Source organism: Lolium perenne, chromosome 4, assembly GCF_019359855.2.
Source record: "Lolium perenne isolate Kyuss_39 chromosome 4, Kyuss_2.0, whole genome shotgun sequence".
Lineage (NCBI taxonomy): Eukaryota > Viridiplantae > Streptophyta > Magnoliopsida > Poales > Poaceae > Lolium > Lolium perenne.
This window is the reverse complement of record NC_067247.2, coordinates 80,386,246-80,457,286: the sequence shown is the minus strand read 5'-3', so window position 1 is coordinate 80,457,286 and position 71,041 is coordinate 80,386,246. Positions and strand designations below refer to the sequence as shown.

Sequence of the window (71,041 nt, the reverse complement as noted above, 5' to 3'; positions counted from 1 at the left end):
GGCGGCAACCACAACCCTTGTCTGTCTACTTTCTAGTAAGTGATGAACACATAGTGCCTCGTACGTACATGTAGTTAGGCGAAGATGGCGATGGTTGAATATCGATCACAAGTTCCGAACGGTGGCTGATTTTTCCTCTAGACTAGACTAGACTAGACAGCTTTTCAGATTTCGTTACGCGGCGTTCTCGTTGCGCTAGCTAGTCCACCATTGTTTACAGGGCCTGATTGTTTACCACCGCGCGCGCGTCCCCATCCCTGACCGAATCCCACCCGTCAGTTGGGAGCAGAAACCCTGATTTGGAATCGCAGACGTCGAGATCAGATGTCACCGCTGCCGGTAGCGCGACGGGAAGGTCAGCCGTCAGCGATGCCGGCATCAGCCCGGTGAGTCTAGTACGAAGCAGCCTCCTCCGCCGCCCATCTCTATATAAATCTAGAAACCCAACCAGAAACTGAACCCTCCAATGGCGATGGCGTGCCCCGTGAAATCCCTCCTCATCGCAAGCGCGTGATTCCATCACACATCTTCGTTGCCTCCTCTCTGTCTGGTGTGTATTGTTGCGTCTCCTACAGGGCTGGAGCTGTAGGAGAACAGTCCACTCCAACTCTCCTCGACATTTCTCCTCTCCTCCTAACACCGGCGCCGTCCAGTTCTTGCCTGCCGCCGCTGCCTGGTATGCATGATTTCCTTTTTTTCCTTTCTTGACTCATGTTTCCTTTCTTGTTCTTGTAATATCTGGCTGGATTGGTATCGGCCTCGGGGGATCCTTGCTCTGATCATGTTATATTCCTCTCGTGATTGGCAAATCTTGGAGTTCTTGTGTCTGCGAAACCATCCACCTAAATATCATGTTCGGTTCATGTCGAAATCTTGCTTTTCTCTTTACTGTTACTCTGCAACTATAAAGTATGAACAATAGAGATTCGCCTGTGTGGCGGGGATAATCTTTTGCATGCCCTGGTCAAGTGCTGTTATAGTAGTAGTAGTACTTTCCCTGTTTCTGCTAGCGATAGGCAGCAGTCGAACTTCTTCTCGTTAAAAAAGTGAACCGTAGACTTTCAGAGATTCCGAAATCATGCCGCCACACGATTTCTGCTAACATGAGCCATCTAGAAGATGGTAAAATTGTTAACGTGTTGAAGCCTTCATCTTCCACAACCTTGCCCCTCTAAAGTAAAAGCTGGAGTAACAGTTACCAAGTCCAAGTCGAACAGTACGGGCTGATGTTAATGGCCGCTCCAATAATTAATATTATATCAAAAACGTCCCACTCTCTGTTCTCTAGTCAGCTACCAATACAAAACGTACAACAAATCATGCTGCGATCCACTTATGGTGGCAGCATGTGAAACAGAACATTACGATCGTTTGTAGATAGAGAAGATCGCAGATCTATGAAGGTGTTGTGCTTGTTCCTGTAATGAATCACGTGTGCCTGCGTTTTCTGGTCTGCTGGAGCAGTTGGTGATTAACTGGGACGTTACAGTCATAGGGTTTGGCATACTGAACTGATACACTGACACTAGCAAACAGGGGGAAGAGATAAAACCCTGTCGTTTTCGCCGACAGAAACAATTGAAAAAGCTTGAAAAATCGATCCTCTTATTTATGTACTCGTGGTCCATAATTCTTTCAGACTTATTAACAATCCAACTTATTTTGAAACAAGAAAATTCGGCACAAGAAAAAGGCTTTTTTTTTTCTTTTTTTTTTCTTGTGCCGAATAGAGGATCAAGGTCCCTCTTACTAACTGGATTAAAAGAAGAATTTTTGCTGATTTATTTATTGCTATATCCAATTTGTTGAATTGATGCACCATTTAATTGATATCATTTAGCAAATGTTGCTCCTATTATATTATGTTTACTTTTCTTCTAACCGTTGTAATACGAAAAAACAGAGATAACATGAGCTCTGCATGACTAATATAACATGCAAGCTAATTTAGCAGATTTAACATTTTGTTGTGCTTCAGTAGATACATGCATGTACTATTTAAAATCTCTGTATGTGGACATCTGAATCATCTGTCGTACAAAGGTTACACATGTTTACCTAAATTTGATCAACATCTTTAATTTATTAAAGGGGCGAGCCTCAGTCAGTTGGAGAAATCATGTTTCGCAGAAAGCAAACCTCTCATTTCAATTCAGATGACGCTGACCAGCGACAAGCAAAGGTATTTTTGAGATTTTTTTCATCCTTTGAATAATTTGTGGAACTATTAGCATGCAAAGTAGCGGTTACTGCAATATTGCTACCCCAAAAAAGAAGAGAAATTATAAAAGTTTCAGCGAAACAGCTTATATTTTTCTCAGGCTACCACCTTATATCCATTTCTAAACAGTTGCAACTTCGGACTTGAATATAGAAATTAGTAGCCCAAAAGATTGTGGCTTAATTTGTAACTGAAGAACAACACGATATTGTTTGACCAAAATTTTACATACTGCCTCGCAAGGTCACAAGGTCACATCATACATTCTGATGAGAATGATCCTGTGACAATACGTATCTTAGTTTGCATAATGTTTTGGCAACAGTACAGATTTTACATAATGTACTAACTGAAATTTTGCTTTGCACAAAATCTCATAATGTAGAATTTTAGAAGTCTTAATTTCTGAACACACACTTCTACCTTTCCTCTGATACACTTGTATGGTGTATCTGAAACACCATAGTCCACTTGAGCCTGGAGGACCTCTCTTATGAATCATTTTGATGTTTTCAGTTGACAGGAAATCCATATCAATATATAATACTCGGTCCGTTCACTATTATAAGTTGTTCTAGATATTTCAGTGTGGACTAGATACGAACCAAAATGACTGCACCTACATAGTGAAACGTGTTTAGTTACATGCATTTTTGAAATAAAAAAAACTAAACATCTTATAATAGTGAACAGAGGGAGTAGTTCTTATCGAAGAAAAAATACCCTTGGTCCTATATATGTAAAGTATACAAGGTTGACAGATATTTTTTCTAGTTTATTTATTTAAGCATGTCTGCTACTTTCTCATGTAACAATCTCCTGTGAGCAGATCAGTGAACTGAGAGATGCACTTGGGCCTATGTCTGCCCGTGGGGAGAAGTACTGCACTGAAGCATGCTTGATAAGATATCTAGAAGCCCGTAACTGGAATGTTGGCAAGTCTAGAAAAATGGTGGAAGAAAGTCTCAAGTGGAGGGCTGCTAGCAGGCCTGAAGATATTCGCTGGGTATATAAGATCATTCCTTGCCTGCATCGTTCAAATGATTTTAAAATTTATTTGTGAAGTAACTAAGCGTACTATTAATTTATTTTATCTTTATTTCAGCCTGACGTTTCTGTTGAAGCAGAAACAGGGAAAATGTACAGGGCAAGTTTCACCGACAGAGAGGGGAGAAATGTCGTTGTTATGAGGCCTGCAAAACAGGTAAGAATTCAACGTTTTCAGAAACTGACAGTCTTTAGATTCCATAGCTTTGAGTTCACATGTATAATATTGCAAATCAATTTCAGAATACATCATCTCATGATGGGCAGTTGCGGTACCTAATATATACCTTGGAGAATGCAGTCTTCAGCCTGCCTGAAGGTCTAGACAAAATGGTGTGGTTGATAGATTTCACAGGATGGACACTGGCCAATGCCACCCCCATAAAGACTGCCAGAGACAGTGCAAATGTCCTTCAAAATCATTACCCGGAGAGGCTTTCAGTCGCATTCTTGTTCAATCCCCCCAAAGTATTTGAGGCCTTTTTTAAGGTGTTGGTCTGAACACCATCCCTTCATAACTCTGGTTCTATCCATAAAGATTTTGGAAAAGAGCTTTAGTGTCACTACAGTTTGTTTTTTATATTACTTACTTTCTAGTTGAAATGTGTCAAATGGTTTCAGGTTATCAAAGTATTCCTTGACCCGAAATCAATCCAGAAAATAAATTTTGTGTACAAGGATAATGAGGAAAGCATGAAGACATTGTACAAGCACATTGATCCAGAAGTCCTTCCGGTAGATTTTGGAGGGAAGAACGATGTGGAATACAACCATGAGGATTACTCTAGGTTGATGATGAAAGATGACATTAACACAGCAAGCTTCTGGGCAGAAGATGGTAACCACGTCATGAACGGGCACTCTGCTCCTGAATCGTCACTAGTTGCTGCTAAAGCAAGTTGAGGAGCACCGGTCAGCCATGCCACCAGCACACCAGCTGTTGCTAAATCTTGTTGAGGAGCATCACCCTGCACTATGACGGCTCTCCCTAAAATAAGTGATTTTGTAACAATCTCGTGTGGGAGAATTCCACAAACGTAATAGTATTACCTGGAATTTGTTTGATGTCTTACATCTGAAATTTATAAGGTACAATTCCTAATTGTAATGTTGTTTCAGAAATATTAATTTAATCTCTTTCGATCGTTTACCAAAATTACACCACACACGAATGTCATAGAGAAACTGTTATGGTGCTGCTAGAGGGATGGCGCGAGAGGACCGGCCGGGGGCCTTGCCCACGGCCGGTAGCAAGAGGGAAGTGATTTCCTTCTTAATTCTTTCTTGATTAGATTGATACGTCTCCTCTCTCCTTATATAGAGAGGTTTACTTAACCCCTAAGCAAACGACTCTAATCTCTAATTAACCCTAAGACTAACGGGCTATACCGCTAGCCCAAGCCCATTACGTACTCTAACACTACACCCCACCTGGACATGCAGCTCGTCCTCGAGCTGCAACCTAAACAAACCATGACTCGATGCAACACAAACCTAACACCTAAAAACGAGCCTTTTACATCTTGGCTTGTTTTATTACTATCAACCTGAAATGGACTGGGACGCTTTATTGTTGACCCCTGAACATAAAGTGTACACCATCCGCCCGTCGGACATGCACCCTGTATAGCCACCTGGATCCCAAGGAACCGGCGGCGGAATGCAGTGGTGCTACGCGGTGCGCTCCTGTCAGTGACACCATGCCTTCTCCCCGCCGGATGTTTGTCGATGGCGCAGACTTTGAGGTCGCTACCCGCGGGAGAAACAGCATGTCCACCGCCCGTGGGGAAAGTGCACGCCCAAGATCCCCGACGCAGCGGACGAGATCGAGGTCCGTTGCGCAACGAAGCGCAACTTGGAGGAGCTGCAGCTGCACGCATCTCCCGCACACGTCGACGCACTAGGAGCCCGCGCGTAGCAGCCTGCAGCCTCACCGCCGCCGACACGTGGCGGATAGCGATCCAAGCCGGAAGTGGTGAGGGCGATGGAGAGAAACGGACCTGGTGGAAGGGCATCCCGGGCGGTGTCGATGTAGAGCCTGGGGCCAAGGTCGCTCCCACACCGCCGAAAGGGAGGGACGGCGTCGGTGGCGGCAGCAGCCGCTGCTGCGGTGTTGGTGGCGACGGTAGCTGTTGCTGCTGTTGCAACTGCCCACCGAACGGCAGGGACATCGTCGGTGAGGACAGCAGCTGCAGCGGCGTCGTTGGTGGCGGCGGCAGCTGCTGCTGTTGCTGTTGTAGTGTCCCGGTGGGGAAGAAGGCGGCCGGCTACTGGAGAAGAGGGATCCCCGGCGCCAAGGTAGGGCCCGACCCGGAGATGGTGGACAGCGGTAGCGGGGACTGCAGCAGCCCGGCGTCAGGTGGCAGCGACGACAACAACAGCGTCGGCTGCAGCGGCCCGGCGATCGCGGCGGACGCCGCCTGGTGCGTCGGCTGCCACGGCAGCAGCGCCGCCGGCGGCGGCCCGTAGGACTGGCCAGAAGAGGCGGATCTCCTGGACAGCGATGGTGAGATCGCGAGAGGGCTGCGGTGATCTCCGCCGGGAGAGAACGGCGTGGACGTCGAAGTGCGGCGGCGGCGGGTGAGAAGAACTCGATGGAGGGCTGGACATGATCGAACCCGGGAAAGCTGATACCACCGAGTTCTTCCCACCCGCCGCCGCTGCACACCGACGTCCCCGCCGTTCTCTCCCCGGCGGAGATCACCGCCGCCCTCCGCGATCTCGCCACCGCGGTCCAGGAGATCCACCTCTACTTGGCCGGCCCCTACGGGCCGCCGCCGGCCGCGCCACCACCGGGCCGCTGCTCCTGCCGTGGCATCCGCCGCATCTGGCGGTTTCCGCCCACGCCGCCGCCACCACCCACCCTGGTTGCCGTGGCCGTCCCAGCCCCTCGTGGGCCACTGTCGCGGCCGTGGCCTCGCTACAGCAGCCGGCGCCGCCACCCCCTGGTTGCCGTGGCTGTCCCAGCCCCTCGCGGGCCCCGTCGCGGCCGTGGCCCCATCGCGGCCGTGGCCCCGCTGCAGCAGCAACAACAACAGCTGCTGTAGGGATTCGTTGCATAGAAAACAAAAAATTTCCTACCGCGAGAACGCAATCCAAGCCAAGATGCAATCTAGAAGATGGGAGCAACGGGGAGATGATCGAGACTCACCCTTGAAGATTTCCAAAACCTACAAGATGAGGCTCTTGTTGCTGCGGTAGACGATCACTTGACGCTTGCAAAAGCGCATAGAAGATCTTGATCACGGTGCCACAATCGGGCAGCACCTCCGTACTCGATCACACGTTCGGTGTTGATGAAGACGACGTCCTTCTCCCCGTTCCAGCGGGCAGCGGAAGTAGTAGCTCCTCCTTGAATCCGGCAGCATGACGGCGTGGTGGCGGTGGCGGTGGAGAACTCCGGCGGAGCTTCGCTAAGCGTGCGGGAGAGGTGGAGGAGAGAGGGGGCGGCTAGGGTTTGGGAGAGGGGGTGGCCGGCCTCAAGGGGTGCGGCCAGCTTGTGGCTTTTTGGTGGCCGGCCCCCTCCCCTATGCCCCTCATTATATAGGTGGATCCCCAAGTGTTGGACTACAAGTCTTCGAATAAGACCCCAACACAAGAACCTTCCATGTAGTAGGGAAACCTACCCAAGGTGGGACTCCCACCTCAAGTGGGATTCCCCCCTTCCATGTGGGGGGTGGCCGGCCCCCTTGGTGGAGTCCACCTTGGACTCCCCCCTCTAGGGTTGGCCGGCCATGGGGAGGTGGAGTCCCTCCGGGACTCCTCCTTCCTTAGTGATTCCTTCCGAACTTTTCTAGAACCTTCTAGAACCTTCCGTAAAATCACCGGATCATTTTCAAACTTATAAAATGACTTCCTATATATGAATCTTATTCTCCGGACCATTCTGGAACTCCTCGTGATGTCCGGGATCCCATCCGAGACTTCGAACAATACTTCGAACTCCATTCCATATTCAAGTTCTACCATTACAACATCAAACCTTAAGTGTGTCACCCTACGGTTCGTGAACTATGTGGACATGGTTGAGTACTCTCTCCGACCAATAACCAATAGCGGGATCTGGAGATCCATAATGGCTCCCACATATTCAACGATGACTTTAGTGATCGAATGAACCATTTACATACGATACCAATTCCCTTTGTCACGCGATATTTTACTTGTCCGAGGTTTGATCATCGGTATCACTCTATGCCTTGTTCAACCTCGTCTCCTGACAAGTACTCTTTACTCGTACCGTGGTTTGTGGTCTCATATGAACTTATTCATATGCTTGCAAGACATTAGACGACATTCCACCGAGAGGGCCCAGAGTATATCTATCCGTCATCGGGATGGACAAATCCCACTGTCGATCCATATGCCTCAACTCATACTTTCCGGATACTTAATCCCACCTTTATAACCACCCATTTACGCAGTGGCGTTTGATGTAATCAAAGTACCTTTCCGGTATAAGTGATTTACATGATCTCATGGTCATAAGGACTAGGTAACTATGTATCGAAAGCTTATAGCAAATAACTTAATGACGTGATCTTATGCTACGCTTAATTGGGTGTGTCCATTATATCATTCATATAATGATATAACCTTGTTATTAATAACATCCAATGTTCATGATTATGAAACTAATCATCTATTAATCAACAAGCTAGTTAAGAGGCTTACTAGGGACTCATTGTTTGTTTACATAACACACATGTATCAATGTTTTGGTTAATACAATTATAGCATGGTATATAAACATTTATCATAAACATAAAGATATATAATAACCACTTTTATTTTTGCCTCTTGGGCATATCGCCAACAGTCTCCCACTTGCACTAGAGTCAATAATCTAGATTACATTGTAAGGTACCTAACACCCATGGCATTCTGGTGTTGGTCATGCTTTGCCCTAGGGAGAACTTGTTGGAGATATGCCCAAGAGGCAATAATAAAAGTGGTTATTATATATCTTTATGTTTATGATAAATGTTTATATACCATGCTATAATTGTATTAACTGAAACATTGATACATGTGTGATATGTAAACAACAAAGAGTCCCTAGTATGCCTCTTAACTAGCTTGTTGATTAATGGATGATTAGTTTCATAATCATGAACATTGGATGTTATTAATAACAAGGTTATATCATTATATGAATGATGTAATGGACACACCCAATTAAGCGTAGCATAAGATCACGTCATTAAGTTATTTGCTATAAGCTTTCGATACATAGTTACCTAGTCCTTATGACCATGAGATCATGTAAATCACTTATACCGGAAAGGTACTTTGATTACATCAAACGCCACTGCGTAAATGGGTGGTTATAAAGGTGGGATTAAGTATCCGAAAAGTATGAGTTGAGGCATATGGATCAACAGTGGGATTTGTCCATCCCGATGACGGATAGATATACTCTGGGCCCTCTCGGTGGAATGTCGTCTAATGTCTTGCAAGCATATGAATAAGTTCATAAGAGACCACATACCACGGCAGTAAAGAGTACTTGTCAGGAGACGAGGTTGAACAAGGTATAGAGTGATACCGATGATCAAACCTCGGACAAGTAAAATATCGCGTGACAAAGGGAATTGGTATTATATGTGAATGGTTCATTCGATCACTAAAGTCATCGTTGAATATGTGGGAGCCATTATGGATCTCCAGATCCCGCTATTGGTTATTGGTCGGAGAGAGTATTCAACCATGTCCACATAGTTCGCGAACCGTAGGGTGACACACTTAAGGTTTGATGTTGAAATGGTAGAACTTGAATATGGAATGGAGTTCGAAGTATTGTTCGAAGTCCCGGATGAGATCCCGGACATCACGAGGAGTTCCGGAATGGTCCGGAGAATAAGATTCATATATAGGAAGTCATATTCCAGGTTTGGAGATGATCCGATGCATTTATGGAAGGTTCTAGAAGGTTCTAGAAAAGTCCGGAAGAAATCACTTTGGAAGGCGGAGTCCCGAAGGGACTCCACCACCCATGGCCGGCCAACCCTAGTGGGGGAGTCCAAGGTGGACTCCACCCAAAGGTGGCCGGCCACCCCCTCCCAAGGGAAGGTGGGAATCCCACCTCAAGTGGGAGTCCTAGCTTGGGTAGGTTTCATGCCATATGGAAGGTTTTGGTTTGGGGTCTTATTCGAAGACTTGTAGACCAACTCTTGGGTGTTCCACCTATATAATGAGGGCAAAGAAGAGGGGGCCGGCCACACCAAAGCCATAGTGGCCGCACCCCCCCCCCCATAGTGGCCGGCTATCACCCCCTCTCCCAAACCCTAGCCGCCCCTCTCCTCCACCTCTCCCGCATACGCTTAGCGAAGCTCTGCCGGAGATCTCCATCGCCACCGCCACCACGCCGTCGTGCTGCCGGATTCAAGGAGGAGCTACTACTTCCGCTGCCCGCTGGAACGGGGAGAAGGACGTTGTCTTCATCAACACCGAATGTGTGACCGAGTACGGAGGTGCTGCCCGATTGTGGCACCGTGATCAAGATCTTCTACGCGCTTTTGCAAGCGGCAAGTGAACGTCTACCGCAGCAACAAGAGCCTACTCTTGTAGGCTTTGGAAATCTTCAAGGGTGAGACTCGATCATCCCCTCGTTGCTCCCGTCTTCTAGATTGCATCTTGGCTTGGATTGCGTTCTCGCGGTAGGAAATTTTTTGTTTTCTATGCAACGAATCCCTACAGTGGTATCAGAGCCGTGTCTATGCATAGATGGTTGCACGAGTAGAACACAATGGTTTTGTGGGCGTTGATGCTCTTGTTGTCTTTAGTTTGAGTACTTTGCATCTTTGTGGCATAGTGGGATGAAGCGGCTCGGACTAACTTTACATGACCACGTTCATGAGACTTGTTCCTCGTTCGACATGCAACTTGTATTGCATAAGAGGCTTTGCGGGTGTCTGTCTCTCCTACTATAATGAAGATTCAATTTACTCTTCTATCGACAACACTAGTATCACCGTTGTGGTTCATGTTCGTAGGTAGATTAGATCTTACTCGAAAACCCTAAACCACGTAAAATATGCAAACCAAATTGGAGACGTCTAACTTGTTTTTGCAGGGTTTGGTGATGTGATATGGCCATAATGTAATGATGAATATGTATGAGATGATCATTATTGTATTGTGGCAACCGGCAGGAGCCTTATGGTTGTTATTAAATTTCATGTTGAGTAGTATTTCAAAGTAGTTGTAATAGTTGCTACATGAGGTGAACAACCATGAAGACGGCGCCATGGACCTTGACGCTACACCGACGATGATGGAGATCATGCCCGAAGATGATGGAGATCATGTCCGTGCTTTGGAGATGAAGATCAAAAGGCGCAAAGAAAAAAGGGCCATATCATATCACATATGAACTGCATGTGATGTTAATCCTTTTATGCATCTTATTTTGCTTAGATCGCGACGGTAGCATTACAAGATGATCCCTCACTAAAATTTCAAGATAATAAAGTGTTCATCCTTAGTAGCACCATTGCCAAGACTTGTCGTTTCGAAGCATCTCGTGATGATCGGGTGTGATAGAATCAACAAGTGCATACAACGGGTGCAAGCCACTTTTGCACATGCGGATACTAAGGTGGCCTTGATGAGCCTAGCATGTACAGACATGGTCTCGGAACACGTGATACCGAAAGGTAGAGCATGAATCATATGATTGATATGATGAACACTTTGAGTGTTCGCCATTGAAATTACACCTTTTCTCGTGATGATCGGACTTAGGTGTGGTGGATTTGGTTCATGTGATCACTAAGACAATACGAGGGATATTGTTTTGAGTGGGAGTTCACCTAGATTTTTAATTATGTTGAATTAAAATTTGAACTCAATTTGTCATAAACTTAGTCTAAACTATTGCAAATATATGTTGTAGATATGACGTCCCCAATCAATTTTAACCAGTTCCTAGAGAAAGAAAAGCTTAAGAGCAACGGTAGCAACTTCACCGACTGGTTCCGTCATGTGAGGATTTTCCTCGCTGGCGGAAATCTGCAATATGTGCTTGATGCACCGCTAGGTGACCCTCCTGCAGAAACAGAAACCGATGAAGTAAAGAATGTTTACGCGACTCGGAAAACTCGGTACTCTCAAGTACAGTGTGCCATCCTATGCAGTCTGGAAGCCGATCTTCAAAAACGTTTTGAGCACCACGATCCACATGAGTTGGTCAATGAGTTGAAAACTATCTTTGAAACTCATGCGGCCGTGGAATGCTATGAAGCATCGAAACACTTCTTCAGTTGCATGATGGAAGAGGGTAGCTCCGTTAGTGAGCACATGCTCGTTATGACCGGGCATGCGAAGAAACTCAGTGATTTGGAAATAGTTATTCCTAACAGACTGGGGATTAATCGTATCCTTCAATCACTGCCACCTAGTTACAAGAACTTTGTGATGAACTAAAATATGCAGAACATGAACAAAGAGTTACCTGAACTCGTCGCCATGCTTAAAGCTGTTGAGATTGAGATCAAGAAAGAGCACCAAGTGTTGATGGTCAACAAGACCACCAGTTTCAAGAAACAGGGCAAGTCTAAGGGAAAATTCAAGAAGGGTGGCAAGAAAGCTGCCACGCCTCCTATGAAACCTAAGAATGGCCCTAAGCCTGATGCTGAGTGCTATTACTGCAAGGAGAAGGGACACTGGAAGCGTAATTGCTCCAAGTATTTGGCGGATCTGAAGAGCGGCCTTGTCAAGAAGAAGAAAGAAGGTATATCTGATATACATGTGATAGATGTTTATCTCCTTTGGTTATCGTACTAGTACACAGGTATTTGATCTTTGGTTCGGTTGCTCATATTTGTAACTCGAAACAGGAACTAAAGAATAAACGAAGACTACTGAAAGATGAAGTAACGATGCGCGTTGGAAAAGGATCCAAAGTCGATGTGATCGCTGTCGGCACACTTCCTCTACATCTACCTTCGGGATTAGTTTTAAGCCTAAATAATTGTTATTTTGTACCCGCGTTAAGCATGCACATTATATCTGGATCTTGTTTAATGCAAGACGGTTATTCATTCAAGTCTGAGAATAATGGTTGTTCTATTTTTATGAATAATATCTTTTATGGTCGAGCACCTGAAAAGAATGGCTTATTTCTGTTAGATCTCGATAGTAGTGATACGCATATACATAACATTGATGCTAAGCGAATTAAATTGAATGATAATTCTACTTATATGTGGCACTGTCGTCTTGGTCATATTGGAGTGAAACGCATGAAGAAACTCCATACCAATGGATTACTTGAATCACTTGACTTTGAGTCACTTGATAGATGCGAAGCATGTCTGATGGGAAAAATGACTAAGACTCCATTTTCTGGTATGATGGAGCGAGCTACTGACTTATTGGAAATCATACATACCGATGTGTGCGGACCAATGAGTGTAGCATCGCTGTGATGGTTATCGTTATGTTCTAACCTTCACAGATGATCTGAGTAGATATGGGTATATCTATTTCATGAAACATAAATCCGAAACTTTCGAGAAGTTTAAGGAATTCCAAAGTGAAGTAGAAAATCAACGTAACAAGAAGATTAAATTTCTACGATCTGATCGCGGAGGTGAATATCTGAGTTATGAGTTTGGCATGCATTTAAAGACATGTGGAATACTTTCACAATTGACACCGCCGGGAACACCACAGCGAAACGGTGTGTCCGAACGTCGTAATCGAACTCTCTTAGATATGGTTCGTTCTATGATGTCTCTTACTGATTTGCCGTTATCATTTTGGAGTTATGCATTAGAGACAGCCGCATTCACTTTAAATAGAGCACCATCAAAATCCGTAGAAACGACACCGTATGAATTATGGTTTAATAAGAAACCTAAGCTGTCGTTCCTTAAAGTTTGGGGTTGTGAAGCCTATGTAAAGAAGTTACAACCGGACAAGCTAGAACCCAAAGCGGAGAAATGCGTCTTCATAGGATACCCTAAGGAAACTATAGGGTACACCTTCTATCACAGATCCGAAGGCAAAATATTTGTTGCTAAGAACGGAACCTTTCTTGAGAAAGAATTTCTCACTAAAGAAGTGACTGGAAGAAAAGTAGAACTCGATGAGATTGATGAATCTTTACTCGTTGATCAGAGTAGCGCAGTACCGGAAACTGTTCCTGTGCCGCCTACACCAGCAACAGAGGAAGCTAATGATAATGATCATGAAACTTCGAACGAGGAAACTACTGAACCTCGCAGATCGACAAGGGAACGTGCCACTCCTGATTGGTATGATCCTTGTCTAAATGTCATGATTGTGGACAACAATGATGAGGACCCTGCGACGTATGAAGAAGCGATGATGAGCCCACAAATGGCAAGAAGCCATGAAATCCGAAATGGGATCCATGTATGATAACAAAGTGTGGACTTTGGTAGACTTACCTGATAGCCGCAAGGCTGTTAAGAATAAATGGATCTTCAAGAGAAAAACAGATGCTGATGGTAATATTACTGTCTATAAAGCTCGACTTGTCGCAAAGGGTTTCCGAAAAATTCAAGGTGTTGACTACGATGAGACTTTCTCACCTGTAGCGAAGCTAAAATCTGTGAGGATTTTGTTAGCAATAGCTGCATTTTTCAATTATGAGATTTGGCAGATGGATGTCAAAACGGCGTTCCTTAATGGAGACATTGAGGAAGAGTTGTATATGGTACAACCCAAAGGTTTTGTCGATCCTAAAAATGCTGACAAAGTATGCAAACTTCAGCATTCAATCTATGGACTGAAGCAAGCATCAAGAAGTTGGAACCGACGCTTTGATAAGGTGATCAAAGACTTCGGGTTTATACAGTGTCATGGAGAGGCCTGTATTTACAAGAAAGTGAGTGGGAGCTCTGTAGCATTCCTGATATTATATGTAGATGACATATTATTTATTGGGAATGATATAGAATTATTAAGCAGTGTAAAAGGTTATTTGAATAATAGTTTTTCAATGAAAGACCTTGGTGAAGCATCGTATATATTAGGCATCAAGATTTATAGAGATAGATCAAGACGCCTAATAGGGCTATCATAGAGTACATACCTGGACAAGATTCTAAAGAAGTTTAGAATGGACGAAAGTAAGAAAGGGTTCTTACCTATGTTACCAGGCAAGGTCTTGAGTAAGACTCAAGGACCGGCTACGGCAGAAGAAAGAGAAAGGATGAGTCAGATCCCCTATGCCTCGGCAGTAGGCTCTATTATGTATGCCATGCTATGTACTAGACCGGATATAGCACAAGCTGTTAGTTTGACTAGCAGATATCAAAGTGATCCAGGAATGGAAAACTGGACAGCGGTCAAGAATATCCTGAAGTACTTGAAAAAACTAAGGATATGTTTCTTTGTTATGGAGGTGACCAAGAGCTCGTTGTAACCAGTTACACCGATGCAAGTTGGAACACTGATCCTGATGACTCTAAGCCACAGTCTGGGTACGTGTTTATATTGAATGGTGCTGCAGTAAGCTGGGCAAGCTCGAAGCAGTGCACGTGGCGAAGTCTTCAACTGAATCAGAGTACATAGCGGCTTCAGAGGCTTCATCAGAAGCGGTATGGATGAAGAGGTTCATTGTAGAGCTCGGTGTGGTTCCTAGTGCATTGGACCCACTAGTCATCTACTGTGACAACATGGGTGCCATCGCCAATGCACAAGAACCAAGGTCACACAATAGGCTGAAGCATATCAAGCTGCGTTACCACTCGATTCGCGAGTACATCGAAGATGGAGAAGTAAAGATTTGCAAAGTACACACTGATCTTAATGTAGCAGATCCGTTGACTAAAGCTCTCCCTAGGGCAAAGCATGACCAACACCAGAATGCCATGGGTGTTAGGTACATTACAATGTAATCTAGATTATTGACTCTAGTGCAAGTGGGAGACTGTTGGAGATATGCCCAAGAGGCAATAATAAAAGTGGTTATTATATATCTTTATGTTTATGATAAATGTTTATATACCATGCTATAATTGTATTAACTGAAACATTGATACATGTGTGATATGTAAACAACAAAGAGTCCCTAGTATGCCTCTTAACTAGCTTGTTGATTAATGGATGATTAGTTTCATAATCATGAACATTGTATGTTATTAATAACAAGGTTATATCATTATATGAATGATGTAATGGACACACCCAATTAAGCGTAGCATAAGATCACGTCATTAAGTTATTTGCTATAAGCTTTCGATACATAGTTACCTAGTCCTTATGACCATGAGATCATGTAAATCACTTATACCGGAAAGGTACTTTGATTACATCAAACGCCACTGCGTAAATGGGTGGTTATAAAGGTGGGATTAAGTATCCGAAAAGTTTGAGTTGAGGCATATGGATCAACAGTGGGATTTGTCCATCCCGATGACGGATAGATATACTCTGGGCCCTCTCGGTGGAATGTCGTCTAATGTCTTGCAAGCATATGAATATAAGTTCATAAGAGACCACATACCATGGTACGAGTAAAGAGTACTTGTCAGGAGACGAGGTTGAACAAGGTATAGAGTGATACCGATGATCAAACCTCGGACAAGTAAAATATCGCGTGAAAAAGGTAATTGGTATTATATGTGAATGGTTCATTCGAGCACTAAAGTCATCGTTGAATATGTGGGAGCCATTATGGATCTCCAGATCCCGCTATTGGTTATTGGTCGGAGAGAGTATTCAACCATGTCCACATAGTTCGCGAACCGTAGGGTGACACACTTAAGGTTTGATGTTGAAATGGTAGAACTTGAATATGGAATGGAGTTCGAAGTATTGTTCGAAGTCCCGGATGAGATCCCGGACATCACGAGGAGTTCCGGAATGGTCCGGAGAATAAGATTCATATATAGGAAGTCATATTCCAAGTTTGGAGATGATCCGGTGCATTTATGGAAGGTTCTAGAAGGTTCTAGAAAAGTCCGGAAGAAATCACTTTGGAAGGCGGAGTCCCGAAGGGACTCCACCACCCATGGCCGGCCAACCCTAGTGGGGGAGTCCAAGGTGGACTCCACCCAAAGGTGGCCGGCCACCCCCTCCCAAGGGAAGGTGGGAATCCCACCTCAAGTGTAGGGATTCGTTGCATAGAAAACAAAAAAATTCCTACCGTGAGAACGCAATCCAAGCCAAGATGCAATCTAGAAGATGGGAGCAACGAGGAGATGATCGAGACTCACCCTTGAAGATTTCCAAAGCCTACAAGATGAGGCTCTTGTTGCTGCGGTAGACGATCACTTGCCGCTTGCAAAAGCGCGTAGAAGATCTTGATCACGGTGCCACGATCGGGCAGCACCTCCGTACTCGGTCACACGTTCGGTGTTGATGAAGACGACATCCTTCTCCCCGTTCCAGCGGGCAGCGGAAGTAGTAGCTCCTCCTTGAATCCGGCAGCACGACGGCGTGGTGGCGGTGGCGGTGGAGAACTCCGGCGGAGCTTCGCTAAGCGTGCGGGAGAGGTGGAGGAGAGAGGGGGCGGCTAGGGTTTGGAGAGGGGGTGGCCGGCCTCAAGGGGTGCGGCCAGCTTGTGGCTTTTTGGTGGCCGGCCCCCTCCCCTATGCCCCTCATTATATAGGTGGATCCCCAAGTGTTGGACTACAAGTCTTCGAATAAGACCCCAACACAAGAACCTTCCATGTAGTAGGGAAACCTACCCAAGGTGGGACTCCCACCTCAAGTGGGATTCCCCCCTTCCATGTGGGGGGGTGGCCGGCCCCCTTGGTGGAGTCCACCTTGGACTCCCCCCTCTAGGGTTGGCCGGCCATGGGGAGGTGGAGTCCCTCCGGGACTCCTCCTTCCTTAGTGATTCCTTCCGAACTTTTCTAGAACCTTCTAGAACCTTCCGTAAAATCACCGGATCATTTTCAAACTTATAAAATGACTTCCTATATATGAATCTTATTCTCCGGACCATTCCGGAACTCCTCGTGATGTCCGGGATCCCATCCGAGACTTCGAACAATACTTCGAACTCCATTCCATATTCAAGTTCTACCATTACAACATCAAACCTTAAGTGTGTCACCCTACGGTTCGTGAACTATGTGGACATGGTTGAGTACTCTCTCCGACCAATAACCAATAGCGGGATCTGGAGATCCATAATGGCTCCCACATATTCAACGATGACTTTAGTGATCGAATGAACCATTTACATACGATACCAATTCCCTTTGTCACGCGATATTTTACTTGTCCGAGGTTTTATCATCGGTATCACTCTATACCTTGTTCAACCTCGTCTCCTGACAAGTACTCTTTACTCGTACCATGGTATGTGGTCTCTTATGAACTTATTCATATGCTTGCAAGACATTAGATGACATTCCACCGAGAGGGCCCAGAGTATATCTATCCATCATCGGGATGGATAAATCCCACTGTCGATCCATATGCCTCAACTCATACTTTCCGGATACTTAATTCCACCTTTATAACCACCCATTTACGCAGTGGCGTTTGATGTAATCAAAGTACATTTCCGGTATAAGTGATTTTTATGATCTCATGGTCATAAGGACTAGGTAACTATGTATCGAAAGCTTATAGCAAATAACTTAATGACGTGATCTTATGCTACGCTTAATTGGGTGTGTCCATTATATCATTCATATAATGATATAACCTTGTTATTAATAACTTCCAATGTTCATGATTATGAAACTAATCATCTATTAATCAACAAGCTAGTTAAGAGGCTTACTAGGGACTCATTGTTTGTTTACATAACACACATGTATCAATGTTTCGGTTAATACAATTATAGCATGGTATATAAACATTTATCATAAACATAAAGATATATAATAACCACTTTTATTATTGCCTCTCGGGCATATCTCCAACAGTCTCCCACTTGCACTAGAGTCAATAATCTAGATTACATTGTAAGTTACCTAACACCCATGGCATTCTGGTGTTGGTCATGCTTTGCCCTAGAGAGAGTTTGTTGGAGATATGCCCAAGAGGCAATAATAAAAGTGGTTATTATATCGACACCGCCGTCCCTGCCTTTCGGCGGTGTGGGAGTGGCCTTAGCCCCGGGCTCTACATCGACACCGCCTAGGATGCCCTTCCACCAGGTCCGTTTCCCTCCGTCGCCGTCACCGCTTCCGGCTTGGATCGCTATCCGCCACGTGTCGGCGGCGGTGAGGCTGCTGCACGCGGCCTCCTAGTGCGTTGGCGTGTGCGTGAGATGCGTGATCTGCAGCTGCAGCTCCTCCAAGTTGCGCTTCGTTGCGCAATGGACCTCGATCTCGTCCGCTGCGTCGGGGATCTTGGGCGTGCGGTTTCCCCCACGGGCGGAGGATATGCTATTTTTCCCGCGGGCAGCGACCTCAAAGTCTGCACCATCGACAGTCATCCGGCGGGGAGAAGGCATGGTGTCACCGATAGGAGCGCACCGCGTAGCACCACTGCATTCCGCCGCCGGCCGCCGCGCGGGCTCCTTTTGTCCCGCTGGTTTCCATGGGATCCAGGTGGCTATACAGGTGCACGTCCGACGGACGGATGGTGTCCACTTTATTTTCAGGGGTCAACGATAAAGCGTCCCAGTCTATTTCAGGTTGAGAGTAATAAAACAAACCGAGATGTAAAAGGCTCGTTTTTAGGTGTTAGGGTTGTGTTGCGTCGAGTCATGGTTTGTTTAGGTTGCAGCTCGAGGACGAACTGCATGTCCAGGTGGGGTATAGTGTTAGAGTATGTCATGGGCATGGGCCCGTTAGTCTTATGATTTGCTTAGGGGTCAAGTAAGCCTTGCTTGGGAGTCAAGTAAACCTCTCTATATATGGAGGAGATGTATCAATCTAATCAAGCAAGAATTAAGAAGGAAATTCCTTCCCTCTTGCCACCGGCCGTGGGCAAGGCCCCCGGCCGGCCCTCTCGCGCCATCTCTCTAGCAACACATAACAGAAACCTTATGTTTATTTTCAATCAATTTGTCTGGAAACATGCATATTTGTTTGCTTTTGCATTTTGGCGACCGGCTGTATTTCTGGTCACAATACATCTTTATTTAATTTTCGAGATCACACAAGGACATGAGGAAGGAGATGGAATTGTTAGGGATGTAAATGTGTTCTTCAGAGCCTCCTCGGCTTGCATTGACGCCTCGGAAGAGACTACACAACGATAGATTTATTTCGAATGAGTGTACGGACAGGCGTGGGCGATTTCGGGGGCGATTCGAATGGCGTTGGCAGGGCGGCGGCGGCCCGCTCGCCACCGGCGGCCACCAGGGCGGGGTCCTTCTGCTCTATTCCGTCCCCGACGAGGGTATGGGGCGGAGCTTCGGCCGCTTCTGGGTGTTGGCGGCGGCCGACGGTGAGGACGACGGTGCTGACACGCTCCTCGCGGCGGATGCGGAGGCGGGATCTGGGGATTCCTCCTCGGTGGAAGGTCAGCGGGGGCAGGCGGCTCCAGTTACCTTGGATGGATTTATCCAGAGGGCGGAGGAGCTCGGGGGCTCACTCCGCCATCGTCGACGGCGGGCCTTCGCGCCTGGGGGCAGGGGATCCCGCTTCTTGACGACCCAAAGCTCCAGATTTGGCAGACTGGGAGATGCTGCCTGGAGGAGTGGGCGGAGATCCTCGTTGCCACGGGAGTCTCCGATGATCTCCTCGCCGGTTCGGGGAGGCTGGCGACAGGGCTCGATGGTTGCGGCGGCGGCGGCGCCGGCGCTGTCAGGGGACGAGTCGGAGCTGCGGGTGGTTGCCTCGCAGGGTGCGGAGGCAACGCTCCAACCAGGTGGGCTGGTCTTGGGCCGGCCTGCGGCGGTGCCCGAGCTGGGCTTGGTGGATTTCCCAGCTCTGCCAACCCTGGGTTTGGGCCGTGGGCCAGCGGAGGCTTCTGGGCCGCCTCTGCTTTCTTTCCCCACGGGACTGGAGGGAGCGTCGATTGGGCTAAAGCGTTGGATGTGGATGCCAAAAGGGGCTACCGATCCGAGTTTAGGGTTTCTAGCCAGAGGAGAAGAGGTGCGGCGGCGGTTCTCTCGCTCGTCCAAATTCTCCATTCGTCCTCCACAACCACCTGCGCTTCTCCGTTCCTTTGCGGAGGTGACGGCGATGGGCGGGGACGGCCGCAACAAGCGCCGGCTCGACGGCGAGAGTGGTGAGGGGCGGCGTCAGGATGTGGGAGGCGGAGGATTTGGTGGCGGCGGCGGCTACTGGCAGGAGGGTGGTAGTAGCGGCGGCGGTGGCGGCGGGGGAGGGAGCTACAATCGGGAGCAGGGCGGAGATCGCGGGGGCGCTGGAGGCTGGCAAGGCCAGAGCTTTGGCGGGCCCGATGGAGGTCGGCGGCAGGAAGGCGGCGGCGGCTCCTTCCGCCAGGAGGGTGGCAACGGCAGCGGCTCCTTTCGCCAGGAGGGAGGCTACGGCGGCGGTGGCGGCGTCTTCCGACAGGAGGGAGGAGGTGCTCGTGGTGGTTCCTTCCGCCAGGAGGGGGGCGGTGGGTCGTACCGTCAGGAGGGCTCCGGTGGGGGCGGCGGTGGCGCTTTCCGCCATGAAGGCGGTGGCGGCGGCTCGGGTTTGTCCAGGGCGGATGGCTCGGGTGACTACTTCCAGGGCGGAAGTGGCCGTTCGGCGCAGCGCTTCGACGGGCAAGGCTTTGGTGGAGGTGGCAATGGCAGTGGTGGCCCTCAGCAGCAGCAGCAGGAGGGTTGGGTCCAACCCCCGGCTTGGGGGCAAGCGCAGCAGCGCCGTGAGGATAGGGGGCAGCGGCGGTCGGCTGATGATGGAAGGGCCAAGAATACCGCACGGCAGGGGACGGCGGCCGGGAGGGCTGGCACTAGCAAGCTCAAGGGCAAGGTGGGGACGTCCTTGCCGGCAGGGGCAGCAGCTGGAGCGGAATGCTTCAAGTGTGGACGGCCGGGGCACTTCCAGTCAACGTGTACCTTTGAACCCATTTGTGTGATCTGTGGGGGAGAGGGTCATGCGTCGGCGAACTGCACGTCTCGCGGCAAGTTCCTCCGTCTGCAAACGATGGGACACGCTATTGCCGGGGCTGGCTTTTTTGCGATTGAGGTGGATCCGATCAAGGATAAGAGCAATGGGGAGACTTTCTCAGCTGTCATCAAGTTCAAGGGCACTCCTCTCTCTCCGGTCCAACTTTCGGATGAGCTCAAGGACTTGGTGGATGAGAAGTGGGACTGGCAGGTGTGTCGTCTGTCGGAGACAGAGTTCTCTGAGTGCTTCCCGTCTCAGGCTACTCTTCGTATGGGAACGAGGCATGGCAAGCTGTTCCTTCCTATCAACAAGGTGGAGGTGGCCATTAGGGAGGCTTTCCTTAGCCCCAAACCCTCGCTGAGCCTGCCTTCCGTTTGGGTACAGTTGTCAGGCGTCCCGGAGGACTTGATGGAGGTGGATCGCCTTATGGCAGCGATGGTGCTCATCGGCCGCCCCCTGGAGGTGGACGAGCTGTCCCTCCGCAAGTTCCGCACGGAGCCCATCCGCATGCGGTTCCAGTGCAGGTTTCCGGAGAGGGTCAAAGGATCCGTGCAACTGGTGGTGAATGGGGAAGGATACAACATCTCGGTGCGCGCTGAGCTGGGCGGTCGGAGTGGTGGCAACTCCTCCGGTCCGGCCCCTGCTCCGTCGCCTCCGGGAGATGATGACCAAGATGACGAGGACTATGATGATCTTTCTCCTTCTGAGGACGAATGGAACGATCTGGGGAACAAGGACACGGAGAAGAGGAACAAGGAGGCGGCGGAGAAGCCGCAGGAGACGTCCAAGGGTAAGGAGCCTGCCTCCGATGCTCGCGGGTGTGGGCATGGTGCTGGGGGGTACCACAGTGCCCCGCCGCTGGGTGGGACGGAGTCACGGCTCCGGTTCCTTGATGAGTACGGGTCGAACCTGGGGGTTGGTGACGAGCTGGCGTCCTTCCGCCAACCTCGCTCGCTCATGGTACCTGTTGCTTCCCCTCCCCGGCCGGCGGAGCTGTCGACGGAGTCCCAGGTCTCGGACCCGGCTCCGGAGGGTAGCGTGGACAAGGCTCTGGGCATGGCAGCGTCTGTGTTGGTGGCGCAGGAGCAGGGTCAGGGTGATGATGCCAGCGGTGCGGCCCTGCCTCCAGGGATGGGTGGCGGTGCCGTTGGTGACGTTGGCGGGGTGCTGCCGGCCTCGCCAGTGGTCGGGGAGGGCCTGGCTGTGGGGACAGGTGTGACGGAGAAGGGGAAGCGGGCGGCGACTTACTCCAGGGCCAACAAGAAGAAGGACAACCTGCTGTCCGTGCGGAAGAGTTCAAGGCACACCAAGGCGGCGGCCAACCTTTCGGTGCTCGAGAAGGCCAAGAAGCTCACAGCCGACAAGAACCTGGACTCAGGTACGCCTCTCCCCACCTCTCTTGTCTCTCTTCCTGATGACCGGCTTGCTAATGTCTTAGAGGATAGCTGTATCATCTTCAACCCGAGTCGGGGCTCGCCGAGTGAGATTCTGGGCCTGGTGCGAGCTAGGGAGCTTGCCCAGGCCGCGCTGGCAGAGGCTGCGCTTAAGAAGGAGAAGGAGGCCTACCTTGCAGCTGCCAGGGAGGCAGCGGCGCAGGAGGCACCCCTCGCGGGGGATGACCCCGGGTTGGGGAGTTCGGGAGGGGGAGCTCCCGGTGCTCGAAGTAAGCCCAAGCGCTCGTGCGTGCGTGCTCGCACGGCCGCGAAGCGGCCAATGCTGTCGACCCGTAAGGGACGGGGGAAGCATGCCGGTTTACTATGAAAGGCCTCATCTACAATATCCGCGGCTTTGGGGCGAGTGGCCGCCGGACCCAAATGCTAGATTACCTGCGGTCGGAAAGGGTGGATTTTGTTGGGCTTCAAGAGACCATTCGTCAAGATTTCTCGGCTTCTGAGCTTCGTAGGCTAGAAGTCGGCGGCCAATTCAACTGGAACTGGCTGCCAGCAGTAGGACCCTCGGGAGGCCTATTGCTGGGTTTTCGCGACGAGGTGTTTGAGGTCGGGGTTTGGAGGAAGGGATCCTTCTACCTTAGTGCTCATCTCCTTCAGAGGAAAACCAGACAGAAGTGGTGGTTTATGTTGGTGTACGGACCGGCAGACCACCAGCGAACGGGGGAGTTCCTAAGCGAGCTGGTTAGGGAAGTCAGCTCTTACCAGGACCCGGTAGTGTTGGGCGGGGACTTCAATCTTATACGTCGTGCTGGGGATAAGAACATTGCCAATATTAATTGTCCTAGGGTTCATAGGTTCAATGACGCGATTGCCAGCCTGTCTCTGAGGGAGGTGGCGAGGGTCGGGGCGCGATATACTTGGACTAATAAACAGTTATCTCCGGTTCGTTGTGTTTTGGACAGAGTCTTCGTGTCCCTGGCCTGGGAGGCTTGGTTCCTGCTCTGTTCATTAACAGCGATTACTCGGATTGGTTCGGACCACACTCCGTTGCTTCTGAAGAGCGGCGAGGAGGAGCGATGCCGACCCTCCAGGTTCATCTTTCAAACGTGGTGGTTCGGAGTTCCGGGTTTTTTGGACCTGCTTAAGGGAAAGTTAGGCTCCTTCTTGTCTGACTTTGGGCCACATAGGGGTTCGATTGAACTCTGGATGTGTGTGGCCAGATTGTCACGACAGTTCCTCAAGGGATGGGGGATGAACCTAGGGAAGGAAAAGAGGGATCGCAAGGCTGGGTTGTTGGCTCAGGCTGCGGCACTTGATGCGGTGGCGGATTCGACAGGTCTGGATGAGGAAGGGTGGGCCTTCCGCTACCACCTTGAAGATCAGGTGGTCTTGCTCGACTCCCTTGAGGAAGAGTATTGGCGCCAGCGTAGCCGCGTTCAATGGCTCCTTAAAGGGGACGCGTGAACGGCTTATTTCCACGCGATTGCCAATGGGCGCCGACGGAAGTGTGGGATTCCGCGTCTGATTTCCAACCAGGGGGAGCTTACGGATCAGGCGGCTATTATGGGACACGTTTATGACTATTACCAACAGCTGATGGGTTCAGCTGGCGAGGCCCGGGCTTTTACCTTGGCTCAAAATCTGTGGCCGGCCTCGAAATGTATCTCTGACTCCGAAAATACTGAGCTAGAAAGGTCGTTTACACTGGAGGAGTTAGACGAGATTCTCCATGACATGAAAGTGGACTTGGCACCGGGGCCAGATGGATTGCCTGTGGCGTTCTTTCAAAGGTTTTGGGGAACCTTGAGACCCGTTGTTTTTCAGATTCTTAACGACTTCGCCCTAGGGAGGGTAGACATCTCCAGGTTGAACTTTGGGATCCTTACTTTGGTTCCTAAAGTTAACGGTGCGGATTCTATCAAACAATACCGTCCTATCACGCTTATAAATGTCATCTTTAAATTTGTGTCTAAGGCGTATGCGACTAGACTTGCCCCGTTAGCTCATAGAACGATAGATCGTGCCCAAACTGCTTTCATTAAAGGGAGGGCCCTGCACGAGGGAGTTTTGGCCCTACACGAGATTACCCATGAACTCCGTTCGAAAAGGCTAGGGGGCCTTTTCCTGAAACTGGACTTTGAGAAGGCATATGATCGGGTTGACTGGGACTTCTTGCGGGAGGTCTTACTCCGTAAAGGCTTCTCGTCCACTATGGTCCATCGCCTCTTGCAACTGGTCTCGGGTGGCCAGACTGGAGTGAATGTCAATGGGGAAATTGGCCCCTTCTTCCGGAATGCAAGGGGGGTCAGACAAGGTGACCCGCTTTCTCCCATCCTCTTTGACTTCATGGTTGACGCTTTGGCGGCCATGCTGGCAAGAGCTAAAGAGGCTGGGCACATCCGGGGCCTTGTGAGTCATCTGATTCCAGGGGGAGTCACTCACTTGCAGTATGCTGATGATACCATGGTTATGATCGAGCCGACGGATGAAGGCATTGCCAACTTGAAGCTCATTTTGCTGAGTTTCGAGTTGATGTCCGGTCTGAAGCTTAATCTAGCCAAGAGTGAGGTTGTGGTGGTTGGGACCACTTCTTTGGAGCAAGAGAGGGTGGCTCGGCTCCTTAATTGCCGGTTGGGAAAATTCCCCATTAGGTACCTGGGCTTACCTATTAGTGATAAAACGCTTAGAGCCTCGGACTGGGATTTCCTTACAACCAAAGTGGCCAAACGGGTTGACCCGTGGCAGGGAGCCTTCTTGGCCTCCGCAGGGCGCTTGGAGCTGACTAACTCCTGCCTGTCGAGTCTACCGATGTTTGCTATGAGCTTGTTTATGCTCTTTGATGCGACGCACGCGGTATTCGACAAGGTACGCTCCCGCTTCTTTTGGGAAGGGGTGGGGGAGAAGCGTAAGTACCACATGGTGGACTGGGCAACGGTGTGCCGCCCAAAGGCTGTTGGGGGTCTGGGGATTCTCAACACTAGGCATATGAATATCGCTCTTATGCTTAAATGGGTGTGGAAGCTTTATTAGAACGCAGAAGGGCTCTGGGCGGACTTGATTAGAGCGAAATACCTTCGGGACCATGATCTCTTCTCGCCTCTGGTTATTACTAAGGGATCGCAATTCTGGAACTCCATCCAGAAAGTCAAATGGTATTTCAAGCTCGGGGCGAAGCATAGTGTTCGTAATGGGAGACGAACTTTCTTTTGGTTGGACTGGTGGTTGGGTACCTCTCCTCTGAGGGACAGATACCCGGTGCTTTTTAGCTGCTGTGATTCTCCTTTCATTACAGTATCCGGGGCCAGGGATGGTTTGGGGTGGCGCTTGCGATTTCGTCGGCCCTTCTCCCTAGCTGAGTCGGTCGAATGGGACAATCTCACTCGAGAGTTGGACTCAACTCAGGCTAGTACGGAGGAGGACGTGATATCTTGGCGCTTGGATCCTTCTGGGGTTTTCTCCGCCAAGTCTCTCTACTGTAGACTGTCCCAGGGTGCGGCGGTCACGCACTTTAGGGAGGTTTGGCGGACTAGGGTGCCGCCGAGGATAAGAGTGTTCCTGTGGCAACTCCTCTGGGGCAAGCTGCCTTGCTCGTTACAGGTGGCCAAGCGGAGAGGGCCGTCCAATGGGCTCTGCTCCCTCTGTGGAGAGCCCGAGGATTGTGATCATATTGTCTTCAATTGCTCGTTGGCTCGGTTTATGTGGGCGGGAGTTAGGGAACTCGTGCATTGCTCTTGGAACCCTGCCGGGGTAGGGGATTTCCTAGCTATATGTCATGGTCTGTCCGGGGCATATAGGAGGGTTGTTTGGTTCTCCTTCGCGGCGTTAGCTTGGGCGCTATGGAATATACGTAATAAATTGACTATGGAAGGTGTTCTTATTGGCAAACCGGCTGACGCCTTGTATAAAATGATCATATATATGCAGCAATGGAGGATGCTGGTGAAGTGGAAGGATAGAGGTCTCGTGGACGCGGCGATGGAGACCCTGCGGAGGCTTCATGGGGAGCTGGCGACGTCGACAGGGCTTTGACACCGCCTTGTATCTGGGCTACAGTGTGTGTGTTTAGTGCAGGCCTCTTGCTATTTGCTGTTGTTTATTCCTTTATGGGCTACTTTATCTTGGTCAGGGGACCTCTTTTATCTGTGTTTGTGTGTTCGACCGGTCGATCATTTCTAGGATCTGGGAGCAATGGCTCAGTCTGTACCGTGACTATATTAGTGTTGCTGCTTTATTAATTTAAAGCAGGGCTATGGCCTTAAGTTTAAAATTGACGCCTCACATGACCGTGGAAGCTGTCAAGCTAGAGGCTGGACAACACCAGAGCGGGGCTGCGATGAGAAATTGTAATTGTGGACTTGATGCGACCACATGGTGCAGGGACCTGGGCTACCCCCACTTCAACGTTGAAGCTGGTGTTGGAATCCTCACATGAGGAAATCTCAGCCAGCGTTTGATGCACATGAAAATGGCTCGTAATTAGGTTCTTTCTTTTATTCTTCGCCAACTACTGGGCCTTTTGGGTTGAGTTGTATGGCCCGGTGTTGGTTCTTCCTTAAACTTGTATATATAATCTTTTTTTTCTATCAGTACATTAAAACACAAGGCTTTTGCGTTTTCACAAGAAAATTAACTTCTTTCTTTTACTCTGCAATAGTTTGTTCAGCCTTCTCGAGGACAAGGTTCTGTTGGTCTGTTTTGCCGTTGCTGTGTCGTAGCTTGTGCTGGAGCTTTTGGCTCGGTTGCCATAACAAGCGAAACATGTGTTTTGGGTTTCTTTTGAAATATAATGGGAGGAACCGAGGGGCCCCTGATGATGTTCTAGAAAAGAAGTCCACCGCCTGTTCCACGCCTTTGGGGCAAGTCAGCGATGCCAGCATTACTCCACTAAGCGTATCTCCGTTAATGAATATAGAAGCCAACCACGAATTGACCCTCCAACGGCTTGCACCTACAAATCTCTCTTCCACAACGTCTCTCTATCATTCCACGGAGTTATTCTGGCACCCCCGAGAGTGCGGGAGCAGAGAAAATCCAGTCCAATTCTGAAGATCGATCTCACTTCCTGACGCCGATCCAATTCACAGTTGCGGGTCTGGTGCTTCTTGCGTATCCTGGTATGCAGATTTTGTTTTGCTTTCTGGGTCGATTGGTAACTGTTGTGAAACCACAAGTTCTTGCTTATTCATGTTTTGATAATACTTTCTGAAAATCTGCACCCACCTACAATCCCTCATAGGATCATGTTTATAGAAATCTATATGTTTATGATGAAGTTAGCATATGCTTAAACCTCCAGCTCCCACAACCTTCCCCTTTAAAAGTCAAAGTTAAGAGTAAGAACTGAACATCACGAGCATTTCCCTGCAATTTGATTTTAAAACGGGTGTGCTATTATAATCCTATTAACCTATTAATTTGGTGCTGTCGTAGGAGGGGTAGGACTATTGGGCCTTTGTGTAGCATTGTTTGACATATAATATATCACGATTATTTCTAGAGGAGATAGCAGATCAATGTAGGTGATGTACGGAGTATTTGTTCATTGAGTCAATGCCTTGTGTTTTTGCGTGTTTTAGTCTGCTATAGTGTTATTAGGACGTTACTTTATGGGCTCGTTTCGTACAGAATTGATACATGATAGCAAGTAAGTGGAAGCGACATGTACAGGCTTTGCGCTGATAGGGACAATATATAAAGGATTTTCCGAATGGATGCACACTTTTTCAACTGAACGACCCTCCACTCGGGGATTTTCATTAAATAAACTGTCATCATAGGTTGTAGAAAAGAAAACAGGAACAAAAGCAAAAAAAAAACTCACAGGTTTTTGCAACTAATCCTGCTCCTGCTACTTAATACAAGTGGCAGGACACGGCAAGAACCAGCACGAAACACATGAGCAAACTGAAACAAGCACAGCTACCAGGGATCCGCTAGCAAATAAAGCTAACAAACACAGGTCAACCCATCCCAACAACCTTGCAGTAGCCGGAGCCCATCCATGCTACCTCGAATAAGCGTCTGGTATCACAATCTTGATCATCTCCAAGCCATCCTAAAGATTTCTTCGACCTTGGCTTTTCTACAATATCGCCCAAGAGTTAATCATGTTACATAGCCATTATGTGGGAATTATCTATTATAATAGGCATCATTTCGTGTTTGATCATCTCCACGCCATCTTGATCATCTGGGAATTAGCGGTTAAAATAGGCATCATTTTGTATCTTTCAGATTTTTTTTCCGATAAAGGAGCATAGCCCCAGCCTCTGCATCAATAGATGCACACGGCTTTCTTTATTAAAAACCAAGTGTCAAATCACCATATACCATCCTCACTTATTACAATCACGGAAAAGCTAAAGTCGAAACATGAATCAACCAAGCAAAAATATGGCTAACAGAAAAGCTATGCATTTGCTATTCTATTAGGAATGCCGCCACCCACTAACCTGAAAAAAGAATGTATCTTTCAGATTGTCCAACAAACCGCCGATCCACCTTCTTTTTTGAAATAAGGGCAACCCCCAGCCTAAAAAAGGGGTGGAACCACCCCTGAGCACCAGTTTCCTTTGGGCCACTAGGAATGTGTTTATCCAGTCCCTTGCTAGATCTGTTGCCCTTCAGTTTGTATAATCTAATGGGTGCATGCTAACTTTATAAGATTTGAGTAAACTGTTACTTTTTTTCTATCTACAACTATACTATTTCGGGCTTCTGTTTACAGTCCTAACATCCTCCCGCACTAGTTTTATTGGTTCGTTGGAGAAAACTAGCTTCCAACAATAGACCATGTAAGCAATTTAAAAATACATTTTTTTAAACAGAGACAAACGCTTTGTCACATTTTATTAATTAAGAAGTAGTTTTACAAGATTGTAAGCAAGGTATTACAAACCGGACTACCTCTCCCGTCATCAAACCACTCACACGCTTACACATGTGGCCACCCAAAGCTTTAACTCCCTCTTGATATTTGCTAGGATTACCGCTGGCGGCACATGCTTATTTCAGACAACTTAGCATTTCTTTTGTTCCATACTTTCCAAGAAGTGATGAGGACAAGGATGAGATGGCTTTTCAGTTGGGAGGAGAGGAGTGGGTTATAAGGAGCCACCATTAATTTAGCGACTTTGTAGGCCATTGGTGAAAGTCGATGAAGTAGAGATAGAGCCACTCCTTGAGGAGGCCCCATAATGTTTGGGTGAACCGGCAATGAACGAGAAGTTGGTCAATTGACTCCGCGGATATTTTCAAAAAGAACAAAGGCCTCAACTGGGCCACCCTGTTTTTTGCAAGAAGTCTGCCGTCCATAGCCTATTTTGGAGCGTTAAATTGAAAACTGTTTTGAACATTGTTGTTGATCCGATAAGATCTTTAAACTAAATCCTGCTGATTTGATTGTTTTGACGAGTTTTTTCTCCACTACATTTTTACTCTAGTTTCCACTCTGTTTTTCTATTATGCTTTTTACGGTAGTTACTTATGTGTTTTCCTATCCTTCTTTTACACTAGTATGAATGTATGAAGTAAGTTTATACAAGAGTTTTCAATGGTTTTCTAACTTTACTCCAAATTTTGATCTATTTGAGGGTTTGGATTCATTGGAATCTGAAGAAATCATGTTTCGGAGAAAGAACACCCCACTTTTCAATGCGAGCGATGCCGAACAGAGAGAAGCAAAGGTATTTTTTAAAATGTTTTTGTTACTTCGCGGAACTATTATCATGCAAAGTAAATGACCTCAAGTAACTAATTATAATCTTGATTTTCCCTCCTAAGAAAAATAAAAAACTAAAAAGGTGTTATGTGCATTTAAGAAAAATGAGAAATGGTCGAGCTCTCTTGTGAGTTCTTTTACGGTTGACACTTGACTGGAAACTTGTAAGAAGCGATAAATACTTACTGGTGCAGATCAATGAAATGAGAGCTGCACTTGGCCTTTTGTCTACCCGTGGAGAGAAGTACTGTAATGAATCATGCCTGATAAAATATCTAGAAGCCCGCAACTGGAATGTTGAAAAGTCCAGCAAAATGTTAGTAGAAAGTCTCAAGTGGAGGGAAGGTACCAGGCCTGAGAATATTCGCTGGGTAATTGTTTTTTTTTTCTTGCTTTTCTCAAGTGATGTTTCTTTCTTAACTTGGTCAAGTGACTAACGTTTCATTAATTGTTTTCATCTTTTCTCCAGCCTGATGTTTCCGGTGAAGCAAAAACAGGTAAAATGTACAGGGCAAGTTTCCCCGATAGAGAGGGTAAAACCGTGATTGTAATGAGACCTGCAAAGCAGGTAAGAACTCAACATGTCCAAAATTATCATTTTTGTATTCTCTTTGATTTTGCGAACTGTCAATTCCTTGCTTCCTTAGCATGGAGAAGTCATATTCACGATATTCTGGTATAATTTCAGAATACATCGTCTCACGAAGGACAGGTACAGCATCTTGTATATACCTTGGAGAATGCAATCCGTAGCCTGCCTGAAGGTCAAGACAAAATGGTGTGGCTGATAGACTTCACAGGATGGACACTTGCCCATGCAACCCCCATAAAGACTGCCAGAGAGAGTATGAGTGTCCTGCAAAACCATTACCCAGAGAGGCTTGCAGTTGCATTTCTATTCAATGCACCCAAAGTATTTGAGGCTTCTTTTAAGGTGTAGGCTTTGAACATCATCCCTTCATCAACGTACTATTATTTTGTCTCGATATAGAAAAAGTTCTGTATTCCTTGTTTTCCTCCAGCTTAAACGTTTCAACGGCTTTCAGGTTCTCAAAGTATTCGCTGACAAGAAAACAATCCAGAAACTCCACTTCGTGTACAAGGAGAATGAGGAGAGCATGAAGACATTGTACGAGCACATTGATCCCGAAGTCCTTCCGGTAGATTTTGGAGGGAAGACCAATGTGACGTACAATCATGAGGATTACTCTAAATTGATGACAAAAGATGACATTAAAACAGCAAGCTTCTGGGCAGAAGATGGTAACTAACCATGTAATGAGCGGGCACTCGGCTCCTGAGTTACACAGCAATCGTCACTAGTTGCTGCTAAAGCAAGTTGAGGAGCACCGGCCATGTCACCAACTCACCAGTTTGTTGCTAAAGCAAATTGAGGAGCATCACCCTGCATTATGGATGGCTCGAGCTACATAAGTGATTCCATAACATTCCCTTGGCCGAGTATATATTCCACATACTTAATGGTATTCCCGGGTACTTGGTAGCTGTTTTCCGTATGAATTTTTACACGCTTAAGTTGCTAATTTGTAATTGTTGTTTCCAGACATATTAATTTAATCTCTTTTTAAGTTTGCCAAAATAAAATCACATGTGAATATCATAGAAACACCTTATGCTTATTTTAAATCAATTTCCCCTTGAAACATGCTTATTTAATAGCTTTTGCATTTTGGCACATGGAGATATTTTTTATCACAATGTATCCATTTATTTCAGTTTCGTGATCTCACAAGAGTCGTTCGGAGCCTATATATAGTTAAAGTGGCGGATCTATGGGTAGGACGGTTAGTGTGGAAGGTGTTCACGAGAGCCTCATCGACCTGCATTGATACTTCAATGGTAGCAAAAGCTACTGGCACATGACAAGGATATCTCACTATAGTACCTAGGGTTGTATGGCAGAGTTGGAACTTCCACCACCTCGATACTAAAGTTTTCGAAGCTTTTCTATTAGTGATGCATTGATCATTGATGTACTCGTCTCCTACATATATTTGCTCTTACCAGGTCCACTTTCCCCTTCTCTAGCTCTCCTCTCCCTGCTTATCGTCTTGAGAGTCGCCTCGGCTCCCCTAGCTCCTCCCTCCCTCTTCGTCGGGGTGCTGACATCTGGAGTTGATGAGGCCAGCCCATGTGTACAGTAGTAGGTCTTGTAGTTGTGTTTGACTGCCTAAGAGCAAGTACAATAAGGTACAGTCAACTGGCTATAAGAGATAAAATATTATAAATTTGCTTAGTTAGAGGAGAGAGATTAGGAGAGAGAAGGGAAGTGGGCTCTTATCTAATAGCCAGCTCTAGCACGTGCTCCTAGCCACTATGTGAGACTAAAAGCTGGACCATGTATTATAAAAGTACTACACTTTTACTAGCTTACTATTGTACATGCTAACTGACGCTGTAGGCGTTGTCGGGTTCTCGTCGATTCAGAAGTGCACCGCCGCCATGAGGATGCTTGCATACGGAGCACCTGCCAATACACAGGACGACTACCTTCGCATGAGTGAGTCTACTGCCATTGAGTGCATGTACAAGTTTTGCCGAGCTGTGGTGGGAAAGTTTGGCAAATATTATTTGAGAGGGCCAACTGAGGAAGAGACTGCAAAGATCATGGCACAAAATGCTGCCAGAGGATTTCCTGGAATGCTTGGAAGCATTGATTGCATACACTGGGCATGAAAGAACTGCCCGTTTGCTTGGCAAGGTATATACAAAGGGCGTCATGGATATTGCAGTGTGGTGCTTGAAGTTGTGGCAGATTATGACATGTGAATTTGGCATTCTTTTTTTGGCATGGCGGGATCACACAATGACATCAACGTGTTGCAGCAGTCTCCGGTGTTCAGCAGACTAGTGGAAGGGCATGCTCCACCATGCAACTATGAGATCAATGGCCACCAATATACCAAAGGATATTTTCTAGCCGATGGGATATATCCAAAATGGGCCACTTTTGTCAAAACAATATCGAATCCATCAGGTCTGAAGAATTCCCACTTTGCTACGCGACAGGAGGCTTGCAGGAAGGATGTCGAGCGGGCATTTGGTGTGCTTCAAGCTCAATTTTCCATTGTCCGGTACCCTGCTCTAAGCTGGTCTCACGACCAAATGTGGGAGGTGATGCAGGGTTGTGTGATCATGCACAACATGATCATTGAGGATGACCGCAAGAATCATGTCAGGACACATGTTGGTCCCTATGAGTGTCAGGGCCCTCTTGCGGAGGTTGATCATGAGTTGCCTGCAGATTTTGCTGATTTTCTCGCCATGCACGCAGAGATCCGTGACAATAATGTTCATGAACAACTTCAAGCTGATCTCGTTGAGCATTTGTGGAGGATCAAAGGAAATACCGTGGCACCTTGATCTAGCATCTAGCCCTATTTATTATATTTGTTTACTTGTTTTATTTTTTGTTGTAATTTAATTTGAAAACAATCCTCGCAAACATTTTTATTCATATGCTATATTTGATAAATGTTTCTGTGTTAAAAGAATTATTTTAAATGTTTGGGGGCGGTGTTTGGTGGACGCAGCTGGGGAGCGACGTCCCACAAACACGACACGAATAAAACACGTCCCCAAACGCTCAATCCGGCGCGGTTTGGAGGACGCTTTAGGGACGCGGCTGGAGATGCTCTTAACAAGCCAAGCCAAGCACAAATTGACCCTCCATTCCTCCAACGTCGTGCCCCTCCAATCTCTCCTCGTCGCCAGTGCGGATTCCATTCCACTCAGTCTCTCTGGTGTTTATTCTTGCGCCCCCGGGAGTACGGGAGGAGAGAAGTGCGTTCCAACTCTCAAGTCTCAAGTCTCAACATCTATTTCTAGTTCTCTACTACTAACGCCAGCTAGAGCCGGACAAGTTCTTGGTCTGCTGCTTCGTTTCCTGGCTTTCTCGCGTGGTCGCGTATCCTGGTATGCTCTTTTTTCCCATTGATTGGCAGGTACTGCGATTGAATCTTGTCTTGTATACTCATCTTCCGATGATTCTCTCTGAAACCATGAATAACCTGAAATCCTTCAGATCTTCCTGTTAGAAACCAGTTTTTTATTTCCTTTTCGTGCTGTGAATCTAAATATGCGCAGCAATGTAGCATCAACCGAAGAGCTGTAGCGATTCCTAAATCTTTATAGCTATTTTCTTATGAGCCCTTCTTCTTCTTCTTCTTCTTTCTGATTCATCCTGCGATAGGAGATCTAGGATTTCTGCCCATACGAGTAATCGAGATGATGAAGGCTAGCATGTTCAAACGTTCTCTTCAAAATCAACGTTGGAGAAACCTCACGCACATCTTCCTGCAATGTAGTTTGTAACACGGATCTTCCAATCTTATTTGGTGCCGTCGTACAACTTTTTTGCAAGGGACAACAAATCCCGACCTCACGGGAGGCCGATTCCACCTGGGCCAGATCCGCCGCCGCACATGCCGGTGGCTCGCGATCTGCCGACGACCCACTGCCCTTGCAGCTCGAGTCGAATGGCCATCAGTGTCAGTGAGCAGCTGGATCCGCGCACGAAACCAATAAGCGCGAACAGCTAGGTTCAGTCGCTGCCGCCGCACAACCAGAGCCCCATTACGGCATTACCAGCTCACAGCACTGGCTGGGGTCACCACCGCGCCAGCCGCCAGCCACCATCCCATGTCGCAGCGCCGACCTAAGCCTCCACGCCCACCCGACGCCGTCCGGGCTTTGGCAGATGGCGCCCTCCGACAGCGAACAAGGGAGGGCCATAGGATATTGACGGTGCTGGCGGCGGCATTGGAGAGCAAGGCGTGATCCCCCATCGTAAATCAGGGACGCCTCTTAAATTGATTTCAAAAAACCTTCCAAATCGAAATCCATTTTGAAATTAGATCCTGATTTGATTGTTTCGACGAGTTTTTTCTCAATTACATTGTTGCACTAGACTCCATTGTGTTTTTCGCTCGTTTCTACTGTACTTTCTATTCTACAACTTCCTACTCGTTTTTTTTGTTTTGCATCTCCCTAGTGTCCTGCATTTTTTTCTGCCATATTCTACACTATTTGTACCGTGTTTCTCTTTTGCATATATCCAAAGGTGGCCAAGCCCGCCTTAGCACGGCCCAACCTACCCTCCCCCTAAATGGACTAGGCATGACACGACCCATGGAGGCCCGTATATAAGAGGGTCGTGCTGTGTCGCCACGTGTGCCTTGGATGGCAGCTAGGCATGGCACAATTACTAAACATGACATCCCGTTTAGGCCTTTTAGTCTGTTTTTTTCTTTTTGGGGAAAAAAAGTTTAGAAAAAATAAACGAGCTGTGTCCTGTTGGCATGCGGGCTCCAGGTCGTGGCCAGTCACGGCACATGGTGGGCCGCATGCCGCACATGGCCCATTTATCGCTATGTTGGGCCGAGTCCATTAAGAGCCAATCACAAGTGCTAACGGGCTGGCCCATGAATATTTGACCCGTTTGCCAGGTTTGCATATATCTATAAATAACACCCCCCCCCCCCCCCCCCCCCTCATGAGAGGGAAATCCTATTCATCACCTGCGGGTGATGGGTACAAACCATCGCCCGCGTGGTGGTGAGTTTGGACCGCGGCCCATCAACAGGCAGGGAGCAGTAGGCCTCGGGTTTTTTCCGGTTTTTGTCGAGTTTTTTCTGGTTTTTCTTGGGTTTCGGTTTTCTTTCGATTTTTCTTTGATTTTCGATTTTTTATTTTTCTGTTTTTTCTTTTTTAACAAATTTAAAGTCGAGCAAAATTTTAAAGTTAAGCAAATTTTAAAGTAAGTAAATTTCAAATCTGAGCAAGTTTCGAATCTAGGCAATTTTTAAATTTAAGCAAATTTTGAATTTGGGCAAATTTGAAATCTAAGCAATTTTCGAATATGAGAAAATTTCAATTCTGAGCAAATTTCAAATCTAAAGAAATTTCGAATTTTGGAATTTTTGAAAGAACCGAACTAATGGGCCAGGCCAATTAACAGTTTATCCATCGCTAAGGGGTGATGGTTAGCACCTCCCCACACGAGGAGGCAAGATGGCTTCCATCCCAAAATCCCCAGGAAATTCCAATAAATTAGGGATGGATTGGTGTGGTTCCTCTAGGCCTAAGACGCCATAATACCGAACCATGAACGGACCTTTGAAAGAGAAGTGAGAGGAGCGGAGCTCCTCCCAACACCGTGAGCTGCGCCTCCTCTCGCCAAGGGTCAAGGGAGCACCGCCACACCCCTACTCTGAAGCGCCTCCACCTCCCTGGCCAGAGTCCGGTCCCCTCTCCCTACTTTTGCCCGCTGTTGCGCCGGGCCGCTGCTCAGTTCTGATCCTTGTTGTGCCGTGCGCTCCCCTTGTCCGGGTCCTGCAGCACTGCACCATGTCACGTTGCACCTTGAGGCGGGTTGCTCCCCATACTGGAGGGACGACACGACCGTAGCCGCGACGCACCTCGGCTCGATCCGCGCTGCAGACGGGCGACCATGCGCTATGTCCTTTGTCGGGCGCTATGATGCGATGGCTGTACGCTTTGTGCCAGTCCACTCACGCCACTTTCCTCTCTGGTTGGAGGGGTTGTCATGCCCCTGAACGATGCAAACTAGGATTGGCTACCTAAGCTACCAACGGATAGGCTACCTACACTCTGCCGTCAAAGGTCTATGTCAGGCTTTGCCGCACCGTCAGTCAATGCCCATCTGCCATTGATCGGTCCGCTCCTCCATGTGCCTTCGCTAATCCACATCCCTCCTTCCAAAGACATGCCGATCCACCTCCCTCCCTTCAGGATCAAGCCCATAGGTAGTTAGAGCATCTTTAACAGAGCCCGTAAAAGTCCCAAAATCGAAAAATAACCGCCAGTATACGGGTTCAGTTCGAAAATCGGCGCAGATCAGTTACTGTAAACGGGACAAAACCGAAAAAAAATTTACGGGCCGAGACTGAAACGAAACTCTGGCCCCTATTTGTAGGGGTCGAAAGGTCAAACTGAACGCTGAATTGTACTCCTAGTGGTGTTTTGGCGGGCTGAAACTTCAGCTCGAAACAGTGCACTTCCGCCGGAGGACTACCGGAATAGAACCAAAATTCGACAAAATTATGCCGGAGATCAACCAAATTCTGCCGGTGTTGGGCGGGGCGGGGCAGACGAGGCCGGCGGAAGCGGCGCGGTCGAGGTGGCGCAAGCGGGGCTGGGGCGGCCGGAGGTGGCGCGGCGAGGGCGAAGCGGCGCGGCCGAGAGCGGCGGGCCACGCGGAACTGGGAGAGGCGGCCATGCGGCCCGGCGCGGGCGTGGCGTGGCAGCACTCGCAGGGCCGGGGCTGGGGCGTGCCGGGGCGGCCGGGGCTGGGGTGTGCCGGGGCGGGCGGGGCGGGCCTGGGAGATGCGGCGGGGCGGTGCCGGGGCGGGCCTGGGCGAGGCGGAGCGCGGCCGGCGCTGGGCGGGGCTGGGCGGGGTGGCCGGGGCGGGGCAGAGCTGCGCGGGCTCGTGTGATGTTTCAAGAAGATAAAGGAAGAAGAAGATGTGGTGGAAAAAGAAGGTGGGCCCAGTGGCATATTTTAGAATATGCCTTTTTGCAGTTTTAGTTTTCGGGCTCTGATCTGCGCCGCAACTTTTTCAACCCGTGAACACAAGTTCAGTGGCCTGAACTCACGTTTTACAGTTTGCACGTTTACGGGCTCTGTTAGAGATGCTCTTACGTACCCTCCATTCGGAGTCGTGTCATTCAGCATCCCTCTCAAAGGAAGCCCTTGCGGCATCTCCCCCACTCCAAGATCCATGTCCTTCTCTTGCATAAGATGGAGCACATCAAGAGCTACTCACGTGGGACTTGGAAGTTGTAAAGTCGGGTAGGTCAGGAAGGAGCGCTCCGACTAACATTTCATGTGTCACTCGGAGGGTTCCACATCCCAGCCCTATATACCTCCCCTCTACTGTGTGGCGATTTGTGTTGCCAGCAATAGGCGAGGCGCTATGTTGAGCCCAACAGAACATTTTTGTACCCCTGTGCACGACGGGAAGCCTGCCTGAATAATCTTTCCGCGTTGGACACTCTCCGCGACAAAGTTGGGGAGGCAGCACCACTTTCGTCCATTGAGATCAGCTTAAAATATGCCTTGTAGGATTTTTGTGGCCCTCGTGATCATGTCGATCTTGCCGCCGTTTCCTTTGTGGCTACCCATGATCTAGAGGTCGTTGTGAGGTCTATGACTAGAGAGAAACAAATGAGAATGACACACACACGCACACACACATGTGTATATATATAGAGAGAGAAAGAGATTACATGATAAAGGGAAGGCCATTTCTTGGCAGCGTAGGTGCCTTGAACGATATGGAGGTGGAGGCGGTGCCATCCATTTTGTTGGTACCAACGGGAAAGGAGGTGGAGGCTATTACCTGAATCTGAGGTTGAGGCGATGCCCTCCATGGATCTGGTGGCGGCAGCCATCACCTAGTTGCAGGGAACCAAGAACTTGTTGGTGGTAGTTTGAGGTGCTAAACAAGGAGACAAAGAGGTATGTGGAGTGAATTAGGAGCGGTCCGTGGACGTGGAGACAATCAGGAGATGGGGGAAGGGCTTAGGTTTGAGTAGGGTTGGGAGGCGTTTATATACCTCTATGTTGAGGTATGTTTTTTTGGGCTAGATTAATTTGACGGGATAAAAAATGTAGCTGCAACAATTTGAATTTACAGCTCAAAAGGACCTAAATTAGAGCATGTCAGTGGTGGCACGGACAATGGTTGATAAGACTGTCTTATCTTAATTTCGCCACGTAATCTAGATATAAATAAAACATGATGCACAATAGGTTTATAAGATCTCTTTACTAAAAGAAGGCAAACCTTTTTTTCAACGTTCTCTCTCCTCCACATCATCATTTATCCTACGTAGCACTCCTAAGATATTACCATTATACACCCCCTAAGTCCGTTAGGGATAAGACAAAACCCCTAATGGTCCAAAATTTGGCCCCATCTGTGACGATTTTTCTGTCGAAACCACATCGTACGATCCTATGATTCCATAACCAGTCACTATTCATAGGTTTTCCTGCTGGTCAGTGGAGATGGTTCAGGGTCAGGAAAGGGTGTTTTCCAGATAATGCATGTTTGTTAATTGACTTTCATTCCATATTTTGTTGTTTTTAATAGATATTTCATAAACTTCTAAAATTGAATTGTACTTGAACATTTGAAGTAGGATTGCACAAGGGCTTAACATGGTTACCAAATTTTACTCAAAAACTTTATTATCAATGTAAGGGCTGACCATCACTGAGAGTTGACGAAAACATGTTCTGGAGAAAGAACACCCCGCATTTTAATTTGGATGATGCTGAGCAGAGACAAGCAAAGGTATTGGAAAAAAGGACATGGCTTTTAGTCTCTAATTGTTATGTTGATTTTTCCTCTAAGAGAAACTAACAATGTCCTATATGCATTTTAAAACAAATGAAATTTGGTGAAACTGTAAGTGGCCTGAAAGGTTGTGGAATATTAAAACAAGAAAAAGAGATATGCAGTTTATCTCTTATATATGGGAACATATATCCTACTAGCAGTTGTAGGATATATACTATATCTTTATACGAGCCAAACAGTTTATTCTCAGTTCTTTTGTTACGAATGTTGTGACTTTACCTTCTCCAGAATTTCTTTTTAGCATGATAACAAATCAGTTTTATACATTGACAACTCTAATTACTAACATATGTGCACTTCTTTAAATATATAATTCGTGAATCTAGCTGTATAATCTACTTTAAATACTTCCTTCGAAGAATGGTCATGTCTTACCTTCTATCAATAATGATCATTTGACAAAATGTCTTTTCCCAAGCATAAGGAGCTCTCCTGTGACCCTTTTTAGGATTTTCACTTTACTAGAAGTTCCTAAGCAATCAGTACTTACTGCTTGTCGCGTCCAGCTCAAAAATAGAAAATACTACCAATTGCCCCAGAAAACTGAAAACTTCAGTTCATCCTTTATCTGAATAAATTATACAAGGTTGACATATACTTATTTTTCTATCTTTTTTACTTCAATATGTAAACTATCTTCTCATCAATTCGTCCTGTGTGCAGATCAATGAACTGAGAGCCGCACTTGGTCCTTTGTCTGCCCGTGGAGAGAAGTACTGCAATGAATCATGCTTGATAAGATACCTAGAAGCTCGCAACTGGAATGTTGACAGGTCTAGAAAGATGCTGGAAGAAAGTCTCAAATGGAGGTTAGCTAAGAGGCCTGAGGATGTTCGCTGGGTAATTTTTTGCTCTCATTGTCCTTGATTGCTTTTCTTAAGTGATGTTTGTTTATAAACCTTGTCAAGTGGCTAAACGTTCCATTATTGGTTTCTACTTCATTTCAGCCTGACGTTTCTGTTGAAGCAGAAACAGGTAAGTTGTACAGGGCAAATTTCACTGATAGAGAGGGTAAAACCGTGGTTGTAATGAGACCTGCAAAGAAGGTTAGCTCCTTTCATTTTTGGAGCTGCTAGTCTCTAGCCAACTTAACCCAGAACTAGAAGTCACCTGCACAATGTTTTAATACAATTTCAGAATACTTCGTCTCACGAAGGACAGTTGCAGTATCTTATATACTAGATGACCCGTTGCGCTATCGCGCAAATGGAAAAAATCAAAGCAACATTTAAGCTATAAGTTTTATCTTATTTTAGTATTAAAAATTACCTTGAAATTTAACAGCTTTGGTATAATTGTAGAAACACCATTCCATCGAGGTGCTGCATTAAGATATGACAATTTCAACGCCAAGGAAAAAAAGCAAAATAGTAGCTCATATAACTATTTTCCAAGGAAAGTTCGAGGACCTTAATATTGAAGTTCTAACACAATCGCATAGTGCAGCAAGCGCGACCAGTCATTTTCAAACCGCCACCAAGCATGCATGAAGCTAAAAACAAAATAAAAACAAAAAAAGTCTTGCATAGAGCATACACTGCATATACGTCAAGCGACGTAGCATGGATCTCTACATAGGTAGTTAGGAGTAGTTTGTAGCACTATATTTCAGAACATCGACGATAGGGAACCGAGGTGCTCCGTACAAAAATATCGCCAAGGCTCACTTAGCGAATCGATCTTACAACTACAATAATACAATTTCATTGATCGATCGGTCAGATGACCAGATTGGGTTTAACACCCTTGATGCCCCAAACATGTCAGTGTTATCCGCAGCAAATAAACGATGGAGCTCATGTACTTCGCCTGCAAAACAGTTTAACTCGGTGTTGAGCAATAAATATATAACAAATTACTCCACATAAGCACTTTACCATGCATCAGGCCTTGTATTTTATTTAAGCGCCTAAACCAGATAACGACAGACCAAAGTCATCAAGAAAAAGACCAGAAGATTTAAATCATTAAATCATTGCTCTCAGAACATATTATTATAGATAAAAACATAAGCTTGTACCCTTCTGAAGATGTTACCACAGATAAAAAGACAAGGGTCTACCCTTATCTAGTAATGTTACCGCAGAAAAAAAACATAGGCAGATATTTCTAACCTCGTACCAACTTTGAAAGCCTAGTGGCTCTTCGAATTAAGTTCAATGCTCATACCTATGAAGTAGGAACAATGCACCCAGCCACCTCTGGGATTTTTTCTTGTCAACTGCAACGCTTGATTGCTTCACAGCCCTGCTCCGCAGCTGCAATTACATTCTCCGTTACGACATGTCCAACAAATAAACCTTTGACTGGCCAAGACTCACCCACCTTCTATCGTCTGGTGGAGCCGGAGATTCAACAGCTGACTCTGCACCAACAACTGCAGATTCGCGAAATACATCTCTTGGCAGCTGATCTGATCCTCGTTGCCATGAACGAGAGGCACCGAATCATCCAAAACATACCCTGCACTTCCCAGGTAACACAACACAGTTGAAGCTCTCAGATGATTTCACAAAAAATTATTCTCGTTGTCCATTTTCCTAAAGAAAAAAACAAGAAAGGAAGCAAAGCACATGCACATCACACAGGCTTGGATAGAGGCAGGGGCTGGGAGAAAGCTCACCTTGGCGTCTTTACATCAGCTGTGCTTATCGTCGTTCGATGAGAACTGTCTCTAAAGCTATGCTTGTGGTCTTAATGCTGTCGCCTGCCAGGCTGCTGCACTGCACGCTTTGGTCATCGTCACCCTGCATCACTCGAGCTGGCTTAGCGCTCGGTTTCACACAGGATTCAGGCTTGCAGCCAGTGTTCGAATTATTTTGAATGAACAACACTACTCTGTGGGAAACAAATAAAGTACAGAAGCAAACCCCATCTTAGTTTACAATACCTAAACAATTAAAGGAAGTCTAACAAGAGACAGAACAAATAGAGCAGATCATGAGAAAAATAGAAGGGCTAGTAGACTACCTTAGTTTACAATACCTAAAAAATTCAAGGAAGTGTAACAAGAGACATAATAAACAGAGCAGATCATGAGAAAAATAGGAGGGCTAGTAGTAGACTATGCACGGACCGAAGATGTCAACCATTAAATGTATCGAAAACAACCAGATAGAAGTTACTTTGAGAATCCCAGCAATCTGCCTCCGGTAACAACACTAAAAAGCATATCTTCACAACCCCTAGGTATAAATCTACCGTAATTAAATGTAAGCAATTCACCAAGCACTTTTAAGTATACAACAAAAGTGAACATTTAGTTCGATCACTCCAAAATTAAATCAAACACTGGGCTCCGAATTATAAACAATGTACATACATCCAGAGAAAATTAATAGATAATAAACTTGCTAGAGCTACAAATACAATTAGGCATAGAAGGGCAAGGAAAAGGAATTAGTCCTCACCTCAACCACGAGGAATTGAAGCAACATCACCTAAAGGATATAGGAGTCATATAGAGAAAAAAATGCACAAGAGGAAGTTTTTTCAATAAAATTTAATGGAAAAAAAGAAAACATTCGAAGCAACTCTAGGTGATCATTTGCTTTTTCACTTATTTTCCTTCCCACATGAGACCCAAAATATATACACCTACCAAGTTATGCAAATTACTTTGCAATAGCAGATGCAATATATTCTGCCTAAGCTTGTTTCTTCTAAAGGTTGCCTATAAAGAAGTCTTTAACAACTGGTAATCATGCCTTCCAGATGCTAAATGTGATGAACACATTTGAACAACTAAACTGGGGTAAAAAAACCATTAAGGTTCTTACTTTCTTAGGAAATGGCTACACAATCAATAAAGATCCTTGTAATTTCAAGCTAAGCTTGTCACCATTGATAATAAAGTTCTTAGATCACAACATGCCTTTAAATATATCAATATAACAGAGACTTACAGAAGCAAACCCCATCTTAGTTTACAATACCTAAACAATTAAAGGAAGTCTAACAAGAGACAGAACAAATAGAGCAGATCATGAGAAAAATAGAAGGGCTAGTAGACTATCTTAGTTTACAATACCTAAAAAATTCAAGGAAGTGTAACAAGAGACATAATAAACGAGAGCAGATCATGAGAAAAATAGGAGGGCTAGTAGTAGACTATGCACGAACCGAAGATGTCAACCATTAAATGTATTGAAAACAACCAGATAGAAGTTACTTTGAGAATCCCGCAATCTTCCTCTGGTAACAACACTAAAAAGCATATCTTCACAACCCCTAGGTATAAATCTACCATAATTAAATGTAAGCAATTCACCAAGCACTTTTAAGTATACAACAAAAGTGAACATTTAGTTCGATCACTCCAAAACTAAATCAAACACTGAGCTCCGAATTATAAACAATGTACATACATACAAAGAAAATTAATAGATAATAAACTTGCTAGAGCTACAAAGACAATTAGGCATAGAAGGGCAAGGAAAAGGAATTAGTCCTCACCTCAACCACGAGGAACTGAAGCAACATCACCTAAAGGATATAATAGTCATATAGAGAAAAAATGCAAATTTGAAGAGGAAGTTTTTCAATAAAATTTAATGGAAAAAAGAAAACATTCAGAAGCAACTCTAGGTGATCATTTGCTTTTTTCACTTATTTTCCTTCCCACATGAGACCCAAAATATATACACCTATCAAGTTATGCAAATTACTTTGCAATAGCGGATGCAATATATTCTGCCTAAGCTTGTTTCTTCTAAAGGTTGCATATAAAGAAGTCTTTAACAATGGTAATCATGCCTTCCAGGATGCTAAATGTGATGAACACATTTGAACAACTAAATGGGTAAAAAACCATTAAGGTTCTTAGTTTCTTAGGAAATGGCTACACAATCAATAAAGATCCTTGTAATTTCAAGCTAAGCTTGTCACCATTGATAATCAAGTTCTTAGATCACAAGATGCCTTTAAATATATCAATATAACAGAGACTTCATTTCCCCCTTTTCCACTTTAGTGAAAGAAAGAAGAATAAACAAAGTAGAACAAGCTAAATGCGAGAAACAAATGTAAAATAAAAGAATCTTTGACACTCTTTCGGTAGCTTGCTTGTAGCGTGTTACCTTTGTCACTCTTCTGGACCAGTAGCTTAGAAACAATGAGATATCTTGTGAAAAATAGAAATGATGAAACTGGTCTTGGTTTATTTTTCAATAGTATACACTATCTATAGAATAAAAAACCAACAAATTTGTTCAAAGATTCCTTTAACTTGTTCGAATATTCCTTTAACTTTTTTACTTTGGTTATACAATATGGATGAGCACCGAGATATACATTACAAAAATTAGTAGGAGATTAAAAGCAGTGAAGATATTCATGCCCATGCCCAAAGGTATCGTAAACCGAATTGTTACAATAATACCTTGGTTTCACACATACCCTTGAGCTTTCCCTCGAGACTCCTCCCCAAAGTTGTTAGAAGATCGGTACTCATTATCGGAGAAAACCATCCATTTTACGCACATCTGAATCTACAACCATATACATTGCTTGCAACCTCTGCTCATAGGTGGTTGCCTTCTCAAGTCTCACGGTCGGATCACCAACAAAAATATCGAATTGGGACACGGAAGGCCATTCCTGTCAACTCTCCGTTAAGGATCAAGCACCTTGCCAAAGACAGTGAAAGGTCAACCAGTTAAAACAAAATCTATGTAAGAGAAAACAAACCGGTGAGAACTACAATGCAAGAAGCATGCCATTCCGCCGATTATACTATCTACACAATAAAAGAAAAGGCAAGCTGGATTATACTAACCTTTGCAGCTCCAAAGTCTTTGGGAATGATGTTGAAGCTAGCAGCCCTTCCACCTCTCCAGGACTTGCTTGAGGGACCATAAACGATCTTTTGGGTAGCTGCAATAATTAAAATTCAGTCACATCGGACTAACCGAGAGAAAGATAAAAAAAGTGTTCGCTCAACCTAAAACCGATCAAATGCTTCTTGGCCATGGCATGAACGGTGGGCATCAAACCCTCAATGAACAAGTGGGCATCAAACCCTCAACGAACAATCGAGAGTAGGAGGAGGCGAGGAAGAGGAATTGTCGCTCGGGAGGTCCCTGCTGCTGCCATTGCCGTGTCCGGCCGTCATTGCCGATTGCTCCCTGCGGCCACCCCTTACGTGTCCAGTCGGCACCATGGCTGGGTCGCCCGCCACCGCCACCGTGGCTCTACAACATTAAACTGAAATCGAAATTCTGTTTTGAGAAGGTTTTAGGATGGCACCGGTATCATATTTCTCACATGGAAAAACACCTACATGTATTCAATTCTAATGATCAATACTAAACTGAGTAGTTCATTTATACTCGTATGTGTAACCAACATATTATGTAACCAATTGGTTGACACATCATTGTATCACCAATATAAACAAGTGTAGGATTTATTAATGATTTCATGAGATGAATAAAATACATACTTGTGAAGGGGAGATGAATCTTAACCTGAGATTGAATAAAGAAAATAGGATGAGCTCACCTTGGATCTGCAATAGCACATTTTGGAATAACCAGTTTCTTCCTCAATCATGCAATTACCCGAACAAAAACACTTCCAGATCATTGGTGAGCAACCTTAACCAAAGCTCCTACAAATAGGGGAATACAGATTTCAGGAGAAGATGACACCAATAACGATCGAGATATTTTTGTCGCGATGAACAAAAGATGCAACGGAATATTAGGTCAGATCCTTCAAGAAATGTAAGAGAGCCATGATGCCATTATGCCTTGCTTGGGAAACATTTTTCCTCCAAAAAATGAATACCTAAGGATACATGCCATGATGCCTCAGCGGAGAAAGTGATAAAGAACAGAAATACACTATTAAGAAAATCCCATGACACTCTTAGTACGAGCAATACGCGACGAATTAGTAGTGTAACATTATGTATTGTTTAGCTGCAACCAACATGAATTAATTCTAAAAGACAGAACAATCGATAGAATGAGAGTAGTACAATATCTGAACAATCTAAGAATAGCAAAAACCATTGTTAGTTGTTGCCACTGCCACTAAAAATCTGGGATGGAGCATTATTTAGCAGATCACATACTCAAATGGGTTAACTGCATATACACGAATATATAAAAGTTTTCTTAAAGCAAAAACATATTGCTCACACCGCATCTCTCTTATCATCTTTGAGACAATAAATCTGAGTTAGAGGTATTGTGGTGGAATGGATATAACATATTTAAAAAATCCGAAAAACTCACAATTGAACAAACACCTACATGTATTCAATTCAAATGATCAATACTAAACCTGAGTAGTTCATTTATACTCTGTATGTGTAACCAACATATTATGTAACCAATTGGTTGACACATCATTGTATCACCAATATAAACAAGTGTAGGATTTATTAATGATTTCATGAGATGAATAAAATACATACTTGTGAAGGGGAGATGAATCTTAACCTGAGATTGAAGAAAGAAAATAGGATGAGCTCACCTTGGATCTGCAATAGCACATTTTGGAATAACCAGTTTCTTCCTCAATCATGCAATTACCCAGAACAAAAACACTTCCAGATCATTGGTGAGCAACCTTAACCAAAGCTCCTACAAATAGGGGAATACAGATTTCAGGAGAAGATGACACCAATAACGATCAGATATTTACATCGCGGTGAACAAAAGATGCAACGGAATATTAGGTCAGATCCTTCAAAAAATGTAAGAGCCATGATGCATGATGCCTTGCTTGGGAAACATTTTTCCTCCAAAAAAAATAGTACCTAAGGATACATGCCATGATGCCTCAACGGAGAAAGTGATAAAGAAAAAGTGATAAAGAACAGAAATACACAATTAAGAAAATCCCATGACACTCTTAGTACAGAGCAATACATTATGAATTAGTAGTGTAACATTATGTATTGTTTAGCTGCAACCAACATGAATTAATTCTGAAAGACAAAACAATCTGATAGAATGAGAGTAGTACAATATCTGAACAATCTAAGAACAGCAGAAACCATTGTTAGTTGTTGCCACTGCCACTAAAAATCTGGGATGGAGCATTATTTAGCAGATCACATACTCATATGGGTTAACTGCATATACACGAATATATAAAAGTTTTCTTAAAGCAAAATAATATTGTTCACACCGCATCTCTCTTATCATCTTTGAGACAATAAATCTGAGTTAAGAGGTATTGTGGTAATGGATATAACATATTTCAAAAAATCCGAAAAACTCACAATTGAACAAATTAATACATTCTGAACTGGGACTACAAACGAAGAGTACAAAGCAGATTATAAAATTTTAATAAGCCATCACGGCTATTGAATATTTAAGTAGGGATTGGTAGAGCATCCTTCCCTTCTACTAAACAAACTGATTTCTGTTTAGTTAAGGCTAAAGGTGAAATGCGAGGCACCAAATCCTTTTTTTTTGTAGCGCACACATCTGCTTGCAACCATATGAAATCGAAACAAACTTCAATGAGAAACACCCAATAAAAAGGAACTGCTATGAGACGGAAAAAAAAATCAGAAATCTTCAACTCACCGTACTTTGCCCCTTCCATGCTAGTGGGCGCCTGGGAACTGGGATCATGGTCAGCGACAACCTTTTTGCTTTTGAGCGGAGTCATCCACCCATTGCAAATGCGGCCGGCAGCATCGTCAACCGCGGCCGGCTGCCCTGCACTCCCACCCCCAAAAACCTGAGGAAGGAGAGAAGTCAGACCATGGAGGCAAATCGAGATGAGGCCATTGTAGCTTCAGTTCCCGACGTCGGCCAGGCGCGCCTCCACCTTCGTGTCCGCCGCGGACAGCACCGCCGCCGCTGCCGCTCCCTCGACCTCAACCTACTGCTGCTTTACGCGACCTCGGGTGCTGCCGCCACAATCCTCGTCCCCCTCCTCCGGACGAGGACGGCCGCTCCTCCGAACAGGCCGGCGGCCAACCAATTCGAGGAGAGGCGGGATTGGGGAAAAGAGAGGAGACGCGGGGATTGGGCGTCCCCGCGATCTAGGTTTTCACTGCCCCACACGGGCAGGAGAGGATGGTGACGCCCCGCCACCAAACCCAACCCCTCTGCCTCGCTGAGCCGCCATCATTGGAGCCCTCGCTCTGCAACCGTGCGGTGCGAACGGGGACAGAGAGGCGCCGCCTTGACCGGAGAGCTCGAGCCACGGGGTCGTGGACGACTTTCTCAAAGCGGCGCGCCGCTGCCCGCCCACGTCGCCTTCTCCGGCCTGCCACCTCGTCCATCCCCGTCCGGCTCCATTGCTGGGAGAGGCGGCGTGCCACCATTGGGAGGAGGAGAGAGGTCGTCGTCGGGGAGGAGAAACGGGATTGGGGAGGAACCTGAAGAAGATGCGCCGCGCAGGAGGCCGACGGCGAGGGTCCAGCGACGGACTCCCTAGGGCAGAGGCGAGGGTTGGGCGGCGGCCGTTTGGTGGCTCTGAGGTTGGAGGCGTGCACATGGGAGCGGGAGAGGGTGAGGAGAAGAGGGATGGAGATTGGGAAGGGAGGAGCGAGGCCAGATTGGTTTGCCCCTGTTCGATCTAGATTCTCTCACCTCTGGTAGACACGCGACTTGGCGACACAGAGCATACAACACCGCTGCCTCTGTTCGTCGGTCCCACACGCACCTGGCCCCAGCTGTCATTGATCCGTTTGGAGAAGAAACTGGTGACAAAAAAGCGACAACATCCAATGGCTGAGGTGAAAAGCGGGAGTGAATCGCTGGCATCCAACGGCCAACAAACGTTTACCCCTCTCAGAGCCCTTGCATGCCCGAGTAGTCTAGGGACATTTATAGGAGAAATACCTTGGAGAATGCAATGCTCAGCCTGCCTGAACATCAAGAAAAAGTTGTGTGGCTGGTAGACTTCACAGGATGGACACGTGCCCATGCAAACCCCATAAAGACTTCCAGCGAATGTATAAGCGTAGTACAAAACCATTACCCAGAGAGGCTTTCAATTGCATTTATGCTCAATGCACCCAAAGTATTTGAGCTTTCTTTTAAGGTGCAGTCTTTGAACATCACCCCTTTCATTAACATTGTATATTGTTGATACGAACAAAATCTCTATTGCTTGTTTTCCATCTTAAACATTTCAATTCTTTCAGGTTCTCAAAGTATTCATTGACCAGAAATCAGTCCAGAAACTCAATTTTGTGTACAAGGAGAACGAGGAGAGCATGAAGATGATATACAATCACATTGATCCAGAAGTCCTTCCCGTAGAGTTCGGTGGGAAGAACAATGTGGTGTACAACCATGAGGATTACTCTAAGTTGATGACAAAAGATGACATTAAAACAGCAAGCTTCTGGGCAACAGATGTCGATATGTCATGAACGGGCACTCTGTCGCAGTCGTCTATGGTTGCTGCTAAAGTAAGTTAGAGGAGCATCGATCAGCCATGTCACCAGTTATTGCTGAAGTGCAGTGACCCAGCAGTGTTGCAAGCCGTTGATACAAAAAGTATGGAACACATTTTCACAAATATTAAGTCCTTGTAGTACACTAGAAACATTGTGGGTCCAAGTATTACACACTTAATATTACAAGCTAAAAGTGTACAAATACTTTAAAATCCTCCTCGGTCGGGCAAATCAAAACTTACTCTAGCAATTCCTACTACTAGTGGAATGACTAAACTAAGTACCGTACGAGCTCAGTAGCTTATTTTTTTAAACATAAGGCTCGAAAGCCCGACTTTGAATTTACAAAGCCATCAACCGGCCAGGCGTACAACGGTAGCAACAACAGATAAGAAAAAACAGCGAAATGCTGGGGTCACTAGCTTACGATACACCAAAAGGAGCAACAAAGAAGAAGAGAAACAAGCTACAAAACACTAGCTAACTAGGCAGAGAGCTTGATTCCGTTGAAAGCGTTGTCTTCTGTTGCAAGGGCACGGCGCCGAGAACTGCCCCGAACTAACAGATCTCCCATGCTTAAGCAAAGCGCACCCATGACCGTCAGAGCGTGGTTATCTTCCTGTCTCGAGATACTAAAGAGGGAGGGCTTGATGGAGACGCCTCCAAGGAGGAGAGCGGCGCCCAAGGGCGTCGCCGTCACCCGCACCGGCCGAGGCCTTGCCGGGCTTTCGCAGTTGCTTGGCTCAACTAGCTGTCCTAAACTGTCTACTGGTTCGGCTCTTCCGTCATTGCCTTCAGTGCAACAATGTAGTCTATGGCTTCGATTTCTGATAGATTTGGCTCCTCATAGTAGGCTTCTCCTTTGGCTTTTGGTTCCTCAGATGCTTCTCCTTTTTGGTTCCTCAGATGCTTCTCCTTCCGTAGTTCCGTGGCCTTCCGTCTAAGAAAGGGTTTAAAATGGTACGTGTGAGTACTACTCAACAAGTTCAGTAGGAGATGTGCTTGGATGCACTATCTATGGCCTTTCACCAATGGTTGTTTGGCTGACGCAAATTTTTTAAAATATTTCTTTACATGATAAGTTGTATTTTGAAAGAGTATATTGGTCAGCCTTCTGGGGTTGTAGAGGAATTCACTCCTTTTCCCACCGTTGTCATAATTTCCTCGTTGAACAAAGAGTGACAAGCTACTTTTTATACATTCTGTATAGGTGTATTTTTTTTCCTACAAATATTCTTTGGTGTAAGTTTATCCAAGTCATGCGGAGTCCTTCTTCATGCACCCACATATCCTCCCTTTTGTAAGGTCACTTGAACCCCGAGTAACTCCATCTAGGTTTTCCAAGTCCCGGTCAACTCCTTACAATCCTCCCCTTTTAGACACTAAATACAATCATCTAGGAATCCCAAAATGGGGATGTTTATTGGGATCCCACCCATTAGTCCTTGCAAAGAGCCTAGTGAAAGGACATGGATGTCACCCATGGAGGTGAATAGGCGGTTAAAAACTTTTACCATAAAAGCTTAAACAAATGCAGAATAAAACTAGGGTTTAATTTCTCAAGCACAAAACCTGTATAACTAGCGTTCACTTATGTGCACCAACAATTTATGCTAAGCAAGACAAGCAACTATGTACAAGATATATAATTTCAAGCATGAATGCTATCACAAAGTCATGTCAAGTGCATAGGTAAAGAGCTTGGGTATAGAAATAATCGAGCCACGTGGAGACGATGATGTATCCTAGTCAACAATGAAAGGTAAAATTTGCTAGAAAGGTTAGGGAGCCATTAAGGAAGAAGGGCCCCTTAAATAGGTCCCCCGAAATCCAACCGTTGCAGCCCAAAAACACGCATCCAGGTAGTACCGGACTTTTTTTCAGGTACTACCAGAGTCCCAGGGTGATCCTGGGCACCCAAATGCATTCTTTTATGGTCTTTCTAGTACCAAATATGGTACCGGGTCTAGTACTACCATGCGCAAACCTGGTACTAGTTCTACTACATGACAATCTGCATGACAACGGCAACGTTTTAAGGAAGAAGGGTCCCTTAAATAGGTCCCCTAAAATCCAACCGTTGCAGCCCAAAAACACGCATCCAGGTAGTACCGGACTTTTTTCGGGTACTACCGGAGTCCCAGGTGACGAGGGATCACCTCGGCAATGCCTACGTATTGTAGACTTGGGTTTCGGGAGAGAGCGACGATGGAGATTCCGGGAGCGAGATTAGGCACACGACGTACCCAGCTTCGGGTCCCCTCGGTGGAGGATCCCTACATGCTGCTAGCAATCTACTATATGATCATAAGTATCTTTACATGGTGCCGCCGTAGGCGGATCTATGCTGTCTATCTATTCGCCCCCTTATTTCGGGTGCCCTGGCTAGCTTTATATATGCAACCAGCCTAGGGTTTTACAAGAGTCCTAGTCGACTACTTCTTCGGGTTGCCTTGTTGGGCCTTCTCCATATTGGGCCGAGCCAAACCAGGTATACTAATAATGGGTACCCGAAGGGTATACCCATGTCAGTAGCCCCCGAGTGTCTAGGGAAGTCGAAGACTTGCGTAGAGACTCCAAGCATAATCATCTCCAAAGGCGAGGTCCATGTCGTAGATCATGTGTAGCGTAGATGATGTCGACGATTCTTGAAATTATTTTTCTATCGGGTGCGCGACAGCGCTCCCGATGGGAGTAGCCCCCGAGTCTATGGGTAAGTGCTTGCACTTAGGCATAGACTCAAGTTGTACTACTCGATGAAGAACTTAACTATATTTCTGGAGGACTTGATGAAATCCATGTGCTCCCGATGGGAGTAGGCTCCACTCGAGTCGTAGAATCGAGTTGAGTCTATAAACCTTGATCGTCATAGATGCTGTCGAAGTTATTTTTCTATCGGGTTCGCGGCCAGCGCTCCCGATGGGAGTAGCCCCCGAGGCTACAGCCAAGTGTTTGCACTTGAGTGTAGGCTCAACTTGCTTTTAATCGACACCACAATTTTTCCTCTTTCTTGTATCTTATCGGGAGGGTGAACAATACTCTCGATAAGAGTAGCCCCGAGCCTATGGGCAGGTGCTTGCACCTAGGCATAGGCTCGAGTTGTACTACTCGATAAAGAACTTGGCGCAGCCCCTCTTTTTATCGACTCCAGGCCGTTGCTATTTTTACTTGACATCCATATCTATATTGTACAGGGATAATGGTAATTGGGGCTAGTTCATCTGACGGATCAGGTACTAGTTAACTGCTCTAGTGGCAATCCGCAAAAACCTACTTCAAGATCACGTCCCTGGACATGATCTCGGGATACTGGTGCTAACTCGACAGGTGCCGCTTAAGGTCTTACCATCTGTCGAGCCCCAGTCATGTTTTATCGGCTCCACAGCGCGTCCGCTGGGATATTTCTTCACATCTGTTGATGTGGAAAAAAGTAGCAGAGCGCAGTCTTTGGCGATGCCACGCCACACGGGATGGACCCGGGGTCTTACCTTCACAGAGTTTTGCGGCATTCAGAGATTATTCGCGACTTTGGCGCTCTGAGAATATTTTATCAAGTGCCTTGTTCGGCTGATGCAATGACCCATTTTGCGACTTCTTCTATTTTTCTCTCGGGCTTGATAAGACAGCCGAATATATTGCTTCTTCTATATTGTCGGGTACATCACCGATGCTCTTGCTTGGAACAATATGACGAGTCAATGAACCCGAAGATTTGTCCTTGATGAAAATTTCGTTGAGTTCCTCCTTCAGGAAAATTTCTTCGGATCCTCTTTGAGGACAATTCTTCGGGTACTCCCTGAGGACAATTCTTCGGGACCTTTTTGAAGATAATTCTTCGGGACCTCCTTGAAGATAATTTTTTGGGTCCTCTTTGAAGATAATTCTTCGGGACCTTTTTGAAGATAATTTTTCGGGACCTCCTTGAGGATAATTCTTCGGGACCTCCTTGAAGATAATTCTTCGGGTCCTGTTCTTTCTTGAAGACAATTTCGTCGAGTTCTCCCTGTAGACAATTTCGTCGGGTTCTCTCTTATATACTTTGAATTTTGCTTTCTCCTGCACAAATAAACAAACTTTTTCTATCTTTCCCTTGACTCTGTTTTTCGCATGCGGTGTCAGATGCTCAGATTCGATGATATGTAAAGTGAATATATGCCGCGCAGCCCCCAACTGTCGGGTGCGACGAAAGTAAACGATAATCAACTTTGTGCAAAATAAAAGAACACTTAGCTTTTTGGACACGACGAAGTCGATGCATGATGAAGTCTTCGAGTGTAGATAAGAAATCTAGCCAAAGTAGAAACCACTAAATAGCAAAAGTGGATGCCGCGAAATTGTTGATGAAGAAATAGCCGAGCCCCCGAGCGTTGCTGAGGTGATGTCATGATTGTTGTGTCGCAGTCGTGACCCGAGGCGAAATCGTTGTCGAGCCCCCGAGCGTTAGGCGTGACGTCGAAATAAGTTGATGGAGTCGCGGCGTCATATTTGGTGAAGCCATTTAAGATGAAGCCATAGACAATAATATACGAAGATGAATCCCAGATGAAGTATTTTAGATGAATCCATATTGAAGATGTCATTAAATATAGAGCATATATTGAAGATAAATCCGTCGATATCATAGAGGATGAATTCATTGGCCCGAAGAATCCAGTAATAATCATAGAAGATGAATCCGCTGATATCATAGAAGATGAATCCATTGACCCGAAGAAAATAAATCCAGTAATGGCCATAGAAGATGAATCCATTGACCCGAAGAAAATAAATCCAGTAATGGCCATAGAAGATGAATCCATTGACCCGAAGAAAATAAATCCAGTAATGGCCATAGAAGATGAATCCATTGACCCGGAAGCTCATCGGGTAGTATTGTATAAGAGTAAACTTAGTAGTATCCATATAGATGAATCCGGAAAAAATAAATTCACTAACCCGAAGAAATTAAATCCAGTAATAATCATAGATGATAAATCCATTGACCCGGAAGTGCATCGGGTAGTATTATATAAGAAATCAATGATCACCCGAAGAAAACCAATTCAGTAAACCGAAGAAAATAAATCCACTGAGCCGAAGAAGATAAATCCACTAAGTCGAAGAAAATAATTCCACTGAGCCGGAGAAAATAATTCCACTGAGCCGGAGAAGATAATTCCACTGAGCCGGAGAAGATATATCCAGAGCCGAACGAAAAGAAATTCACCAAGTACCCGACTAAATTTGTAGTAACGAAGTAATGGCGTAGCCCCCGGTATTGGGTGAATTTGATGTAATAATGTAATGGTGCAACCCCCGAGTATTCGGGTGTGGCAAAAGTAAATAATAGTTAACTTTTGAAATAGGGACACTTAGCTTTTTCATCGGGTGCGCCGTAGTTGTCGTTGAAGCATGTCGTGCAGCTGGCACAGTCGATGTACGTGCGACGCCTGGCCGGAAGTAGTCGATGAAGAAGATGCAATCGATGTGGCGGATCCGCGACGAGTGAGCCCCCGAACGTGGCGAGTGCGCGATGGCAAATAGGGTCGTTGAAGCAAAGTAGTCGAAGATTGTTCTGATCCGCACGTGACTGCCGAACCAGCCTCGCGAAGTTCATACATATATCCTGTTTCGGCTCAAACAGTCGATTCCCTCATAGGCAGTTTAGTTGCCAAAAAAGATTAGTAAGACATCTCAAACAAAGGAAAGGAGACGTGCACAGATTTGTGCACTTGATGGTTTAGAGGTACGCAACAAAAAATATACGGAAGGAACAGGTTACCGATCTTTATCCAGAAACCATGATTTTTGTTGATATGTTGCTATGTAAGCTTGCCGCCAGGTACCCGTACTTGTTGCCGGCATCACGTACCTTATTCTTTTTTAATTGCTCCGGCCGCCCTTTGCATGGACGTTTGCTTTTCAAGATGATAAGTCCATTAGATTTGATGGTAGTTGTCGAAGGCTGAGGGATCCCGCACATGACGTGCGCGGGTAGTTCATCGGATTAGATCTAAAATTTCCGATTTTCCGATCTCATTGACGATGCTGTCGATGAACTCGAAATTCCGAGGGTTATTGATGATGAGGTGTCTCGCCCGACGCCTGGCTGAAAGTAGTCGAAGCTTTATTCCGATCCAGCACAGTCGATCTGTATGTACCTATATCTTGGAAGAGAATGTTTCTAGGTAACCAGCTAGTTAACTCGTTCATGGCTGGTTAGCGACCAATAAGTGCAAATAAAACTGGAACTAGATCGTGTTAAGTTTTTTGCTTTAGGTAAAGATACTTAGCTTGCTTGTAGTAACTTGTAGTAGCATAACGACAACCCGACAAATCTTACAGTTTGCTGGTCGTGCTTGCTGCTTTTGCGCTCCTTTGCATTGATTCCTTCCCGTAATTGATGTTGCTGCTGTTTGATAGCGTGAAGGCCACCAAGTACAGGAAACCGGGACCAATCCATGCCGCTGGGTACACGTCGGAAAATTCCTATCGGCGTAGGTACGTACAAACCGATCAAGGCATCGTTGATTTAGACACGACGGAGACAGCACTACTTGTTCTTTTTTCCTCTTCTCGGATGTGATCTGGGTCTTCTATCTTGCAGATGATGTTGATGACGAAAGATCTCGCTCGGATGACAAAATCCAATCGTCGCGTTCCCCATGGTCGGCGCCAATTGACGAGGGATCACCTCGGCAATGCCTATGTATTGTAGACTTGGGTTTCGGGAGAGAGCGACGATGGAGATTCCGGGAGCGAGATTAGGCACACGACGTACCCAGCTTCGGGTCCCCTCGGTGGAGGATCCCTACATGCTGCTAGCAATCTACTATATGATCATAAGTATCTTTACATGGTGCCGCCGTAGGCGGATCTATGCTGTCTATCTATTCGCCCCCTTATTTCGGGTGCCCTGGCTAGCTTTATATATGCAACCAGCCTAGGGTTTACAACAGTCCTAGTCGACTACTTCTTCGGGTTGCCTTGTTGGGCCTTCTCCATATTGGGCCGAGCCAAACCAGGTATACTAATAATGGGTACCCGAAGGGTATACCCATGTCACCAGGGTGATCCTGGGTGCCCAAATGCATTCTTTTATGGTCTTTCTAGTACCAAATATGGTACCAGGTTTGGTACTACCAGGCGCAAACCCGGTACTACTTCTACTACATGACAGCCTGCATGACAACGACAAGATGTTTTGCATCCAGATTCCGATTTTGATGATCTTGAGCTCGTTTCGAAGCTAGCAACAAGCTCTACAAGACCGTGCAGAGAACCATCATAGTACATCAAGGTAGGATAAAATCAAACAACGAAAGGTTTGACCTCTCTATAAAAGACTAGCCGTAAAAAACGCAACAAGATTTCCGTTCAAAATCCGTTTTCGATGACTAGAGCTTGTAATGAGAACTAGATGACCCGGTGCGCCCCGGCGCACAGGCAAAAATAGGACAATAATATTCAGAGCAAATGGCAAAAGCAAAAGAAAAATGTTCGAGAACAAATGGCAAGAACAAATGTTCAATAATTAGTCTTAAACATTATAAACTGATTGTGGTACTTCATCTACATAGATGGTAAATACCTTTCTTTCGTATTATTCTACATTTTTTCGGGGTGGAATGGGAAATGCCTTTCAAGAATATTCTACATGGATGGGAAATGCCTTTCAAGAATATTCTACTATTCAATTCATTTGATGTAATAATACTGATTTAGACCTTAGTTTTGATAACTGTAATCATGCATGTATTGTAAAAGTAAGGATATGGAACTGGGGGCTATATTCTCCTTGACTTTTTCCTAACCCCGAGTCGCGGCCCTCGCCCGCCGGTGAGCTAAAGTAACTGGTATGAATCATACATGCAGTTGAAAACCCAAAACAAAATAAAGTACAATCGGGTAGCTGATACATTGTACATAGATCAAGTGTGATAGCATGGATTTCCACTAAACAGGAGTAGTCCGTAGCACAAAATTACATAATATGGGTGTCAGGGAACCAAGGCGCTCTGTACAAAAGTATCTTCTATGTCTTAGTGATTCGTCTTACAACTAACATTACTCCATTGATCGGTCAGATGACCAGTTTGGGTTTAACATGCTTGATGCCCCAAATACGACATTGTCATCCGCAGCAAAAGCGACCTGATCTTGTTAAGATATTATGCATCTTATTCCGCTGCAGAGCAAAATAAACGCAGGAGCTCGTCTACCTAGCCTGAAAAATAACCTGTCTCAGGCTTGAGCGATAAATTTATAACAAATTCATGTACATTAGCATTGTAAGATACACCATTCCCAACACCAACTTGTGAAGAAGCTATTGTAAGATCACCTCATAGTACATGCTATCAGATGCACGCGCTAGTATGCGGAGCGCCACTCCCGCCTCACATTCCTAAAAGCAACAAATACGATGGCATGCTGAGTGGTATGCATTTGGTGTACATTGCTAAATATTTTTGGTAATAAAAGTGCTGTAAATAGTAGCTCATACATAGTAGAGAGTAAATATTATTTTCTTAATGAGAATGGATGTGCAGGGACTCTCATATAAATTTCCTGGTATAAAATGAACTTGCACCAGCAGAGAGGAATATACATGGCTGGATAGTAACCGACGCCTCAGCTCTCCAATACCTTTGTTAGATGCCACGAGATCATGCACAAATATATGCTTCAGGAAACCTTGAGGACCTATTCACACCTCGCGACCTCACAAAAATATGCTTCAGAAATCTATTTGAGACAGAAGCAAAAGGTGAAGAAAGATGGATGGGAAACTCACCTTAGTCTCAAGACTGACTACGCTCGCTGCCGAACACGTTGGTCCAGCTCCTGGGACATGTTCGTGCACCTTTGGACGGGCGTGGAGGTCGCAACCTCGCTCATCCATGGTCCATCAGGCCGCAGCTCCTGCTCAGCTCCACCTCTTGCTCTGGTTTCTCCGGCAACTCAGTTGTTGGCAAGGGGAGAGGAGTCGTTCGGTGTGCAGACCAGGCGCCACGCCACCGCCGGGGAAGTCATGGATAGAAGTGAAGAAGACGAGCAGAGGCGTGGGGTGCGCTCAGACCCTCCACTCACCTCTTCCTCATCCAGCCACCAAATCCCGGCGCACAAATACGTAACCATAAGTTTTGCTCGGCTGATTTTTTTAAGTTGTCTAAGAATTCAGCAGGTCTGTGAGAGTCCTTAAGTCTGTATAAGCAGTCTTTTTTAAGGAAAATAAAACTTTGAAGCAACTATATAAAGATAACAAATGTATAACATGAAAGTAACATTTTGTACACCTACCCATTTGTTCGTAGCAAAGAGAAATGAATGTGTATAACATACAAGGCAATATCATGTATTTTTTGGGTGCCAACAACACATTCCATAAGTACATATGAAGTAGTGTTATCTTCTTCAATAAGAATACAACATGATCATCACTAAAAAGCAAAGAACAAATGTGTATGGGTAAATAATTTAGGTTTTCAGCCTAATGAAAAATTGAGGACCACAATAATAAAGTTCCAATAGAACAATGGCAATAATGGCAAACATCGTAAGCAAAGAAAAAATTGCGGATATTCGATGAAATAGAATTTCATTCCATGCTAAATGAACCGAACCGCCACCCGTATATAGACCTACCTCGGCCAATTCGCCTCCATCTTTTACACTCGAACTCCACCTATATCCCCAAATTGAACATACAAGAGAGAGCATGTGGTGAGAAAACTTTAGCATTGTATGGCAGTTGTATCTTACATCTTGAAGACCATGTCCTCTAGCATGATACTAAACATCATCTTGCAAGGAATCTTTGCCAAACGTGGAGCTGGTATGTGGTCTTCATCGAACAATGGCTGGATGGTACTGGCCACTACTCCTGGCAGCAATAAATTAGAGAATATTTATAAGGACTCTAGCAAACCTAAGTGGGTCTAATTTACTGGACTTGGCAATTGAACTTACTGTCATTAAAACTTTAAAGACATATAATCAATATTAATTTAATGACGCACTGATGTTTCCTATCTAATGCTACGAATCAGCATTTTGAGCAGACCATCTCATTTCTAGTTCTGTTGAACGCCAGAGACAAAAACTACACTGTGATGGGCTAGAAAATGGTAGTTCACTTGCTACACTGTGATGGGCTAGAAAATGGTAGTACACTTACACAATTAAGCAAACTGATGCACTGCTACTGTTAACTGAAACACATGATTCAGAACAAGGGTTGATATATATGTTTCAGGCTCATTTTTAACGAACTGTATGTACCAGAGATAATTTCTTGCTAGATTGGTACAGATCTTAAATTTGCATGTACCTTGACTATGAAGCTTTTCACCAGATTAAGAAAGAAGCAGCTCCAAGCTTGAGCAGCTCTCAGATGAATTTGTAGGTAAAGAAAAGGAGTTAAAATGGCACATTATCAGAAACATGTAAAGGTAAAGGATGCACCGCGCGTCTTCAGCAGCCCATTCAGAATAACACTAATAATCAAACTCGAAAAATATACACAATTGCGTAGTAACCATACTTCTGCTAACTTTTTTTTTGTGAAAAAAGAGGCTCCTTGCAGATTGTTTAGTCTTACCTGAGCAAGCGACCAGAACTGGTTATAGTCAATCATGCAGAAGACGATGACCTATGATAATATAGCACGTGACAATGAACCTGATGGCCAGACAAACAGATGTGAAAGAAAGAATAACTCTTGAACAGAATACTGCATTAATATTTATGTAAACATCATCAGTAGGTTGGCCCAAGCCGCATAATATCAAAATCAACATTTAGATAACAGCTAACATGCCTAATCGAGATTAATTTAACAATACAGAAATAAAGAGAGGGGATAAAGGGAGTTGCTGATAGACTATGGTGAGTACAACCTGCATCCAGGGAAAACATCAAAATCAAAAAGTGCTTGCAAAAGAAGCTTGCTCCCTTAAAGGTTATCAATTTCACACCTGATATCGTAATTACAAAATGGAGTACCATCATAAAAATATAATTGCACGATTGTTATTTCTGAAAAACCAATGTATATTATTAGGAAAAAGTTAATAAACCTTCTGAGCTCTTCTATCTAAACCAAAACCATTAATCCACAAAAGGAGATTATGAGAATCAAGAAATTGGCCACAACAAAACTTAAGAATTTAATAAATTCTATTTTCAACTTGCCTAACTATTTTACTCTAGACTACGTTTCTTTCAACTTGACTTACTTGATATCAATGGAAATGGGTTCTAGGTGAAGAAATGGGTTCTAGGTGAAAACCATTCACATGTGTACTTTGGTTTGATATCAAGAGAGCATAACTCGATGCTGCAAAAATGAAAACATCTTGACATCGTTTCGCTCCAGATTCATCAGCCTGCTCAAACACCTGGACCACCTGTTTGAGTAACAAATTTCTTGAGCGAGCAACAAGTGAAAACATCTAGTTTAGGTTCTGTAAATGAAAAATAGAAGAATATGACCATATCGCAAGGAGGAGAAGAACGCGACTAATTTCTTGAGCAGGCAGCACAGAATTTAGGAACACTATATGGAACATATCAGTAAAAAGAGATGATATAGTGATTTTCAGTATGCATATTAAGTCCCAAGTTATGCCATGATTTCTTTCTGATAAAAGGCATACAAAGTAGACTAACCCTCAATTATTGTCTCCAACTATTGGTATAATTAGCAGAACACCTACGGTAATTATGTAATGGGAAAGGGAAATGACCTTGGTGCACATCTGAACCCTATATGACTAACTAAGGCTATACACTGTGCACAAACTTATCAAAATTTACCTTTAATTATTCACCATACCAAAGAGAGAGAAAGAGAGAGATATATCATCCTACAGATCTATCGCAAAAAAATGGTTACTTACAGCTACTATTTAATCCCATTTTCAAGCTACGATCTTGAAAACAGTGACAAGGTCAGAATCTCTGCTCCACTTGATCCTAAATACGCCTCTCCTTGAATCTCCCTCTTCTCTACTTCACATCCAACCTGAGTCATCGCATAGCATGGGATTGCATACCCCACCATATAATCTCTATGGAAAGTTTTGCTGCTTTTAAATCTTTATTTTTGGAAGTTGGTCTAACGCTATATGCAAACATTTATTTTTGTTGTCTTAAATTGGTTGGGCGCCGATCTATAAACAAGCTTCTTATTATCCTAGAGTTGTTGAATATAAGAAGAGAAACCCAAAAAGCTTCTTAAGACCGTAATCATGCAGCGAGTGGTTGAGCTCTTGCCCCTGTCGTCGTAGTACAATTTATGAAGAGGTGCTACGAATGGAGAATTTCCTGGTGATCTAAACTATAGCCACATATCACATGGAGAGTTGTATGTTGCAGAGGCAAAAGAAGCGATGCAGATTTCAGAGGATTACCATGGATCAAGATGGGCTTAAATGCAGACGGAACTGCAGAAACATGGCATTAGAGAAGATACAAATCTCCTAGAAGCAATAGCACAGGGCAGTAACATAGGACAGGCGTCAATTTTAGTCCTAGCTTTCATCTATGGAAACATTAGGGCATTAAGAAAGCTAACACCAAGTGGGACATAGAAAACCACCAAGCTAATGTCAGCGAGAGTAGCACGGATAAAATATTGGTTCTACTTTAGTCTTATAGCTGCACACGAACCCAGCTCAAATCCTGACGCAACATGCGCTCCAGACTGAATACTCTGGCCAAGAAGCTCTCATGTCCGCAAAACATGAAAAAATCAACATAAATATTGGATCTGCCAAAGATAAACATAAATACTAATCTTATCATATCATAAGCACGTCACTACAATTCTCTTAATAGTACAGAGAACCACAGTAAACTACTAAGCGAGAAGAATGGTAAAACATCCTAAAACAAACCATCTTCCTTGGCTGCAGAAACAAATATACTGAATCTGCCGAAGGTAAGCATAAATACAAATTTACTTAATTAGCAGCACTAATAGTTGACACATATATTCTCTACAAAACTATTTAAGGGATAAACAAATCATCTTACTTGGCTGTAGGAACAAATATACTGAAGCTGGAAGCTGGCAAAGGTAAACATGAATACAAATCTACTCATTTCACAAGGGGCACTAATATTGCTCCTCTCTTAATATATTGGGAGCACCAATAGCTAACAACTCCATATAATTAATGACTAATAAAAGGGAGCACATATATATTCTTTCCAAGCAGATTTAAGGGCTAAACTAAATCAGAGTTGGGTTGATCATCGTCGTCATCCCAATCTCTGCTATATAAGTCAAAAGTTAACTTTGAAAATTAAATGATACATCAAACTCTAGATTATTGGCTGAACATTGATATTTGCATTCAAGTTATAGAATTTGCTCCTATTTACTAAAAAAATCAATATAAACCAATGAGGGAAATTCAGTTTCAGTAGTTCAAATATAGGATGAGTCGATGACCTAGCAGTTTAGCTTTCACAACCAATTCGCAACAATCTTCTAGAATTCGTAGGAAAGAAGTACAATCAGGAAATCAGTAGGAGAATTATTATTTGTTGTAAGGATTTAACAATGTTCAAGTGGCACGATGCCATCATCAACTGGCCCCGTTAATAAAAATCAATTCTGTCAAGAAAGTGCAGACCGCTACGGTGCTACCGAAGACATTGTCAGATTACTACTGAAGCATCAAGGTGATTGAAAAGTGTCAACATATCAAAATAAGGAGAAATGGTGCATCCTCCCTCATGGTTTTAGAATGGTTGATGGATGTTGTAATGAAATCTTTATGGACAAACTGAATGTCGTAATAAGATTTGGCAGGCAATCAATCTCACAAAATTCGGAATAAAAAGTACAGTTGCAAGCTTGAAACTACTAACCAGAACACACTCGTTAGACTTTCCCCCCTAAGGTTCAATGCATACCAAAAAAAATAGCTGCTGCCAATACCTTAATTATTGGAAATAGAGAAAAGGAAAGCACCGATATGCGCAATGATAAAAAAATTACATATAAGTGGTACTTGCTGTAGAGAAATAGATATGGCAAGCCATAATCAAACTGGAGGCCCTCAAAGCTCCATCTAGCCTCGCCTCTGTTCTCAAAGCCCATCCAATCGTTGCCTTTTTTATAGGACTGAAATAGACACCATTTGCACCTAGTATCAACTCTACTGAATTCTCAATGGCTTAAAGTGTTCAAATGCAATGACGTGCTCTATCAAAAGAAAAAAGAAAGGGACAACGAAACAAAGTATAATTCGGTTATTTCTTAGGACATTAACACCATGACTTCTGCCCAAACTGGGTGCATATTGATCGAGCATACTTATAATCAGCAACTGCAGCTATTAGTGCCCCAAATGCAGCAAGTTAAAGTAGAACATTACCTGGAGGTTGTTGAATGCTGGATAAAAGCCATGTGCCCTATTTTTATCCATTTATAACTGCATCCTCTCCAACTTCAGCCTCACATGCAAATTCACAAATGGCATGACTGTCAGCACATAATATCACAAAAAAAAACTCACCAACTATTATAAATGTAGAAGCACATCTCACCTGGAAGCACCAAGCAGCATACAAAATCAGGTCCAAGAACAAGACCAACCTTCTGAAAAACATCAACAGAGCAGCAATAGGGAACTGTTTTTTCCTCCTCGTCTGAGAACTCTCACATCAATATAAATTATCTTTTTAACTTCATCAACATCAAGGCTGCAAATATAATGTAGATCATTGTATTAGTATATAGTAAACAGATAGCATGATTATTTTAGAGCAATCAGACACTGAACTTGTGTGTAAATGAGTGTCTCAAATACAGACTACATCGATAGAAATTTGTGCCTTGGAGTAAGGTATTTAAAAAATCTGTTTCAGACATCAATTGGAGCAATTGTTTTCATCTCCATATTCGGCTAGGCCTGAATGGCCTGACACGAAACCGCATGGAGCACCACCGCAGCCTGAAAAACACACCATACTACCCAAGTCATTTTTTTCAGTAACAGATCAGCATGTCGGCTGATTGCTTCGGCTGTGGCACCATCAAAACTAAAAAATCGTTCCGGTGGCTGCTCCAATCAATCGGGTCGCTGCTCCAATCGATCTGGTTGGCTGCCCCGTGAGATTGAAGCCTAGAAGAAGGGAATGGATACCTGGAGGCTTGAGCAGGCTTGGGGCGCGGCGGACAAGCGCGCGACACCGGGAGTCGACCGAGGGTGTGCAGCTAGGCTCAGCGAGGCGACCGACTATGGAAGAGAGCATCTCCACTCCAGGAGTGCCGAGGAAGAAATCGAGGGCGCGCGCGGTCTAGCCGCCGCCGCCGCTCGATTACTGCCTTCTGCCAGCGCGCCTCTTTTGCTCCCTTCCGCCGTCGCTGGACGCTCGGACGAAATCGAGGGCGAGCGCCGCCAGCCGCCGCCACCGCTCGGTTTCCCCCTTTCGTTGGTGTGGAGGAGCCGCCCACCTCCTCATCGCACGGCGACGCCCGCGACCGGCGGTGACCATCGCCTCCCGCCCGATGCGGTTGCATCCTGCTTGGCATGGAGGAGAGGCGGTGACTGGCGCTCCACGCAGCAGCACCCCGCGGCCGCTCTCCGGCGGCGCCCGAGTTCCCTCCTTGCTCACGTCGGCTGCGTCCTGCTTGGGAGGAGGAGAGGAGGCGGCGCGGGTTGGGGGAGGAGGAAGGAGGTGAATGATTGGGGGATGGGAGCGGAGGTGGGGGACGCCATTTCTCGATCTAGGTTTTCACCTCACGCGCGTAGGAAAATGACGACGATGAAAGGTACGCAAACAAGCACCCACGCTGCCTCTCGCGGGTGGCCGCACACGCGCTCGGGTCCAGTCATCAGTGACCCATCCAAAGAAGGCGCGAGTGAGAAAAATATTAACTGATCGAACGGACAAGGTGAATCAGAAAGACTGTGCAGCGGCAGACGAACGACCCAGATGGATTTGCCCCCGTGAGGTGCCCTGGTTGGCCGAGTAGTGTAGGAACATTTATAGAAGGAATAGGCACAATCTCTAAATCCTCACATGGATAAGAAACAAGAAGATAAGAAACAAGAATCTAAGATGATGCTAAGTATGCAAAGGTTTGAGCTCTCTCCAAACGATATGATTAACTTACTCACTTGAGACTCTTGATAATACATCTATCTATCATATAAATTGGTCTCTTGATGCGTGCAGTTAACACACGTCCGTTGGGAACCCCAAGAGGAAGGTGTGATGCGTACAGTAGCAAGTTTTCCCTCAGAAAAAACCAAGGTTAATCGAACCAGTAGGAGCCAAGAAGCACGTTGAAGGTTGATGGTGGCGAAATGTAGTGCGGCGCAACACCAGGGATTCCGGCGCCAACGTGGAACCTGCACAACATAATCAAAATACTTTGCCCCAACATAACAGTGAGGTTGTCAATCTCACCGGCTTGCTGTAAACAAAGGATTAGATGTATAGTGTGGATGATGATGATTGTTTGCGAAGAACAGTAAGAACAATTGCAGTAGATTGTATTTCAGATGTAAAGAATAGGACCGGGGTCCACAGTTCACTAGTGGTGTCTCTCCCATAAGATAAACAGATGTTGGGTGAACAAATTACAGTTGGGCAATTGACAAATAAAGAAGGCATAACAATGCACATACATATATCATGATGAGTACTATGAGATTTAATCAGGGCATTACGACAAAGTACATAGACCGCTATCCAGCATGCATCTATGCCTAAAAAGTCCACTTTCAGGTTATCATCCGAACCCCTTCCGGTATTAAGTTGTAAACAACAGACAATTGCAATAAGTATGATGCGTAATGTAATCAACACAAATATACTTAGACAAAGCATCGATGTTTTATCCCTAGTGGCAACAACACATCCACAACCTTAGAACTTTCTGTCACTGTCCCAGATTTAATGGAGGCATGAACCCACTATCGAGCATAAATACTCCCTCTTGGAGTCACAAGTATCAACTTGGCCAGAGCCTCTACTAGCAACGGAGAGCATGCAAGAACATAAATAACATATATGATAGATTGATAATCAACTTGACATAGTATTCAATATTCATCGGATCCCAACAAACACAACATGTAGCATTACAAATAGATGATCTTGATCATGATAGGCAGCTCACAAGATCTAACATGATAGCACAATGAGGAGAAGACGACCATCTAGCTACTGCTATGGACCCATAGTCCAGGGGTGAACTACTCACACATCGATCCGGAGGTGATCATGGCGACGAAGAGCCTTCCGGGAGATGATTCCCCTCTCCGGCAGGGTGCCGGAGGCGATCTCCTGAATCCCCCGAGATGGGATTGGCGGCGGCGGCGTCTCTGGAAGGTTTTCCGTATCGTGGCTCTCGGTACTGGGGTATTCGCGACGAAGGCTTTAAGTAGGCGGAAGGGCAGGTCAGGGGGCGTCACGAGGGGCCCACACGCTAGGGCCGCGCGGCCAGCACCTGGGCCGCGCCGCCCTAGTGTGGCGTCACCTCGTGGCCCCACTTCGTATCTCCCTCGGTCTTCTGGAAGCTTCGTGGAAAAATAAGCCCCTGGGCGTTGATTTCGTCCAATTCCGAGAATATTTCCTTACTAGGATTTCTGAAACTAAAAACAGCAGAAAACAGCAACTGGCTCTTCGGCATCTCATCAATAGGTTAGTGCCGGAAAATGCATAATAATGACATATAATGTGTATAAAACATGTGAGTATCATCATAAAAGTAGCATGGAACATAAGAAATTATAGATACGTTTGAGACGTATCAAGCATCCCCAAGCTTAGTTCCTACTCGCCCTCGAGTAGGTAAACGATAACAAAGATAATTTCTGAAGTGACATGCTATCATAATCTTGATCATACTATTGTAAAGCATATGAGATGAATGCAGCGATTCGAAGCAATGATGAAGATAATGAGTAAACAAATGAATCATATAGCAAAGACTTTTCATGAATAGTACTTTCAAGATAAGCATCAATAAGACTTGCATAAGAGTTACTCATAAAGCAATAAATTCAAAGTAAAGGCATTGAAGCAACACAAAGGAAGATATAAGTTTCAGCGGTTGCTTTCAACTTCAACATATATATCTCATGGATAATTGTCAACACAAAGTAATATAACAAGTGCAATAGGTAAACATGTAAGAATCAATGCACACAGTTTACACAAGTGTTTGCTTCTGGGGTAGAAAGAATAGGTAAACTGACTCAACAAATAAGTAGAAGAATGGCCCTTCGCAGAGGGAAGCATGGATTACTATATTTGTGCTAGAGCTTTTGATTTTGAAAACAAGAAACAATTTTGTCAACGGTAGTAATAAATCATATGTGTTATGTATAAGATATCCTATAAGTTGCAAGCCTCATGCATAGTATACTAATAGTGCTCGCACCTTGTCCTAATTAGCTTGGATTAACGCGGATTATCATTTCATAACATATGTTTCAACCAAGTGTCACAAAGGGGTACCTCTATGCCTCCTGTACAAAGGTCTAAGGAGAAAGTTCGCATTGGATTTCTCGCTTTTGATTATTCTCAACTTAGACATCCATACCGGGACAACATAGACAACAGATAATGGACTCCTCTTTAATGCATAAGCATTCAACAACAGTTAATATTCTCATAAGAGATTGAGGATTTGTGTCCAAACTGAAACTTCCACCATGAATCATGGCTTTAGTTAGCGGCCCAATGTTCTTCTCTAACAATATGCATACTCAAACCATTTTATCATGAAAATCTCCCTTACTTCAGACAAGATGAACATGCATAGCAACTCACATGATATTCAACAAAGGGTAAAAGAGTTGATGGCGTCCCCAGAAACATGGTTACCGCTCAACAAGCAACTTATTAAGAAATAAGACACATAAGTACATATTCTTCACCACAATAGTTTTTAAGGCTATTTTTCCCATGAGCTATATATTGTAAAGACAAAGAATAGAATTTTAAAGGTAGCACTCAAGTAATGTACTTTGGAATGGCAGAGAAATACCATGTGGTAGGTAGGTATGGTGGACACAAATGGCATAGTATTTGGCTCAAGGATTTGGATGCACGAGAAGAATTCCTCTCAATACAAGGCTAGGCTAGCAAGGTTGTTTGAAGCAAACTCAAGTATAAAAGGTGCAGCAAAGCTCACATATGAACATATTGTAGGTATTATAAGACTTTACATCGTCTCCTTGTTGTTCAAACACCTCAACCAGAAAATATCTAGACTCTAGAGATCAATCATGCAAACAAAATTTTAACAAGCTCTATGTAGTTCTTCATTAATAGGTGCAAGGTACATGATGCAAGAGCTTAAACATGATCTATATGAGCACAACAATTGCCAAGTATCACATTATTCAAGACATTATACCATTTACAACATGCGGCATTTTCCGTTTCCAACCATATAGTAATGAATGAAATAGTCGAACTTTCGCAATGAACATTAAAGATAAAGCTAAGAACACATGTGTTCATACGAAACAGCGGAGCGTGTCTCTCTCCCAAACAAAGAATGCTAGGATCCGATTTTATTCAAACAAAAACAAACAGACGCTCCAAGTAAAGCACATAAGATGTGACGGAATAAAAATATAGTTTCACTAGAGGTGACCTGATAAGTTGTCGATGAAGAAGGGATGCCTTGGGCATCCCCAAGCTTAGACGCTTGAGTCTTCTTAAAATATGCAGGGATGAACCACGGGGGCATCCCCAAGCTTGGACTTTTCACTCTTCTTAATCATATTGTATCATCCTCCTCTCTTGACCCTTGAAAACTTCCTCCACACCAAACTCAAAACAAACTCATTAGAGGGACAGTGCATAATCCATATATTCAGAGGTGACATAATCATTCTTAACACTTCTGAACATTGCACAAAGCTACTGAAAGTTAATGGAACAAAGAAATCCATCAAACATAGCAAAACAGGCAATGCGAAATAAAAGGCAGAATCTGTCAAAACAGAACAGTCCGTAAGACAAATTTTTTAGAGGCACCAGACTTGCTCAGATGAAAATGCCCAAATTGAATGAAAGTTGCGTACATATCTGAGGATCACGCACGTAAATTGGCAGATTTTTCTGAGTTACCTACAGAGAACCCTGCCCAAATTCGTGACAGCAAGAAATCTGTTTCTGCGCAGTAATCCAAATCTAGTATTGACTTTACTATCAAAGACTTTACTTGGCACAACAATGCAATAAAATAAAGATAAGGAGAGGTTGCTACAGTAGTAACAACTTCCAAGACTCAAATATAAAACAAAAGTGCTGTAGTAAAATGATGGGTTGTCTCCCATAAGCGCTTTTCTTTAACGCCTTTCAGCTAGGCGCAGAAAGTGTGAATCAAGTGTTATCAAGAGATGAAGCATTGACATCATAATTTGTTCTAATAATAGAATCATAAGGTAACTTCATTCTCTTTCTAGGGAAGTGTTCCATACCTTTCTTGAGAGTAAATTGATATTTAATATTACCTTCCTTCATATCAATGGTGGCACCAACAGTTCGAAGAAAAGGTCTTCCCAATATAATGAGACAAGATGCATTGCATTCAATATCCAAGACAACAAAATCAACGGGGACAAGGTTATTGTTAACCATAATACGAACATTATCAATCCTCCCCAAAGGTTTCTTTATAGCATTATCAGCAAGATTAACATCCAAATAACAATTTCTCAATGGTGGCAAGTCAAGCATATCATAGATTTTCTTAGGCATAACAGAAATACTTGCACCAAGATCACATAAAGCATTACAATCAAAATCATCGACCCTCATCTTAATGATAGGCTCCCAACCATCTTCTAATTTCCTAGGAATAGAAGTTTCAAGTTTTAGTTTCTCTTCTCTAGCTTTTATGAGAGCATTTGTAATATGTTTTGTAAAGGCCAAATTTATAGCACTA

General features: G+C 45.0%; 4 protein-coding genes and 2 long non-coding RNA genes across 7 annotated transcripts; 4 read left to right on the top strand and 2 right to left on the bottom strand.

The window, feature by feature from the left end:
• Positions 1-325: 325 nt before the first annotated feature.
• On the top strand, positions 326-4,427 carry LOC127293092 (phosphatidylinositol transfer protein PDR17). The gene is made up of 6 exons (XM_051322648.2): positions 326-676; positions 2,092-2,182; positions 3,051-3,227; positions 3,327-3,425; positions 3,512-3,757; positions 3,890-4,427. Exons 2-6 carry the CDS (start codon positions 2,120-2,122, stop codon positions 4,169-4,171), a joined length of 867 nt encoding a protein of 288 aa, XP_051178608.1. The 5' UTR covers positions 326-676; positions 2,092-2,119; the 3' UTR covers positions 4,172-4,427.
• An 18,552-nt stretch (positions 4,428-22,979) lies between these two features.
• On the top strand, positions 22,980-24,077 carry LOC139839007 (uncharacterized). The gene has a single exon (XM_071829041.1). It carries the CDS (start codon positions 22,980-22,982, stop codon positions 24,075-24,077), a length of 1,098 nt encoding a protein of 365 aa, XP_071685142.1.
• Positions 24,078-27,475: 3,398 nt separating this feature from the next.
• On the top strand, positions 27,476-31,938 carry LOC127293096 (phosphatidylinositol transfer protein PDR17-like). The gene is made up of 6 exons (XM_051322652.2): positions 27,476-27,727; positions 30,206-30,298; positions 30,528-30,704; positions 30,803-30,901; positions 31,022-31,267; positions 31,380-31,938. The coding sequence occupies exons 2-6, from the start codon at positions 30,236-30,238 to the stop codon at positions 31,602-31,604; spliced, it is 810 nt and encodes a 269-aa protein (XP_051178612.1). The 5' UTR covers positions 27,476-27,727; positions 30,206-30,235; the 3' UTR covers positions 31,605-31,938.
• A 2,085-nt stretch (positions 31,939-34,023) lies between these two features.
• On the top strand, positions 34,024-50,252 carry LOC127293094 (phosphatidylinositol transfer protein PDR17). 2 transcript variants are annotated; one of them, XM_051322650.2, is made up of 7 exons: positions 34,024-34,269; positions 39,585-39,677; positions 40,407-40,583; positions 40,691-40,789; positions 40,881-40,921; positions 49,559-49,763; positions 49,867-50,252. In XM_051322650.2, exons 2-7 carry the CDS (start codon positions 39,615-39,617, stop codon positions 50,095-50,097), a joined length of 816 nt encoding a protein of 271 aa, XP_051178610.1. In that variant the 5' UTR covers positions 34,024-34,269; positions 39,585-39,614; the 3' UTR covers positions 50,098-50,252. The 2 variants fall into 2 exon arrangements, with proteins under 2 accessions (XP_051178610.1, XP_051178611.1); XM_051322651.2 differs by lacking the exons at positions 40,881-40,921; positions 49,559-49,763.
• Positions 50,253-57,978: 7,726 nt separating this feature from the next.
• Positions 57,979-58,499, bottom strand: LOC139830865 (uncharacterized). Its single transcript, XR_011744369.1, has 2 exons — positions 58,448-58,499; positions 57,979-58,330 (listed from the first exon to the last, which is right to left on the bottom strand). It is a non-coding gene; the product is annotated as an uncharacterized lncRNA (long non-coding RNA).
• A 1,493-nt stretch (positions 58,500-59,992) lies between these two features.
• Positions 59,993-64,923, bottom strand: LOC127293098 (uncharacterized). The gene is made up of 3 exons (XR_007845605.2): positions 64,669-64,923; positions 64,497-64,568; positions 59,993-61,514 (listed from the first exon to the last, which is right to left on the bottom strand). It is a non-coding gene; the product is annotated as an uncharacterized lncRNA (long non-coding RNA).
• Between the last annotated feature and the right edge of the window lie 6,118 nt (positions 64,924-71,041).

What these genes read in the sequence shown, in the direction of transcription:
- LOC127293096 (XM_051322652.2), top strand. Translation starts at nt 30,236, where the DNA reads ATGTTTCGGAGAAAGAACACCCCACTTTTCAATGCGAGCGATGCCGAA. An exon ending in CCGAACAGAGAGAAGCAAAG is followed by an intron (nt 30,299 to 30,527) that starts GTATTTTTTAAA and finishes TTACTGGTGCAG; the next exon opens with ATCAATGAAATGAGAGCTGC. An exon ending in GGCCTGAGAATATTCGCTGG is followed by an intron (nt 30,705 to 30,802) that starts GTAATTGTTTTT and finishes TCTTTTCTCCAG; the next exon opens with CCTGATGTTTCCGGTGAAGC.
- LOC127293092 (XM_051322648.2), top strand. Translation starts at nt 2,120, where the DNA reads ATGTTTCGCAGAAAGCAAACCTCTCATTTCAATTCAGATGACGCTGAC. An exon ending in CTGACCAGCGACAAGCAAAG is followed by an intron (nt 2,183 to 3,050) that starts GTATTTTTGAGA and finishes TCCTGTGAGCAG; the next exon opens with ATCAGTGAACTGAGAGATGC. An exon ending in TATTTGAGGCCTTTTTTAAG is followed by an intron (nt 3,758 to 3,889) that starts GTGTTGGTCTGA and finishes AAATGGTTTCAG; the next exon opens with GTTATCAAAGTATTCCTTGA.
- LOC127293094 (XM_051322650.2), top strand. Translation starts at nt 39,615, where the DNA reads ATGTTCTGGAGAAAGAACACCCCGCATTTTAATTTGGATGATGCTGAG. An exon ending in TAATGAGACCTGCAAAGAAG is followed by an intron (nt 40,790 to 40,880) that starts GTTAGCTCCTTT and finishes ATACAATTTCAG; the next exon opens with AATACTTCGTCTCACGAAGG. An exon ending in CAGTTGCAGTATCTTATATA is followed by an intron (nt 40,922 to 49,558) that starts CTAGATGACCCG and finishes TTATAGGAGAAA; the next exon opens with TACCTTGGAGAATGCAATGC.
- LOC139839007 (XM_071829041.1), top strand. Translation starts at nt 22,980, where the DNA reads ATGAAAGGCCTCATCTACAATATCCGCGGCTTTGGGGCGAGTGGCCGC.